Source organism: Balaenoptera musculus, chromosome 7 (genome assembly GCF_009873245.2).
Source record: "Balaenoptera musculus isolate JJ_BM4_2016_0621 chromosome 7, mBalMus1.pri.v3, whole genome shotgun sequence".
In the NCBI taxonomy this organism is placed as follows: Eukaryota; Metazoa; Chordata; class Mammalia; order Artiodactyla; family Balaenopteridae; genus Balaenoptera; species Balaenoptera musculus.
In genome coordinates, this window is record NC_045791.1 from 98,182,528 (window position 1) to 98,254,616 (window position 72,089).

At 41.8% G+C, this 72,089-nt stretch overlaps 1 protein-coding gene across 2 annotated transcripts; it reads left to right on the forward strand.

Annotated features, from left to right (window-relative positions):
• The first annotated feature begins 6,912 nt into the window (after positions 1–6,912).
• Positions 6,913–42,937, forward strand: KCNE4 (potassium voltage-gated channel subfamily E regulatory subunit 4). Of its 2 annotated transcripts, none has more exons than XM_036856931.1 (3): positions 6,913–6,983; positions 39,746–39,850; positions 40,405–42,937. In XM_036856931.1, the coding sequence occupies exon 3, from the start codon at positions 40,431–40,433 to the stop codon at positions 40,941–40,943; it is 513 nt and encodes a 170-aa protein (XP_036712826.1). In that variant the 5' UTR covers positions 6,913–6,983; positions 39,746–39,850; positions 40,405–40,430; the 3' UTR covers positions 40,944–42,937. The 2 variants fall into 2 exon arrangements, with proteins under 2 accessions (XP_036712826.1, XP_036712827.1); XM_036856932.1 differs by having other exon boundaries at positions 40,324–42,928.
• The last annotated feature ends 29,152 nt before the right edge of the window (positions 42,938–72,089 follow it).

The window sequence follows — 72,089 nt, forward strand, 5'->3', positions numbered from 1 at the left end:
GGTCTAACTATATGCATAGACAAAGATCATATTTTCCTCTGGGCTTTAGTATAGTATCTTCCTTTAGTACAATATCTTTCCTCTGGGCTTTAGTACAGTTGCTTTGGTATCCATAGGGGATTGATTGCAGGATTCCTGTGAGCACCGAGATTCGATGATGCTCAAGTCCTTTGTATAAAATGGCATAGTATTTGCATATAACCTATGCCCATCTTCCTGTATACTTTAAATCATCTCTAGGTTACTTATAATACTTAATATAATGTTATGCTATGTAAATAGTTGTGACTATAAGTGCTATGTAAATAGTTGCCAGCCATGCAGCAAATTCAAGTTTTGCTTTTTGGAACTTTCTGGAATTTTTTTTTCCTGAATATTTTTGATCTCCAGTTGGTTGAATCTGCAAATACAGAACTGTGGATACAGAAGGCCAACTGTACTTCAGAAGCTGGAAATCAATGGAAATACACACACACACACACACACACACACACACACACCCCACACACATGCATGTAGCTTTTTCTATGATTAGGGTTGATTATGGAGGAAAAGTAGGTAATGTTTCATTCATTAATTTGTTCATTCATTCATTCATGTCATATACTCTGAGCACCGTTTTGAGCTAGTTCTCCTACTAGGAGCTTAAGTATAGCAGGGTATAGTCAGAAGTCTTCACCCTTATAAGGCTCATAACTAATATGACCTCAGGCAGTAGATTGATGTCTCTATTATCTCTACAATACAATATAATATTCAGTTGACTTTCTTCCTCTCTGTTCTCTGTCCTGGGAGTCCCGTGGGCCCCAGCACCTCTGCAATCCCAGAGCAGATGCACGGAGGCCAGAGTCAGGGGAGTGCACCGCGACCCTGACTCATGTCCGCCGGGTGACTGGATAAGCCAGTGGGTTTCTTGGGGGCTTCCATTTCCACAACCGTATTATGAAAAATCCAGTACCTACCCTTGCCACAAGGGCCATTCTGCTGGCTTCCAGTGTCCCAGCTATGCTAGGAACAGCTGGCTGTCCTAGGCGGTGCTTTTGCATTAGTGTTTCATGCTGTCTGTTCAATGTCCACATTCGTGGTGCGAGGACCACCTGGTCGGAGGTGGCCTGCTCTGCTTCGGCGTGGAATCCTGGCTTCTCTCTGCCGTCTTGTTTGTAAAGCTCCGCCTGCTCAGTCTCCGAGGAGAGGAGGACCCCAGGCAGCGCTGCTGGCTGCTCTGAGTCCGCTCTGCGAAGAGTTCTGGTAATTTTCCTCTGAGAGAAAAAGGGCTGGTTGCCAGCCTTAGCCTGTGATCCCTCCGCTGTCCCGCCTGTGTCAGCTGATGAAATAAGGGCTTTTGATTTCATTTTCCGTTATTTTCTCTGACACGGAGCCACTAAGGAAAGGAGGCTAGAAACTTTCAGGTTATCCCAGGCAGCTGAGAAATAGTCACAGGAACAAAATTATTAGACTCACTAAATCCTAGGACTCAAATCACAGTAGTATACTAACACTTATGAATACATTATGCCTTTGTAGATTTGCAGATATGTTTGTGTATGCACATTTTTATACCCCCCCAAATTTGTATCAGATGGGAAAGAATAATACCCCCTTTGCACTATCTTTGTTTTTCAGGTTGAAAAGCAAAAAGCACCATGCAGCTCTTGGCCAAAAAGAGCTTCTCTTCTGTACATTTTTGGAGCAGGGTTTTGTGGGAATCTAGGTTTTCCATCTTTTTAAAAAATTATTCCTGTATTCTAGCTACTTGTGGGGACCCTACCTCTTGGAAAATGTAGAGTGTCTAGCGCTGAACATTTTAGTTGAGGCACTATACCTCAAGCTCCTAGTGTATTTTGTTGCCTTCTAGTATATTTCACCACAGAAAGTGTGTGCAGGTATGGGTGTATTTCCTTTAACAACACAATCTAGTCCTATATGCCGGGAGCATTATTTTTCTTATCAAGACTTTAAATCCTTCTCTCCTTGCTAAATAATAAATTTAACATTATTTAAAGAGATTGGACTCTCGTGCCTATTTCCCTTATAAGAGCCTCTAAGGAGCTGAGAATGACTCTGCATGAAACTTCTGGAACAAGCGGGGTCAACCTTGAGCAGATTATTTCTGATTCTCAGCTCTCTCCTTTGATGGAAGGGGCATGGGGCTCAGTAAATGCTGCCAAGGATCTTTAAATTGTGGGCACATCTACCTGTATAAACAGTTTAAATAAATGCATCAGTGTGTTTCATTCGTTTAAGTTAGTAAAATATACACTTACTAAATTACACACTTGGATTCATTCTCTCCACACTGTTTTGGAATGAAACCAGCCATTTAGGGGAAAAGGTCAATTTGGTTGGTTGCTGCTATCGTGTAAGATAGAACAATGCACGTTAACATGCTTTTCCCCCTTTAGCCGTGGGCACAGCTGGTATTATATAGTCCAAAGTGATTCAACGGGTCAATTATTGTGACATTGCATTTCTAAACTGTTCCAAAAGCAAAGGTTGAAAGTTGCTTTTAAGAGTTATCAAGCGATCATTCTGTTAGTATCTGGAAGGAAAAAAACCCCTGAGAAAACCCTGCTCACAGGGGTCATTTCATTTGGTTCACATATTCACCGGAGGAATATCGGATTCCTCTCTAATAATCACTAAGGTGCCATGTGGGATCATTTAGCTAAGTGATATGCAGTTGTGGTCATCCCTCACAGGTAACTATGGCAACGGATGCTGTGCTGACAAGCTCTGTGCCTACCATTATTAGAGATTCGACAGTCTTCTCAACTACAATTAACTTGTATTTTTTTCCTCCTGGATCTGTAAGGCAATTGACGTCAGCATTTCCAGAGTGCAAATAAAGACATTTCGGATGTGGAAAAAAAACAGACTTCATTTTAAAATCATGGCATTTACTCAGAAAGGCAGCTCAGAGAGGGAAATGCAAATGGGGAAGCCTCAGTCTGGTCTGCCTCTCTCTTTTCAGAGAGAAGGAGCTTGTCAATGTTTCTGTGTGTGAAATTTGAGCCAATGGTTTTAGACATCTCCATGTGTGAAAGAGCTAATTATTTTCTTGCAATATTTAGAGAGAAAGCATCCCAGAGAAAATTCTAAATAGCAATACACTATTTTGGCCAGCCCACAAGATAGCTTTTTCTCAGCCTTTCTAATGAGTTGTTTGCAGTTTTATTTCTCCAGGGTTTGTGGTGAAAAGCAGTCTGATTATTTTGACTTTGAAACTTTACTTAATAGTATTTTAATGTGTCAGAAATCCTTAGGCAAGGGACTAAGGCTTCAAAAGAACTCTGCATTCTGGGTATATTTAGTTCCATGGTAGGGTTAGGACAAAAGCAGACCTTGGTGTCTGCTGTGAAAAGCTGAAAGGCCCCAGAAAGAAACTTCAGCAGATTCCAGGTTAATAAGCATTTATTCAGTACCCATATGTGCCTTGAAAATCCTAGGTACTTTCACATTTATCTCCTCACTTAGTATCCTTATTAAGGTAAAAAGAACTCTTACAATTAGCCTTGAATATATATATATATATATATGTGTGTGTGTGTGTGTGTGTGTGTATATATATATATCCATATCCCCAAGGAGATAATTAACAAGGGTTAAAAGAAGGAAATAACTCCACCTCATTGGATCTGAATAAAATTTGATGCAGAAGAAAAAAATAGAAGCAGAGTCCAGCAATGTTTGGATGATCCTATCTGGTCAACTCTGGAGGCTGTTACACCTAGTTCTTTATTTTTCTCTACTAATGTGACAGTCTGTTTCACCACCTCTTCAAGGTGGGAGTTTTTCCAATGATGTTTACTTGCTGGAGCTTGGACTTGACTCAGCTGAGTTCTTGCTCCAGAAAATTCAACGAGGACAGTGACTAAAGTCTTGAAGCCTCAGGCTGTGCTTATCAAGTACCATCTGATTTCCCTGGAGTTTAGACCTGGGGTCGGAAGGAATCAGGTATTGGGCCTCAGCATACCCAGACTGAAAGACACTCAGAAATATCATTCTTCTCCTACAGCAGAAATTTCTAGAAAGTTACTTCTAGGCCAGAAGCCAAAGAATGTAAGGTTCAGAGCTGGAAGACTTGGATTTGAAATCCTGGCCCTACTCCTTGCTCTCTTTGTGTCCTGGGATGGATTATATTACCTCTTTCTAATTTTCTAATCTCATATTGAAAAATGTTATAATGAGGTTGATTTAAATGTAAAATGAGATAGAGTAGGGGTGAGATTTCTGTAAATTCTAAAACGCTTTTGCAAAACTCACTAACTCACTATTGGAAAAATAAGAAAATACAATCTTGGGGTTGGAAAAGGAAAGGGAAGCCAAATGGTTGGTATTGGAGTAGATTTTTTTGCAATGCTTTCTTGGGCAAGATACGTACAATGGAGACAAATCATACTGAGCCTTATCCCACAGTCTGTCAGTTGGGAGTTGGGGGGAGGAGTTTGAGAAGAAGGAGTCATATAGTCAGGAGTGTTTTGATACATTTTGATGCATAACAGCATCATGGGTAGAGTGATGCCACTCTATAGGTTGGGTGAAGGGAATGATCTTGATGCTACCATTTTTTAAGCACTTACTATGTGATAGGCACATCACAAAATGTGCAAAATGCTTTACAAACATTCCTTTATATGTAACAAGAAATTTATGCAGATGAACTCTTACTATACCCTAGTCTGCATATCAGGAGATTAGAATATAAAGAACTAGCTTGCCCTGCGTTCACCTGGAGAAAGTGGCAGAGCTAGCCCTTAAGCTCATGGAGGGACCCCAGCCCACCAGTTAACTAAACATACTCCGAATTGAGGTGAATGGAGTAAAATGATAACCTGATTTACATAAGATAAATAACGTATTTATTAATTTATTGAATAATAATAATTTCTGCAAGTTTCTGTGCTAGGACCTGGGTCTATAAAAGTAAGCATCTTGACCACCTGCAGCTTCTGGTCTGCTGGAGAAGTGTGATACATATGGAATAAATACTTAAATATTAATCAATTAATTTATTGATTAAATGCAAGTATAATAAGTGCTGTAGAAGAGAGTATTGGGAGCTCTGAGAGCGTGTAGAGAGGGTGGTAACGTAGCCAAAGGGATAATGAGGAAGTGCCACTGAAGAGAATTCTTGGATGGAGTAGCCAGGTGAGTGACATGTATATAATTTCCTCCCATCTCCCCATGCCCACATTGTAGAAACAGTTCTTCAAAACTCAGCTCAAACGCTGCTTCCTCAGTGCTCTCCCAGCTGAACATGACCCTCCTTCTCTGGAGTCCAATAATTGTTTTATTAATAGTGAACATTAATTATGTACCTACTATGTGCCAAATGTTCTAAATGCTTTCGGTGGATAACTCATTTGACCCTCACAACAACCCCTTAGGTATCTTCTATTATTGTCACCATTTTGCAGATGAGAAAACTGAGGGAGGCAAAATAACTCTTCTTGTCCAGACAGTGCTGTACAACCCAAGAGAGGGTGGTTATAACACTTGGCTATGCAGGCTCTAGCTATGCCTCTCTTGTGGGACTTAGGCTTTCTGACCAGTATTAAACTAATTTTTGGAGGTATTATCTTCCTTATTGGACAGTAAGTGCTTTTTTAAAATATATAATTTACATGCAATAAAGTGAACAGACTTTAAACACCCCTCCTCTATAAAACATTTCCATCACTGCTGACAGTTTCTTTGGATCCCTTTTCAATCAATAACCCTCTTCTCCATTTCATCCCAGGGATGATTTATATTATCACAGTTTGTTTTTCTCTGATGTAGAACTTCATATAAATGGAATCATACAGTATGCACTCTTTTTGTCTGGATTCTTTCACTTAGCACAATGTTTTTGAGATTCGTCCACTTTGTTCTTTTTTATTGTTGGTAGTACTCCACACATAAGCTCCTTAGGGCCTGCCCATTTTTGTATCCACTGCTGTACTTAGAACCAAAGTGATATTAAAAATATTTATCAACAGGGATGACAGGGTGCTTATCAGGACAGACACTGGCCTAAGGGCTGGAGCAGAGTCATGTGCCAGGGGTTAACTCTTAGTCACTGGACTGTGGTAATGTAGGGGTCCTGGAGAGGTGCCATAGGAATGGGGATGGCTGGGGTGGTGATGGGGCACTTGAAGGCTCGGGACAGTGGCTATTCACCAGCCAGCATGGGAGTTTTCACTATGTCGACAACTGATACAAGTGTACCAGTGTATGCTGCTGAATATCAGCTCTGCCTAGTAAAGTGTCCTATACAGTAAAGACATTCGATAATATTTGTTTTTTGAATGGATTAATAACTACAAATTAAATGTAAACTGAGGATCTCTGCTTTTATCACTTAGAATTGATCTGTCTTGAAAGTATCTCTAAGTACTTTGGTTTTGTTAGTTGTATCATATAGTTATTAAAAAAATTTTAGAGCCTGTATCTAGGTTGTAGCATTTGGCCCAAACTGGATCCCTATCGTGGTATCAAAGACTGATGAGCAACCAGTAAATGCTGTTAAGTCTTAAATTGAGTTTTCAGATACGAACAGTTATACCTGGAATATCACGGGGAGGAGAAGCAAGGCTATCAGTTGCGGAATGGGTACCCAATAGAGTACCGGGCACATGGTGAAGGCCCAAAAATATTCGTCAAGTGAATGATTATGTGAATGACTACTTGTATGTGTTAAGAAGAGGAAGAGGTCAATAAGGGTTGGAGTATCCAGAGGAGACTTCTTAAAGAGAGTGGGTTGAAGGTAGACCATGAGGGTGGGAGGTTTTAGATGAGAGAGTTAGAATAGTGAAGAGCATGAATAAAGAAATGGCACGGGTCCTGTAGAGGACACCTGTTTTTGCCTTCACAGCACCCCTTCTTCTTGCTATGGGGGACTCAACTACATTTTCTCTGTTGCTTTCAGGCTTGGAGGGATGGCCAGTCAAGGAATTCTCTCTTCCCTGGACAGAAGTGGATGGGTGATCCAAGCTACACTGGTAAGACGTTCTCTTCTTAGCATGTGGATATCACAGAGAATAATCCAGAGAATTTGGTTAAACTCATGAATCCTGATGGCAGTGCCCTGAATGGTTGCTTGGTTGCTGCTACCTAGCTCTCCAGAGCTTTCCTGATTCCTGGATTTTCTGAAATTTTGACCACTCTGCTATTCCTTCATTTCTGTGAATTATTCTATAGCCTTTCAGTATATATATATATATATATATATATGTATTTTTTTTTTTTTTTTTTTACTTAATGTAGCAGGAGTCAATTTCTGTTCCTTGTAACCAACAAACCTTGATGGACTTAGGCATTTTCTGGCTTCCCAGCCCCTAGCAGTTTTTTTTTAAGATATTCTGGCTGGTCAGTAGCTGATTTCAGAATTCTTTTGATGTTTACTTTAGAGAATGGAATCCCCTACACTTTCCTTATGAGCAGACCTTGTGGTTTCACTACTTGAGTCATAAATTGAGATGTCTAGAAATGGAATGTTCCTCTTTATAACTCAACATCACGTTTTGCTATGCATGACCCCCTAAGAGGTTCCACTCAGAAGGGTGTTGTGAAGATTTGAAGATAATACCAATCATATTGTAGACTCTTAAGAACGAAGATATAGTCTGATTTTAAAAAAATGAAGATTCTTAACTTTATAGCTGTAGCCAGTGGCTGTCTTGTGGGTTTTTCCCCCACTTACTTCATCTACTATTTTTCTTACAATAAAAGTAAATTTTTCTCTCTCCCTTCCCACCTCCTTTTATTGGGATAAACTATTGTTGTGGTGGTGCCTTCCGTCTTTCTTTCTTAGCCTCCACTAACATTTTCATTAGCTTCATCACTTGCTACTTACTTGGAACACTCCAAGGTTTGCTTCTGACTAGTGCTAATTGAACTATACTCCTCATTTTTTCTCATGAATCCTGGGGAGAGTAGCATTTTCTCCCCGAGGGAAAATGAAAACATGACAGATGACAGAGGTAGCTATTATGTAAACAAGAGAGGAATCACAGAACAGATTTCAGTGGCCTTTGTGCAAAGGGAAAGCGGAAGTGAAGAGCAATTCCAGTCCAGGCCTGGCCACGTGGATTAACCTTTTTCAACCATATGATAGCACAGCATGAGAAAAAAGGAGGGCCTGACTCAAGAGGAAGTGCTCCATGTGGGATGGCTGAGCAAGTAATTGCTCTTACAGTCCTCAGTGGAATCAGGATGAATGGGGAAAAGAAGGCCCTAAAGAATCTAAATATGGTACAAAATCAAAAGAATCCAAGAATGAATATGATTGTCAACAGTTTTATTCTTTGTCGTTGGTTGATAATAAGTGCCTTTAGCAGATAGAAAATAAGCATTAGCTTGGGGAAAAAAATCTGTCCTTCTGATTTCAAGGCAAGTGCCATATCCTTGGGTGCTTTGAAAATTACCTATCAAGTCTCACTCCTCTCTGCTCTTCCCATCATGGATCTTATTCAAGCTCTCATTATTCCTGGTGTAATTTTCTAATGGTCTTTCTTCTCTGGTTTCTTCCTTCTTCAAGCTCTTCTTTCTGCTCCCAGAATAAACAAGACCTGGCCATGTCAACCACCTGCTTAAAGACTTTTGAGGATGTTCCTTAGTCCACAGATGGAGTTGGACTCTTTACCATGGCAAATAAGACCCTACCCATGTGGGCCTCCACATGCCTTCCCAGCCTGTCTCCTGCTACCTGCTCCCACCCGTCACCCCACACACATACTAATCTGCTTGCCATTCCACAAACACACCAAGCTCTTTAAGGCCTCCGTGACTTTGCTCATGCTTCTTCCATTCTGGTTTTCTCCTCAAGGTTTGCCTCCTCCAGAGAAATCTCTTAAAGACCAATATTAAATGTCAAAATCTCTGCCCAGCAGAATCTGTTGCCTTTTCCTCTGTGCACAATTTTCTTTCTATACATACCACACACATAGCACATAACATTATATCAGTGCAGCCCAATAGAAATATAACATGAACCAGATACATAATTAAAAATTTCCAGTAGCCACATTAAAACAGTAAAAAAAAAACCATGCAAAGTTAATTTTAATAATATATTTTATTTAACTCAATATATCCAAAAATATCATTTCAATATGTAATCAATGTAAAAATTACCAATAAGATATAATAAATTCTTTGAAATCTGGTGTGTGTTATATACTTACAGCATACCTCAGTTTAACCTAAATACATTACAAGTGCTCAATAGCGACATTTGGCTAGGACTACCATATGGGACAGTCAGCATTATTTTATAGGTCATTGTTCTCTTGTCTTTCTTCTGGTTCAGTGATGTGTTTCTCAGGGGCTAAGCCTTATTCACCTTTTGATGTCTGCTATATAGTCCTCTATGTGGGGAACATAGCAGCTGAGTGAATGTGTGCTGAATGGAAGAATAATTTTTAAGTCTTGGGAATTTATGAATGTTGGGCCCACAAATGAACCATTATATTTCCTTTTATGTCAGATTCCCTTGGTCATCTCAGTGCAAGCTATCACATAATGTTCAACAATTCCCGTAAATCCATTGCCAAATGGTCAATGGGGCGGTGCATAATAAAAATGACCTGGATGGAAGATTAGTTGCACTGTTCAAATTCCATTTGGCTGTTGTAAAATTATCATAATAATTTGAATACATTATGACTATAATGATTGCACTGTAATTGAACACTTTTCGGGTATTTTTCTCATGACATTGACCTAGATGAATCAGCCATGCACACATGATCTAATCAATCATGGACAGCATCCCTGAATGTTTTCAGAGAAGATGGAAGTGGAGGGAAAAAAGGGATTAGTTAAATCCCATGTTATTTGATTACTGTCATCTCTGAACTCCTATAGCATTTATAACCCCTGCTGGGTAACATGTGTACACAATGATCCTATGGGTTCAGGGTCACAAGGAAAACCTGTGGGACCTCTGAGAGCAATGGTTACACACCACTGGCAAAGATCCTGTTCTTTAATCCTACACTGTTACGACCTTCTCAGTACCACAGGGACAGAATCTGTGGTGGGGACTCTTGGGATTTCAGGATGAGATTGCAAAATACAAAGTACTGTAACATACATTTAATGGTTTATAAACAACATCTCTTTTGGCCAGACTAAAGTCCTTGAGAATCACTCAATGACTCAAAATACAAATAATTGTGACTAAAAAGATTATCCAAAACACATGGTTTTGAATTCCTTTGCTAAAAGAAAACCCCCATTTCTGTTCCCTAGATGATAATATTCAGATGAGACTCTTGTCACGTCTGTCACCATATTCACCATCACAGATCATTTTGACTTTTCCAGTGTTTTTACATGCTTTAATCTGTCATAGCCATTCATTTATTCAAAAAATGGGTCAAACTCTTATTGTCATCACTTGCACTATGTTCACATTGGCCATGGAAACTATAAAAACTATTTAAGCTAATATTTTGGAAGGCGTCTGTTATCTTTCAACGTATAGACGCAACCATAAATAATTTCTCTCATGTTGTAAATAAATCAGTAGCTGTAATTAAAGGAAAATCAGTTAAAAGGAGGTAACAATATTAAGACTTTGTTCCCTACTCACTTCTCTCTGTGGAAGAAATTCCTGAATGCTGGGAGCAGGAACAGACGGGGTCTTGGTGGACAATACCTCATCAAGAGGAATAGTCTTGTCTCCAGCTGTGCAAAAATATAATTACTTTGGCATGTCTCAAAAGACTCAACTCTTTTGTGTTCTGGAGAAGGGAAGAGCCAAACATGGAATAGTAATGTCGATTTTCAGGCCATTTATCAACAAAATCTAATCATTAAAGCAATAATGTATTCAACATTTAAAAATTTTAAAGTTTCTGTTCAGCCCAATTGTTTGAAGCACGTATGTTTTAGTATGTCTTTTTCCCCTCGACCTAGACACTGATAATATGAGTGAAATTTGAGTCTTGTACAAATATAAACTGAAATCTAAAGGTGACGGAAGATGAGGTGCTTTGGGGGGACCATCTTTCATGCTCCATCTGCTATGAGAACCCTCTCGAGGTTTGTTGGAGAAATACTACATGATCCATTGTGTGCCTGCCTTGTTTTCATCCTTTTCCCAGACAGCCCATCCATCTGGTGTTGAGTAGAGGTGGAGAACGGCTCTGGTGTCAGACAAATCTGGGCTGGATTCACTCTGGGATTTTGGGCATGATACTACTCATTAAACAATGAAGCCTTTTCTTTATATTGTTCTTGATCTTTTTTCAATTATGTATATACATACCCAAAATTCAAATTACCATTCAAGCTTTGAAACATTCTTAGGAGATTAGATCAATGGCAAATTTAGTTTATTTTTTTTTCCCAAGAGTCTAATAAGGGAAGAAATTCTACTCCCTTATTGCATGCCATCAACTTTAGACTATTTATTAGACCAACTGACAGATTTTCATCAGTGTGGCTAATTTGGAACAGCATAAAACCAAAACAATTTTTTGTTTGGGATGCTCTTTGGCTTGGGTGATTTCCAATATGTCAGATAGCCCTGCAGTTAAGCTCAAGTATTGAACTCAGTAACAGTTTGTCCCCAATTTTAGAAGAGCTAATCACAAAATCAAATCTCACTAAGCAAATAAAGTAGGAGATGGTGATGCTTCTCCGACAAGAGAAATATTCTGATTACGATTTATCCTTGGGTTCCTTTAAATCAGACATCCTCGATGGAACCAGTTTTGCCCTGTAGGGGGCAGTTTTCATGTCACAGTGACTGAGGTAGTATTACTAGCATTTAGTAGGAAGAAGCTGATGGTGCCTGACTGTGTCCCAGTCCTGCACAAATGAATTGTCTCTTGGCCTTTACAATTGTCAAATGCCCAAAGGGACATTCATACAGGTGGAAAACCTGTTTTTATTGAGCTGAGCCTAGAATCCAACCCTATTTTACATATAAACATAATGTGGATTTGGTGGGAAGGCATAGTTTTAATAATATACAGTAAATTTCATGGGAATGCAATGACTTTGAAAACTGAGGGGAGATTATACTACTTTGTTCTGTTTAGAAATTTACCAAGAGTTAGTTTCTCTTATGGACTGATTGTGTTACCCCCAAATTCATATATTGAAGCCCTAACCCTCAGTACCTCAGAATGTGACTGTATTTAGAGACAAGGCCTGTAAAGAGATAATTAAGTTAAAATGGGGTCGTTAGGGTGGGCCCTAGTCCAGTATGACTAATGTCCTTATAAGAAGAAATTAGGACACAGATACACAGAAGGATGACACAGGAAAGATGGCCATCTGTAAGCCAAGACGAGAAGCCTCAGAAGGAACCAAACCTGCTGACACCTTGATCTTGGACTTCCAGCCTCCAGAACTATTAGAAAATACATTTCTCTTGTTTAAGCCATCTGGATTATGGTCTTTTATTATAGTAGTCCTAGCAAACTAACACCATGGCTTTATTTTTAGAAAAGCACACTAATGATGTTAAAGCTGCTTTTTGCACTTGAGTCCCCAGTACAATGTATTTGTGTCAGTCTGCATTTGTAGCTGTCACATTCACGGTGAGTCTGCATAGAGTGCAAGCATTGTGATTGCCTTATGCCTAATATCATCATGTCTGAATATTTACTTAATGACGTTCCTATAATTATGTTACAAATTACCTTTCTCTATTTTACTTTTAATGATAACTAGGTTAATATAGTAATATTTTTGGACATTATGTATATAGGCAAGTTATATTACCTATGAATTTTAATTCAGAACATAATGCAGACATTTAAAAATATTTATCACGAAAGGCCGGCATTGGGTTTGCTCAAATCACTAGAGGTGATTTGAGGTTTGCTAAAGGTTTGCCGAGCATCGCTAGAGGTAAGTTTTAGGTAGGTTTTTTATTTTGCATGCTGAACAAGAATACCCCTATTGTCTAAAGCAGTGGTTCTTAAACTTGGGTTTATGGTAAGAAATCCTTACCTGGGTTCCACTCTGAGAGATTCTACTTTGGTTGGAATGTGGCCTGGGCAGCTGGAGTTGCAAAAGCTCCCCAGGTGATTCCATAGTGTAAGGGTTGGAAGTCACTGTGGTGGGTTTAAATCATGTCTGCAAATTCTTTGACATGCCTTCCATCAACAAGTGGGTCTAATTCCCCTTGACTATGGGCCATTTTAGTGACCGATATCTTTTTTTTTTTTGGATGTGCTGCGCCGCATGCGGGATCTTAGTTCCCCGACCAGGGATGGAACCCCTGCCCCCCCTGCAGTGGAAACAAGGAGTCCTAACCACTGGACCACCAGGGAATTCCTTAGTGGCTGATTTCTAACCAATAGAATGCAGTGGAGGCCCCCCTGCACAACTTTCAAGGCTACATCATAAAAGGCAATACAGCACCCACCTCGCTCTCTGTCTCTCTCTGGGTCTCTGTCTTGCTCCCTTTCCCCAGGCCTTCACAGCCCTGAGCAGCCACGCAAGAAGAACATCCTACGCTGAAGCCACCACACGGGGAGGGATCACATGGAGAGACCACCTAGAGGTAGAGAGAGATGTCCGAGGATTACCAGCTATTCACCCCAACTGTTTGTCTTTCCCAGCCAAGGCACCAGTTGTGTGAGTGGCTGAGGCTTCCCAGATGGTCTCTGCCTGCATCCTTGGAGGGACCTCAAGTGGGGCAGGACCACCTAGTGGAGACCCGGTCAACCCTGCAAACATCACGTAATAAATAATAAGCGACGGTTATTGTATTAAACTACTGTTTGGGGTGGTTTGTCATGTGGCAACAGAAACTGGAACATGCCTCGTTGGTATTTGCAAAGCCCTTCCTTTGATGGAATTAATTTAATTCAAGAGTTTTCTGTGCTCTCACTTGCCTCCAGGTCACGTTAGGATGGCACGCACCCTCTCTCCGCTCTGGTGAGGACCACATGAGTCTGCTGGACTCCCGGCTCGCCTTGCAGTTCTGTTTATCAGGCCTCATTTGCTTTTAACTTGTTAATGGGAGGAGAGGCAATTGTCAGTCCAATGCAGACAAGTTCTGACCAATCCTAGTGTAAAGGACAACACTGTAGGATTGCATTTGTTAAACAGGAGGAGAGAAGCCTATATTTGCTTTGCTACCTGATTAGTCTATATCTTACACGCTGCATTTCTTAAAGAAATTTGTTCCTTCCACAAATTCCTGGCACATTTGGTTGGATGCCAGCTAGTCCAAGTCTAGGCAGATAGAATCCATGTCTTCAGGTGATCTTGTTGCAAGCTGCCCAGCTCTGACACAAGCAAAGGACAGCAGACAAGCCATCATCGTCCCCAGTAGAGCCGGAGTGACAGAGAAGTACAGACCTAGTTCACAGGAGGCCCTGATGAATCCTGGCAGAAGAAATCAGACAATGCACCAAATGTCTTGAGTGCTTTATGTGCCCTTTTCTCGAAGAGCCAACCTAGAAGACAGAATGAACAAATAATATAATAGTGGATGCAGTTTGTCTTTTTTGAAAGCACTTTGCTGTGCCAACTTCCATTGTTTCCTTTCCAAATGGTAGCCCTCTGCAATGGTCTCCTTCTCATCAAGAGTTAGTTAAAACCAAGGTGAGTAGGAGGTTGGGTGGTCATGGTTTCCTAGACAATGTTGAGTCCTTCGGATTGAATCCTTGGACGTCTAGGATTTAGGTCCACTTACATCATTTCTAGGGTGTTTGAGGCCTCCCACGAGCCATCCCCAAATAGTGTTTTCTCACAGAAACACGTCTTCTGGAGAACCCAGGTTAGAGAAGAACTCGGGTTACCCAGACTAAGAGACTGGCTGGCTATGAGGTGGTCCATCTTCTGAGCAGGCATTTTTAGAGGGTAGTGGAGGGGGAGGACCATCTTTGCAAGGGACTGAAATGGTTTTCTCTGGATTGAGTGTGAAGCAGGTTATCTGGAGAATCAAAACTTTATTTATAGATGCAGGAAACTAATGATTTGTGGAGGATGGAAGCTTCAGGGGAGGGTAAGAATATTTGTGTGGGGCTTTTGGAGAGGAAAGGAATAGGGCTTCAAGAATATTTGCCTGAGACGTACAGTCACTGAAATCTCTCTGCGTGTCCTGGAGCTTGGGCTCCAAGCAATGCCCAGTGACAGGGAAGGGCACTGAGACAAAATCATCTTGGAGGTAGAAAGAGACATGGCCAAGTCAGGCGGTAGAAGGGTCGGTGTGTGAGAGCAAGCAAGCTCTGGAACGCATCTGGTGAATTTCAGGACTTAGTCTGGGAGTTAAGGGGTAGAGCTCTGTATTGAATTTCCTGCTAATGCCTATACATGGGAGCTAGGACCTTATCTGCATCCCTCACAGAGAACCAGGACGCCAATACCTTTCCATTTTGATAAATGGAATATTTATAAATGGAATGGAATATTTATAAATGTAATATTTCCTGCCATATCAATAAACAAAGGATGTTACAGTCATCAGCGATTGCACCCCTCAACGTGGGCTGGTGAACCCTGAGGAAGCTCTGGAAGGAAAGAATACCTGCCATCTAGCAGCCAGCCCTCAGACAGCAGCCACTCCCTGCGGTGAGCCCTGAGGGAACTCAGGCTGTGAAAGCACAGGATACTGGCCCCAGAGAGCTGAGGTGCATATCAAAGGAATGATTTCAGTGAGCCCAGACTCTTGCATCTTCCCATACATAGAAAAGCGCTAAATTCCTTAACTTGGGATATCTGGTTTTCTTTAATTAACAATAATCTTTTGACATCCCGACTACCTGCCCTTTTGTTGCAAAACTCCTATATACCCTGGCTCCTCCCCTCGCCTCCTTGGAGCAGTTTCTCAGAGCTATCTGAAATGCTGTCTCCCGCGCTGCAGAACTCCTTTTGCCCCAAATAAAACTTAACTCACAACTCTCACGTTGTGCATTTTTTTAAAATCAACAGTTCGTATAGTACTTGCAATTCACAAATTGACTTTGAATCAGCATTTCCACTTACGTCTCACAAAGGTTTATTGATGCTGTGGAGCAGGTATCACGTATTGTTCCCATTTTACAGATCAGAAAGCTGATCAAGATCACCCAGGACGGAAGCAGTTGTCTACTATTTTTTTTTAAATTAATTAATTAATTTATTTTTGGCTGCGTTGTGTCTTCATCGCTGTGCGTGGGCTTTCTCTAATTGCAGCGAGAGGGGGCTACTCTTCATTGCGGTGTGCGGGCTTCTCATTGTGGTGGCTTCTCTTGTCGCGGAGCATGGGCTCTAGGCGCGCGGGCTTCATTAGTTGTGGCGCGCGGGCTCAGTAGTTGTGGCTCACGGGCTCTAGAGCGCAGGCTCAGTAGTTGTGGCGCATGGGCTTAGTTGCTCCGCGGCATGTGGGATCTTCCCGGACCAGGGCTCGAACCCGTGTCCACTGCATTAGCAGGCGGATTCTTAACCACTGTGCCACCAGGGAGGCCCCTTTTTTTAAAAAATTAATTTATTTATAGTTGTCTACTATTAATGGCTGACACTTACTGAGGACTTACTATGTGCCAGGCACTGCTGCAAGCATTTTACTTGTATTGGGGTTATTATTTCCCCTGTTTTACCGGAGGGGAAATGAAAACACTGAGAGGTAAGTGTCGCACAGGAGAACCCCTATTTGAAGCCCTTGCAGTGGAACAAGAAGTCCCACTCCTTAATTGAGAGGTGGTCCCTGCTGACTGCCCTGTAGAATCCTGCGTCAGCATTTGTTATTTACATATAAATGTAACCCCTGTGTGATGTCCGGGACTTGGTGCCCTTGTCTATTGAGGGAAAACTGAGGTGAGATGAAGTCAGTGTCCATTTACAGCTGACTGCGCCAATTTCTCAAATACTTATAACAAGAATTTGAATAAGGAAGGAATGCATCAGGCTGCAAGCCTGGGAGTAATTTCTCCTGTTTCCAGTTTCACGATGTGCGACGTGAATAGCCTGGTAATTTCACAGAACGAGAGGATCTTGATTACATTTAGTCTCAATCCCTTTTGCCAGACAGAACACGCTGGGATCAGCATGACAAAAGAGGTGATAATGGGCATTTTCAGAGTTTCTAGACCAAAGTGTGAGAGCTTTAGGAGGCGTGCCCTGGGATAAAATGACAGGATGGAAAGAGGGGACATCAGTTCTGGGGTTCAGCTTACTGACCTGATGGGATGTCAGTGTGGTATAAGGGTAAAATAAAGGCTCTGAAAATGCCAGGGTTGAAATGCTGGCACGTTAATTAACCCCCATTTCATAAATCTGCAAAATGGGGATAATGGTATCCTATCCTATAGGATTTGGGGAGGATTAAATGAGTGAATGCATGCAAAAAATTAAAAAAAAAAATTCCTGCCCCAGGGACACAGGGTTGTTCCTGTCTGGTGTTCTGCTGCATCCCCTAGCACCATGCCTGGCACACAGTTGGGGCTTGGCAAATAGCTGTCTAATGAAAAATTGTGGAGCAAGGGATAGTGAGAAATGGGCTGGCACAGTTAGGAAGGCACTTTACAAACCCCCGATTGCTCTGCTGTGGTTTTAAATCAGAGCGTGCCTCTCTTGCCTGCTTCTGTCTTTTTAACCTGTGAGCTGGGCATAAATCTGACACTGCCTGTGCAGGAGACAAAGGAGGGGATCAAGGTCCACTAACTCGGGGTTTCTCAATCTTGGCACTATTGACGTTTGGGCCTGAAGAGTTCTCTGTTGCTGGGGTCTCTCCTGTGCCTTGTAGGATGTTTAGCAGGATCCCCAGACTCTATCCACTAGATGAGAGTAGGACCACTACCCCCAGGTTGTGAGGTCCAAAAATGTCTCCAGACGTTGCCAAATTCTCTGGGTACAAAATCGCCCCTGACTGAGAATCACAGGTTTATGTAAGTTTATATAAATGTATTAGTTTACTAGGGCTGCCAAACAAAATACCACAAGCTGAGTGACATAAGAGGTGTTTATTATCTCACAGCTCTGGAGGCCAGAAGTGTGAGATCCAGGTCTGGGCAGGGCTGGTTCCTTCTGGAGGCTGAGGGAGAATGTGTCCCAGGCCCCTCCCCTAGCTTCTGGTGGTTTGCTGGCTGGCCATCCTTGGTGTTGCTTGGTCTGTGACACATCACCTTGATCTCTGCTTTCGTATTCACGTGGTATTCTTTTACGTATATGTGTCTGTGTCTGTGTCCAAAATCCCCCTTTTTCAAAGGACACCAGTCATGCTGGATTAGAGGCCCAACCTAAACCCCTCATATTAACTAGTTATATTTGCAACAAACGTATTTCCAGGTAAGGTTACATTCTGAGATACTGGGGTCAAGACTTCAACATATGAATTTTTGGGGGGGACACAGTTCAACCCATAGCATGTATAAGTTTGTATAAATGTAGGGACCATAGACTTGAAAGCCCGCACAGCAGGAAGTTAAGGTGTAAGCAGCACACAGTCTGGTGGGGGTGGGCTGTGTTGAACGAGAGTCTGGGACAGGCAATTGCTGTCAGGAGGAAATATGGCCTCCTTGAAGCAGACCTATGTTTCCAAAAGAAGCTGTCCAATCCAGGTTTTAAGTGACATTTCTCAAATTAAAAATGTTAACTCAACCATTTAAGAGAATTTTAAAACAGTCCCCAAATACATTTCTGAGCAGTGCCTGGCCTGTGGCTGGCCAGTTTGCAGGCTTTTGTGCAATAGGATTATAAAATTTTGTGAAGGCTAGAATTCAGAAACAAATTAATTTTTACCACTAAGGGAGAATGAGGAGAATCGTAATCAGATCCCTAAGCTTTGGGTGACCATGTAATATGGTGTTCAAGCTGGGACCCTTTTGGTAATGAAAGGGAATACTGTTAATAATTATCAATATATGTAAACTGGAATCATCCCACACAACTGGGGTGTATGGTCAAGTTACCTCAGTTGCATCTTAATAGAGATAAACTTTTTTTTTTTCTTAAGCACACACCTGAGACATTCATGGAGCAGAGATGGTCAGACTCATGGGAATAGGGATACTCTGGTAAATTTTTTTTTTTTAATTTTTAATTTTTAAATTTATTTATTTATTTATTTTTGACTGTGTTGGGTCTTCGTTTCTGTGCGAGGGCTTTCTCTAGTTGCGGCGAGCGGGGGCCACTCTTCATCGCGGTGCGCGGGCCTCTCACTATCGTGGCCTCTCTTGTTGCGGAGCACAGGCTCCAGACGCGCAGGCTCAGTAGTTGTGGCTCACGGGCCTAGTTGCTCCGCGGCATGTGGGATCTTCCCAGACCAGGGCTCGAACCTGCGTCCCCTGCATTGGCAGGCAGATTCTCAACCACTGCGCCACCAGGGAAGCCCCTGCCTATGTTTGTTTCCATGAGTTTTATGGTTTCAGGTCTTACATTTGAACCCACAGTATCTTTGGGTGATTCTCTGTCTCACCACTTTCAACATGGTCTTATACCATCTTCCATCTTAAATTCTGGCTCATGTGTGGAGCCTTTCTCTCTAGCTGAGTTGTAAGCTACCTCTTACAACTCCTTCAGGGCTTATAGTAATAATATTAGTGGTTTACATTTGTCTGGCAGTTTACTGTTTATGAGCATGCCTTATTGTTAAAAAAAAAAAAAAAAAGTTAGGCATGAGAAGAAAGGAGAGAGTAAAATGGACGGCAGGGAAGATATTCATTCGGACAGCCTCAGGTTGATAAAGCTGAGTCCGGGCATCAGAACCTCAGGACTGTGCCTGCGGGGAGGAAGCTGATGTGTGACTGATGGAGACAGGTCAGCTGCCCTGAAGGGCTCCACTCCTCTCCAGTAGGGAGTTGGTCCAGAGGCCTGAACTAACTGACTCAGGGTATTTGAAGAGGGGCCAGAGAACCTTCCCAGAAGGCATGGAAGCTCCTTCTTCTAGGTTAGTATTTTATTAGGATTTTGCCCACCACTACCCCCCAGAACATCACAGCCCTGTCATGGGACACATGGAAGCTTAAGTGGTTTGGTGCAACCTACTACTTAGATGATTGAAGAGCTGGGTTGAACCCAAGTCTACTTCCCACGAATGATTATGCTCTTTCCACTATTCCAGTGACATTTGCAGAAGATTCATCTGAAATGGTTGGTAAAAATGCAGATTCATACTCCATCCATGAATACACAATTTTACTAAGCAACCCTAGTAATTCCAATAGGTGGTTCATGCATCACACTCACCTTGAGAAGCCCCTTTCTATTCCAAGGGGCCTGGCAGACATGGCTATTTAGACCTCTAAAGTATTCTTCAGTTTATAAAATGCCAGGACATAAATTTTTCTCATTTGTAAAATGAGGCAGTTGGTGCAGAATCTAGATGATCTCCAGGAGCCCTTCTATCTCCAAGAAGTGGTGTTTCTTTGCTTGCAGAACCAGCATGCGAGCTCTCGAGGGCTTGTCTGGACCACAGTTACCGGAAAAAGGAAAGGGAGTAGCTGGGTAGCTGAGTGTGCAGACACCGCTGCCTGTCACGTTATGGGGAGAGCCCCCATGCCGAGGACCTGCTGACCACCTTTGCGTGAGACCTCTGTACCCCAGGACCCTGGGTGTTTTCAGCAGAGATGGCTGCGTGAATTGACCTCAGAACCAGAAGACAAGCATCTGTGGAAATCTCCCAACTTAGGCAGAAAATTCATAGACACAGAGAGTGCGTGAACCCACCTAGAGAAGAAGCAGTCTTCTTGAGGAGCAGCCCATTGTCTGGAAAGAGCATCGGGCTGGGAGTCTGGAGATGCTGTCCAGTCCTGGCCCAGCCGCTCACTTGCTGAGTGGATATAGGCATGTCACTGGGCCTCAGTTTCTTTCTTGGTAACAGAAAGGGATTGAATCAGATGTACCTTTGCAGCCCAAAGGTGGAGGGGCTCTGGGACCCCCAACCCTGCTTCAATTATAGCAGCTGGGAATTTGCCTATTTCATTTATTTGGATTCTGTGTAAACTCTCCCTAGAAATATGGGCTCCAGTGCTAAAAAAAAAACATTCGAAAAGTACTGGTCTTTGCTTCAAGGCTGGCTGAAGCTTCAAGTCTCTGAGGCCAAACTTTTGGGGAACCCCTGGAACAAACTTTTGGGGGTTCAAGTGAATTCAGATGCAAATAAGCACATCATAAGCATTTAATTCATTCATCTGATTTCTCTTCAACGAAGAACCCCAAGTTCAGGTGAGCAGGATGGGGTTGAATAGTAAATACTGGAGCTAGTTAGGGCCAATATTTAATGTAAATAAACACAGCTGAGCAAACAGAGGGCTTTAAGCTAGGGCTGTATTTATGTAGCTATTTCCTCAGCGGGTTATGTTCCAAATGAATTCAATGGCTTTTTGACTTTTTTTCCTTCTGATCTTAATAGTGATCTGTTTGATGAAGTTGAAGGAACCAATTGAAAAGTCCAGACATGAAAAACTTGGAACCTTTTAAGAAAGGGCATTTTTAGCTAAGCCTTTCATTATTTCCTGGGGTAAAACAGAGGGCTTAAGGGACTTCTAGACATTTAGAGCAGAATGATTTGTGTATCTTAATCTCCTCTACATTCTTTCCTCCTCTTAAGAAAAGGTAAAAATCATTCTGGGGCTATTATACTGACACACTCTGGGTGCTGTATCTTGAATGACTTAGCAGAATCATCCAAAGTGGTTCTCGAGGGGGTTTCCTGGGGCTGATCTGAGTTGGATCTTGCTGTTTCTTAGGTGAGGGCTCTGATGTCACAGCCTTGGGAACTGCAATCTCATCATTTAATTAAGAAGCAGAACATGTAGACAGGGCCTCCATGTAATTTACTGGCTTGGGATATATCAATATTTTTATGGTTTTGAGATGCTTCTCATTTGATCCATGTGTTAATAATAAGGCAAGTTGCTGTAAAGCTAAACTTTCAAACTTCAGTGGCTTACCACAGTAGAAGTTATTGCTCTCTCATAGAGTCCACAGTGGGTTTAGGCACCCTGCTTTCCATGCAGTGATTCAGGGATAAGGCACACTGGATTCTTACCCATAGTAGCTGAGATGTGATATTCATCGCTTTCGTTCATACTCTATTGCTGAGAACTGACCCTACCAGGTGTAAAAGTGGCAGAGATATCATCCTGAGTTGGCAGTCATTTCCCAAGAAAAGCTCTATACAGTGGAAGGAAAGCACAAGTTATCTTTGCCACAATCAGCAACAACAAAGGATGTTGCATAATCACCGAACTAAACGTGCAATTTTGACGCCTTAAGTCATAAACACTCAAGTTGATGGCATTATCGACCTTAGTCAAAGCAAGAGGAGAAAATGCCTAAGGAAATGACACAGTTTAAGCCTTGTAGAAATGTCCCATCTATCTCACCTAGTATTACTGAGGGCAAATACTTATGTTGGTGACCCCTGCAGGAAGATGCGCTCAAGCAAAGGTCAGCTTCTTCCATGTAGGTCTGCAAAATGACTTTCTATCTGTGCCTCAGAGATTTTCTACAGAATGAAATTGTTCGATTAGATCATCTCTAATACCTATAGTCTGGCAATATGAGTTTCATTTCTTCTGTTATTGAAATCACTGAAATGAACGTATCTGTCTTTGGTGTGATTAAGGATTGTTCTTCAGGAAAGGTGTAGACAAAAGTCTTCTAAAAATTAGTCAGAGGAAATGGGGAGCTAAATGTATGCTTTTCTTAATGAGTCTTGGCCGTGTTTCCAAATATTTAAATGTAAAATATGGATCATTTAACCACAACTTTAATACTAAGAGAAAACACAAAGCAGATGGTTAAATGGCATGTATTTTAAGGTTTTAATCCCAAACAACCTACATAGAAAATTTTCAAATAAGAATAAGCCTATTAAGCCACTACAGATATGAATTTTGAGAATTAGTTTTTGAACTTCAGTCTCAGATCAAATTTTTCTAAGAATGTATTTTATCTCCAGCTATTTTGTGTCACTGTTGGTTTTTAAAAAGACAAATAGTTGTGAAGGTACCAGGATGGTGAGGTTTCCTACTGAATCACTGCCCATACGGGGTTTGATCCTGAGCCTTTGGGGCAATGCAGTTAATCATTCGTTTTGGTCCAGGAAAGTAGATTTTCCTCCAAAAAGGCCTCCCCAGCTTGCTTCATCACTGTTCACAGGACTTTGGGTTTTGTAAATGCAGAAAAGCATCTATATTTTGGTGCTGAAGTGTCAACTGATGTGAGTTAAAACAGGAGAGAAGATTTGTGAGGCACAACTGTTGACAAATAAGATGCTCTCTGCAGTTATCTGTGTGTATGAAGAGACGGGGTGTCTTCCATGGGACAGTGAGGAAGAGGGCCAGACCTCACTCTGCTGTGGGCAGAAATCAGGATGACAGTGGATAGATAGATCCTGGGGGATGGTTTTCCTGTCTGCCTGAAGAGCAGCTTGTTTTATTTATATTATTTATTTTTATTTACTTTAAAAATATTTCTCAAGCTCCCCTCTCTCTGGATTTCTAAAGGAAGGACCAGAACCTTTGAATACTCCTTGGCCCCTTTATTCCAAGTGGCATCATGGAGCAGGAAATCAGCATAGTGCTGGGGGCAGGTTCACCTGGGCTGGATTTGGGCATCTGCTACCCCATAGCTTTGTGAGCATAGGTTCTCTGTGCCTCAGTTTTCTCATCTGTAAGATGGGTCATTGTAAGTATTAAATAAGACAGTCATGAAAAGCACTTGGCACATAAAAATAATCCTATCCAACCTTATCTATCTTCCATCTCTCTAGTGCTCAATTTTTAATCATCTATTGCTCTATTTTATCATCATCAATCTCTCTGTTATTTATCTGTCATCAGCATCTATTATCTATCATCTGTTTATCTATCAGTCTTACCTACCAATTTATCCTCTATCATCTTATTCACCTATTTGTGCTCTTCTCTCACTCTTATTATACATATATATGTTATATTATGTAAAATATGTACCATGTATAGATCAATAGATAGTGAGAAAGAGAGGAAGGTGGGAGAGGTGTTCCAGTTCTTTTGGGATAAGTTTGACTTATTTTTTTTGGTTATGAAATATTTCAGGCATACAAAAAGGCATACTAATTTAGCAGATACATATGTATTTGCCGTCCAGCTTAAGAAGCAGAACCATACAAGGTCAACCGAAGTCACCTTCATACTCTTTTAAAATCTATGTTCCTTTCTTTCCTCTCTCCTTTCTCCTCCCCAGAAGTAACCACCAGCCTGATTGGGTGATCACCACTCTGTGCAAGTTTTTATACTTTTACTGTCATGTTCTTATCCACCAACAACTTACAGTATTGTTTTACAAGCTTTTAAAGTTTAGATAGATGACACATTGTGTGTATCATTCTGCAATTTGCTTTCAACGTCTAGTGTTATATTTTTGAGATTTATGTGTTGATATGTGTATCACTAGTGTATTCATTTTAACTGCTGTGAAGTATCCCATGTGTTTTCTTTTTTTTTTCTTCTGGTAGACTTTCTTTCTCCAGCTTCTTCCTGCCATACTTTATTCCATCTGTCCTTCTCTTAAATTTCTCCCCTTATGTCCCCCCAGTGAGGTGTTGTATTGGCAAAAGAGAGCAGGAAAAGCCCTTTGGCTTACTGCTGACCTATGAGAACACGCTTTGTTCTGGTCTCCATGACGGATACACGATATTTTGATGTGGCTTAAAAACACATCATTAACCTGTCGGGTATAAAAACATTCTACTAAATAATATTTGCGAAAGATATACTCATCCCTGGAGTGGGGTCTGTAATGTCTATTGTGCACATTGTATGGTAAAAAAAAAACAATGTTTGAACAGCCTTCTCAAAATGCCCTTCTTTTCTGGGAAAAACCCTTGTAAATGTTCTCCTGTCTCCCTCTCTCCCCTTTTCTTTTTTTTTTTAAAATTAATTAATTAATTAATTAATTTTTAGCTGTGTTGGGTCTTCGTTTCTGTGCGAGGGCTTTCTCTAGCTGTGGCAAGTGGGGGCCACTCTTCATCGTGGTGCGCAGGCCTCTCACTATTGCGGCCTCTCTTGTTGCGGAGCACAGGCTCCAGACGCGCAGGCTCAGTAGTTGTGGCTCATGGGCCTAGTTGCTCCGTGGCATGTGGGATCCTCCCAGACCAGGGCTCGAACCCGTGTCCCCTGCATTGGCAGGCAGATTCTCAACCACTGCGCCACCAGGGAAGCCTCCCCTTTTCTTGGAGGAAAGAATGTTGATAGAAGTCACTCACACAGTGTTTCCTTTATGATCTTTTAAACATATTACATTTTATACTTATTAAAATATATAATGTATAGATATGTTGTAAATTATAAGAACATAATTAACATTCATGAAGCTATATGTCAACTTAAGAACTTGAACATCACAACAACTTGTATTACCTGTAGGCCTCAATGGAGCTGAAGACATCATTTAAAGCATTTTTTAATGCTAGTCTTGAGCTTCTGTACTTTGGTGAGGATGTGAAGTATCGGGAGCAGGTGAAGTAGGAGCCATTCTGTTTTTGCCTGAAATTATAATTGCAGGGGGCTGGACATGAGCCCAGTTAGTGATGTTGGAAATTTAGATTTCTGAAGATACATCTGGACCTGTTTAATTCATTTCTTTTTTGGGGGCCTCAGTCTTCTTGCCTGCAAATGGGAAGGGCTGGATTAGATGAACTTTAAGGTCCCTTCCATCTGTTTAGTAAAACATATGCTTCCGTTAGGTCTCCATGGCTCCACTAAGGTAGTATTGGTCTGCAGAAAAACTCCACTCAACTGCTGGGGAGCTGAAAGCATCACCAGACTGCTGTGTCCAGTTACAGAACTGTCCTTCCTTGGGTGCTCTTTTAGGGGGTGACAGAAATCCACTGTTTCCTCTGAGCATTCCAAGGACTTGTGTCTTTCTTCCCTGAGAATGAATCATGGAATCAGGGAGCTGGATCTCATCCAAACCTCAAACCAATCCAAGTTATTCACTGTCTTTGAACTCAGTTTTTGCTTTTTTTTTCTTCTTCCTAGTATCTAGTTACTGAGTCAAGATTATGACCCCTTTCAGACTATGAGTAAGTTTAAGAAGAGGAAGAGAGCTTTGGTGGGGGTGGGCAAGGGATGCATGTTGACTTAAATATTTGTTGGCTATCATGTTGAAGATGAAGGAAAGCATTCTAAGATAGTCACAGGGGGAAAGCCATGGTCAGAGGCTACAGAGATGCAGTTTGGGGCTGATATAAGAACTTCTTGACACCCAGCCATCTTGTGAGGAAGCTCTTTGTCCAGAAAGGTGTCAAATACTGAGTAATTGATTAGGTCAATAAATATATGATGTAAATATAATTGGGCCCTGGGCTGGGTTCTGCGGGGGAAACAAGCATGAATAAGATGTCACCCCTACAGTCAGGAGCTTGTAGCCTGGTAGACACATTTTGCTTCACAAAATAGTTAGAGGCCCCTCTGCAGAGCCATAAGTCAGCCATAAGCAAAGCGCTCTGCAGAGCGGAGAGGGGAGCTGTCTCAGGCTAAAGGAAGAGGAGATGTGGTTATGGGGGTGGTACAAGGTCCTGGCACTTGAATTAGGCTTTGAAGGTATAGAGAAGGTGACGATGTGGGAATGGAGACAGTGGTCCAGAGTGAACAGTTCGGGGAGCTGGGAAATGGCTGCTCAGAGGCATGTTACTGTTTAAGAGCTTCCTGCACAACATGAGACAGTTTGCATCAGTATGCTGTCGAGCACTTGCACCCACAGGGAACACACCATTTCTCTTCCAAATGAGCTTCTCTTTCCAACTTCTGTCTTTGCCCAGCCTAGCAAACTTTGGTGTTTCCTTTTACCTCCTTCCTGTCTTGGCACACCTGTTGCTGTGCCCTAGGGTGCCCCAGTCCAGCTTCAAGGTAGGTTGATGGCTCATTCCTCCTACACCTACACACCACCCTGCTCCATGTACACAGTGGTGGTTGGGGGGTAGTTTGTAGAAGCCTCTCTGACTGGCTGAGTGATTTGGAAAAAAGTTCTTGAGGTGCAGGTGGCCATCACCCCTCTCATTAGATGGCCTGCCAGGTGCCAGTGAGGTCTGGAGGCATGGCAGAGCGGTGCTCCACCTCGAGCAAAGGGCAGCCTGTCTGAGCTGTTATGGTGTGGGGTCACCCTCAGTGCCCCTCAAGCTCCTCAAGTTAGCCCTAACACGGCAGAATGTTCTTTTTTTTTTTTTTTAATAAATTTTATTTATTTATTTATTTATTTTTGGCTGTGTTGGGTCTTCGTTGCTGCGCGAGGGCTTTCTCTAGTTGTGGCGAGCGGGGGCCACTCTTCATCGCGGTGCGCGGGCCTCTCACTGTCGCGGCCTCTCTTGTTGCGGAGCACAGGCTCCAGACGCGCAGGCTCAGTAGTTGTGGCTCACGGGCCCAGTTGCTCCGCGGCATGCGGGATCTTCCCAGACCAGGGCTCGAACCCCTGTCCCCTGCATTGGCAGGCAGATTCTCAACCACTGGCAGGATGACACTGCAGGATGCATTAGTCCTCTCTCATCTTTCGAGGTGCTTACCTTCCATGCCCTGAAGGTGATGCTCTCATAGCTACACTTGCCCACTTGAGGCGATTGGACAGAACAAGTGGTGGGAAGGAAGTGAGCATCGGTGCCCTGAAGACGATTTCAGAAGAAGAAAAATAACAAAGCACAGTTTGATCTGCCTGGGGCACGACCCCATCAAATCATTCACATCCAGCTCCTTCTTTGTCTTCTCACTGATGCCGCTAAAGTCCCCTTCCCAGGAGTAGAGTAATACCCTGCCAACTGTTTTTTCTTTTTCATTTCTTGCTGGTCTGGGCCACACTCCTTGCGGGTGACTGAATATCAGAAACATCCCAGCGTTTGCCAGCCCCAGCAGGACCCCTGGACCATTCCCACTAGGTTTTCTAGCTGCCCATGCTCTAAGGGCATTTGGGTCCCTGATGGGTTGGGAGCTAAGGAGGTATTCCTTTTTACCTCTCATGCTCGCTTGGCTGACTGGGAACTGTGGCTAGCTGCCACTGCCCAGCCTCAGGAGAGAGTATCTTACCATATATTGCTAGCCCCAGGAAACAGATGAAAATTCAAAATTTAAAGTCTGGTTTCTACTGGATGTGTATTACTTTCACACCATTGTAAAGTTGAAAAATTATAAGTTGAACTTTTATAACTTGGGGACCCTCTGTACTGAGAAAAGAAAGGTGCAATGGGAGCCTCCAGTCCTTGGGGGATCATAGTGTTCACAGCTGTGGAGCTCAGTCTTTATTATATTTGCCACCAGACCCTGACTCCTTTTATGGCTGGTCAGTGGCATATGAAGACATAAACTTGGGGATCACCATGCACCTTGGTTTGTAGCAGCACAGTGGGGGCTGCTAGCTACGTGACCCCTGGCAAGCCCCTTAACCTCTTTCTGCTCCCCTCTCTTCATTTGTCAAAGGATAGAGTAATAGCACTTCCCCTAGCACTGCGTTGAGGAATGAGATAATAATAACAGCAGTGTCAATAATACCAATATTTATTGAGTAGTTACTACGTGCCAGGCACTATACTAGGTTTTCTTCATGTGTTAACTCTTAATCCCTTATGACAATCCTATGCAGTAGATACTATTATTATATCTCTACTTCCTGGAGAAGGAAATTGAGGTAGTTCTCAACAGAGAAGTTGAGGAACTTGACCTAGCAAGGTGACACAGCTAGCAACTGGTAGAGATGAGATTTGAACCCAGGCAGTCTGGCTGGCAGATCCCAAGCTCTGACCACAATGCTATACTGCATACAAAATGCTAGGCAGAAGAGATGTCATTGAAAATTGCAGAGTAAGGGCTTCTGAAAATTCTCTCCTCCACAAAAGCCACAAGAAAACTGGCACTGTGGTCAGAATTGACTTTTTCAGAACTCTGGAAACTAGCCAAAGGCTTGCAGCAATCTGGGAAGTGTATGTTCAAGAAAAATGGCTGAATCTCAATAAGAACAGCAAGTTTTATGGTGTTTTAAGTTGCCTTATTCCCATCTTCTTCTTCAGTTGTACAGTAGCCTTAAAAATTAACAGCCTAGGGACTTCCCTGGTGGTCCAGTGGTTAAGACTTCCAATGAAGGGGGTGTGGGTTCGATCCCTGGTTGGGGAGCTAGGATCCCACATGCCTCGGGGCCAAAAAAACCAAAACATAAAACAGAAACAATGTTGTAACACATTCAATAAAGACTTTAAAAATGGTCCACATCCAAAAAAATAAATCTATTAAAAAAAATTAACAGCCTGAAAATGAAATCGCACTGAAATCTAATAGTCTGGCAGCCACCAGAGGGAGCAGAGAGGGATGGGAGCTCCTTCAAAGCCTCATTTCTAGAGAATTGTCATTATTTTACCTTTCTGGTTGTTTCCTGGGAGACACTATTTGCAAGGCTGTCTTTAGTTTCTTAACTTAGAGCTTATCCAGTGAGGAAAGCTTTTTATCCAGAAGCACTTGTTGAAACAATTAGAGACAATTGATTAACTTTGTGACTGCCTCAGGCAGTGAATAATGTTTGGGGCAAATAATAAACTTACAAACCCCCCTCCAAAAAACAGAAATAAAAACTTAAAAGAAAAAAACTGAGGAATGAGCTATTCACAGGGGCTTTGAAAAGCTCTGACCTCTTCCTGGGAATCTAGAAAGTCACACGCATAGGGGGAGGGGCATGCTCAGGAAACTCTTAAATAGGCCCTAAACTGTCACCTCTGGCTGACTGCGAGGCTCTGTGCAAGTGGGAAGTGAAGGCCAAGGCAGAGTTGTAAATTGCCTGCTAAGTGTTGAATGTGTGCCCAAACATGCACACAGAACCCTATGGTAAAGAATAGGAAATTTATTGGTTCTAGGAGTTTAAGTAAGATAAATCTCTGTCCAGTCACTAGCTAACCACTAAACTAACTGAGTAGAGACTTCAGTGGCCACACATGACAAAGGATACAGATGGTACAGAGTTAATCCAGAGAGTTCAGTAAACAAACAAAAAGCCCCAAACATGTAGACAAGGGAAGGAAATAAAGATCATCCAGATTGAAAAGGAGGAAATAAAGAGATCTCTATCTGCAGATGACATCATTGTTTATATAGAGATATTTAAGAAATTCACTAAAAAACTTGTTAGAACTAATAAATTCAACATGGGTGCAGGATATAAAAACTATATGTAAAATTGATTGTATTTCTATACTCTAGCAACAAACAATCTGAAAATGAAATGAAAAAATCAATTCCATTTACCATAGCAGCAAAAAGAATAAAATACTTAGTAATAAATTTACCAAATGAAGTGCAAAGCTTCTTCACTGAAAACTATGAAGCTTGTTGTAAGAAATCAAAGAAGAGCTAAATAAATGGAAAGTCATCCTGTGTTCATAGATTGGAAGACTTGATATTATTAAGATGGCAATACTCCCCAAATTGACCTATGGTTTCAATAAAATCACTATCACAATTCCAACTGTCTTTTTTCAGAAATAGACAAGCTGATCCTCTAAAATTCATATGAAACTACAAGGCACCCAGAATAGCCAAAACAATTGTAAGAAAGAGTAACAAAATTGGAAGACTTACACTTCCTGATTTCAAATCTTACTACAAAAGGTACAGAATTCAAAACAATATGGTACTGGCATTAGGCTAGATATATAAGATCAGAGGAATGGAATGGAATTGAGAGCCCCAAATTAAACCCATACACTTATGGTCAATTGATTTTCCACGAGGGTACCAAGCCCATTCATTGCGGGAAGGAATACTCTTTTCAACAAATGGTGTTTGGACAACTGGATATTTACATGCAAAAACATGAATTTGAACCTCTACCTTACACCATATACAAAAGTTAAATAAAAAATGAATCAAGGAACTAAATGTAAGAGCTAAAACTATAAAATTTTGGAAGGAAATACAGGTGTAAATCTTTGTGACCTTGGACAGGACAGCAATTTCTTAGATATGATACCAAAAACACAGGCAACAAAAGGAAAAAGAGATTAACTGGACTTCATCAAAATTAAAAACTTTTGTGCATGAAAGGCACTAACGAGAATATGAAAAGGCAACTCACAGAATGGGAGAAAATGTTTGCAAACCATATATCTGATAAGGGTTTATTATCCAGAATGTATAAAGCATTCTTACAACACAGCAATAAAAAGACAAAGAACCCAATTAAAAAAAAATGGGCAAAAGACTTGAATGGACATTTCTCAAAGAAGATACATAAATGGCCAATAAGCATATAAAAAGATGCTAAATATCTCTAGTCATTAGAGAAATGCATCTCAAAACCACAATGAGAAACTACTTCATAACCACTAGGATAGTTATAATCAAATACAGAAAAATAACAAGTGTTGATGAGGATGTAAATCAACCGGAACCCTCAAAAATTGTTGGTAAGAATGTAAAGTTGTGTAGCCTCTGTGGAAAACAGTTTGGTGGTACTTTGAAAAATTGAACTTAGAATTCCTATATGATCCAGCAATTCCACTCCTAGGTATATACCCCAAAGAACTGAAAACATATGTTCAAACAAAAACCTATACATAAATATTTAGAGCAACATTATTCACAATAGACATAAAGTAGGAACAACCCAAATATCCATGAACGCATAAACAAATTGTGGTATATCCATACAATGGAATATTATTCAGCCATAAAAAGAAGGAAGTACTGATACATGTTATGACATGGATGAACCTTGAAGACATTATGCTAAGTGAAAGAAGTCAGTCACAAAGAACCACATATTGTGTGATTCTATTTCTAGGAAATGTTCAGAATAGGCAAATTCATAGAGACAGAAAGACGACTGGTGGTTGTGGGGAGTGGGAATGGGGTGACTGGTATTGGGTAGAGGGTTTGTTTTTGGAATGATGAAAATGTTCTGGAATAAGATAGTGGTGATGGTTCCAGAACATTATGAATAAGTTAAAAACCACTGAATTGTACACTTTAAAATGGTGAATTTTATGGTGTGCAAATGATATCTCAATTAAAAATGTTAGGCACATTGCCCTGCCCTGGTCAGGACTAATAGTAATAGCTAAGTTATGGAGTGCTTAGTAGGCGCCGGACAATGTGCAAAGTGCTTATACACGATCTAATTTAGTCCTTACAACCTTAATCAAGGCACAGATGGGTTAAATAAATTGCCTAGGGCCACACAGCTGGTGAGTAGCAGAAAGTGGGACTCAAGTGCAGGCATCTGATTCTGGAATCTGTGTTTCTAAACACTTTGTTGCTCTTCTACCCATTCTTTGCTGCTATGGTGATTATTATTTTTCTTTGTATGCCTAGGTGGCTTGGATAATCTAACCAACCTTTTCTTAGACTGATGAAAGAGGTAAAATTTGCCCTCCTACTCCAAAGGAAAAACGTAACTCTTTACACCAGAAATAAAAGCGAAGACATAGAGTACAGTTTCAAATGATCCTCAGATATTTTTTTCTTATCAAAAAAAAAGAAAAAAAAGAAGAGTTCCTTTCCCAGGAGACTTGCCTTAAGGGCCTGGCCTTCTGGAGGTTGGGCTTGTGTTGCTAGTCATACTGTCATAGCAGGGCTAATAAGCCCTACTGCTCTCACGCTAGGCAATCACTGGAGTCTGAGGAGCGCCATGGTGATCCAGTGCTCTGAGATCCCAGCCCTGCGTCTGCACTGCTGGGAGCTGGAGTGTGATTCATTGTAGACAAATGTTTGGTCCTGTTCAAAGAGGAAGCCAGCATTATTCAGCCAAGAAACTTAGGACCTGACAAAGTCCCAATGCCAGCCGCTGTTGTGCATCACTAATTTTTATTTTGACATATTTCTTTGCAATCAATCACTTTTTTTTGTTGTTGTTTTGATCCTTTAATTTTATGAAATATGTATTAGTTAAGGTTGCAGGACATATGTATTTATTTGACTAAACGAATCAGCGAATGAATAAATGAACAGTTATAGGACAAGTGAATATATCATTAATCGAGGTTATGCATAGTGGAGCATGGGACCAGGACCATGACGTGGGCTTGGCTGAAATTTCTGTGAATATTCATCTGAGACAACTAGCTCTGAGTCTACCCAATTTATCATGTGACTTCCTCACTCCCCAGGACTCCCCTGGCAGGATGGGGCCACATTCTCCTCTTCTCATGCTCACTATTCAGCAGGGATAATCTTTTCTGACACTGCTTCCTGCTTATGGGCAGGAGTGAAGTATTTCTTGAGCTCAGAAGGAATGCTTCTCTCTCAGCCATCCAGTGTCCAGGTCTTCTTTCTCCTTGGTCGCTTGTGGGAAGCCGTGTGCCACTCTTTCCAATTGCTACCGTGTGTGAAGAGCTGGCTTTTGTATCTTTGGGATCCAGCTGTGACCAGATAGGCAAAGCCTGCCTGCCTGACATTGCTGGGTGAGCTTTCCTCAATGAGCAGGGTGGACCTTGACTGCTTGTACAGCCATGGCTGTGGCTCTTCATGGCCTGTTGGCCTTGGGCTGCCCGGTGCTTTAGACTCCAGCTTCATCTCTTAATTTTATTTTTTTAACTTTACTGAGGAATAATTGACAAATATAATTGTATACATTTAAAGTGTACAAGGTGATAATTTGATACACATATAATTTGAATGATTTCCAAGAGCAAGGTAATTAACACATCTATCACCTCACATAGGTAACATAGTTAACTTTGTGTGTGTGTGTGTGTGTGGGTGTGTGTGTGTGTGGTGAAAATGCTTACGATCTACTCTCAGCCACTTTTAAGTATACAGTACTGTATTATTAACTAGAGTCCATCTCTCAGTTTTTGTTGGATTCTGTGGTATCATCTGATAATCTGGTACTTGGAAGGTGTAAGAAAATCTTTTAAGGGCTTCAAAACCTTTCTTTTAAAGAGAGTCAGCTTTGCCCCCCTCAGCTGAAATCCCTGAAGCCCTTTATTAGCACACTTTTTCCATCATGCTCTGAAGCTGGTCCTGACCTCTTTATTAGCTGTGGTCAGAGGAAGTGACCCACAGTCACTGAGTAGTGTGTGTCCCAGAAATGGAGTACGTGTCTGGCGAGATTTCAATAGGAGGCAGGCTGGTCCCTCCCTGCTCTGCTATGTACTGCTGTGTGAGCAGGAAGAGTTACTTACCTTTTCAGGTCCCACTCTCCACATTTATAAAATTCTGCTCACAGTAGCCCTATTGGGTGGGCTCTTGTGAAAATTAAATAAGAAAGTCTGTGAAGAGTACTTAGCACCTTCTTTCTGTTATTCATTCAACAAATATTTCTAGAAGGTCTACTGTGGGCCATGTACCCTTCTAGGTGCTGGGAATAAATTAGTGAACAATCACTTACGGTTCTTCAACTTAAATTTAAGATAGATAATGCCATGGAGTGCCCCAAATATTGTCTTTCTGCATTTTTCTAATGTTCTTTAATATTTATGATAAATGAACTCTTGCTAGTTCTAGGCACAGATCCAAGCATTTTTCACACATAATCTTGTGATAAACAAGCAGGACTTGCAGGGTGTCATCACAAAGCAAGCCTTTATGTTGAGTCCCACAGCTTCTTCAGACTCCTTCTCTAGGGCCAGCTCCTCCCCTGCCGTGTGATGGAAATCTGGGGGCAGATCCCACAACTTTTCTGGTCTCTCTTAGGTAATAAAAATCCCCTGGCTGCCCTAGTTTCCCCAAACAGCCTCAGTTCAGTAATTAAAATGTTCATTCCCACATTATGGTCAAAAATCCTCAAGTTCATTTAGAGTTAAAGCTTCTTTTGCTACATCCCCTCCCCCTTCCATGTTCCCCCTTTTACCCCTTGGGCCTTGGGCAGACTGGGTGCCAATGGGGGACAGGGATATGACCTCTGACCCCATTCCAGGCACTTCCTTTGGACTTGGGGAATGCATCTCCTTTCTTAGCCTCTGGGCTGTGGTCTTGGACAAGAACTAGCCGTATCCCAGGTCTGTGTGCTCCCTTCTGTGTGGCACACATCTGGCCTATCCGAAACACTCCCGTATCTTTCTCCCGACAAACTCCGGAACCATGGGCTTCCTTAACTCAGGAACCTCTCTCCAGAGCTGGGGCCATAGTCCCCTTCTGGCTTTTCCAGGTGTGGAAATGACCCCAGTCCTCTGTGTCCAGCAGGTTGTAGGTTGTAGGGAACACTTAGACTCTCTGTCTGTCTGTCTCTCTCTTTTCTCTCACCTACTACAGTTCCGGTGCATAGTGCAAAAACTCAGTAACTAGAAGAGACCACGTGGTATAGTTGTTAGAACCAAAGACTCTGGGTTCAAAGTCTCAGCCCTGGCTTCCGATGCTAGCTCTGCCATGTACTAGCCGTGTGATGTTGGGCAGCCTACTGCGTCCACTCTGTGCCTCAGTTTCCTGATCTGTATAAAATGGATGATAATAAAGCCTGTCTCCTAGAAGGTTTAGGAAGATTAAATAAGATAAAATTTGTAAAGTGCTCAGAGCAGTTTCTGAGACATTTTAGGCACTATGCAAGTATTTGTTAAATAAATATCAGGTGAAAAATAGTCTGAATAATAAATAGCAAAGACAAGTTAATGGCAAATTTACCAGGCACTCTTTAATTTCAGGCATTCTGGGTTCTTTCATCCTGATCTTTTTTGGGTGATGTCCAAGCAGGATCTGCCTACAGCCACGTCCCCCTGAGACATAGCTGGTATTATAGGAGGGGCTGGAGGTCTTCTTAAACACTATAAGATACCCAGTCCTGTTTTACTCCAAGTGCTAGAAATGCTAGAAAGTAAGTGTCTAGGGAGGGTGACTCAGGGCATTAGGAGGAATGACCACTGCAAGAGTTCCCAGACACAGTTTTTCAGAAAGGGTTTCTGGGAAAAACAAAATTAAGGTGGGCATTGAGGGTTTCATTTTTTAACACTCTACCAGCCCTGCGGCCTGCTTATCCCACATCTTGTTCTGCTCTGTTCCTTACTGTCTCCTCAGGACAGGGATGGCCTCATGGATTATGGGACATTTTTGAGTATCTTGAGACAATTAATTATCCTACTCTTGACATGCCTGAGGGGGCTAAAACTGAAACACAGAGAAATTATGCAACTGAGCCAGTCACGTAGCATGGATGGGGCTGAGCTGGGTCAGATCTCTGGACTCCAGATTTACGTTTAATCTGATGAGATTCACCACCGCACTATTATCCCAGCATGGAGTTTGTTTAGTCACAGAAGCTGCTAACATAATTTCAGAGATGTGTGGTCAAGGACCCTCGGGTCGTCGGGTGAAAATGACGTTACCAGGAAATTTAAAAACGTAAAGCTCTGGAGAAAATTGTGTGTCATGATAAAGTTGGGGAAAAAAATCAAAACAAGACTAGAAATCATTTGTATATATAAGCAAAAGGGAAATTGTCTCATTATAGAAAATATGGATATAGGATAAAGTTATTACTAGCTCACTGATAACTTCCAGAATATACTAAGGTTGGTGTAGCCTCCAATAATTAAGATAGCACGGATTTGGAAGAAACACTTTATCACTGCATGTTTGCATTTATGTTTGAGTATCTGACCGTCTAGGGATTCACTTTTTTAAAAGTTTTATGAAGACTCAAAAGAAGTTGAAAAAATACTCATCTTTTATCTTCTACTCTTTCTCAGTTCCTTTCCTGGTTCCCATTGAGTGAGGCAAAGGGTAGTGGAAAGAGAATAGGTTCTGGAATTGTACAGACCTGTGGTCAAATCCTAACTCTACTACTAATGAGGTGGTCTTGAGCAATTTAGTCTCTCTAAACTCCAGTTTCCTTATTTATGGAATAGTTATGGTGATACTTACCACACAGGGTTGAAGTAAGCAAAGCCTCTCCCAATGCCTGGTTCACAATAGACACTTAGCTAGGGATGGACCACAGCATATTTTAGACTCATGAAAAATCCCAGTTCAAAATGGATTTATCAAAGGAGCATGACACTGATGCAAGGATAGCTAGATAGACCCAAAGAACAGATTAAAGAGTTCAGAAATAGACCAATTAAATGGTTAACTCATTTTTGACGAGGTTCCAAGATAATTCAATGGGGAAAGGGTAGTCTTTTCAACCAATGGTGCTGGAGCAATTGGACATCCATATAAAAAAAGAAAATAAACTTTGACCCATACCTTGCATGATATACAAAAATTAACTTGAAATGGATCATGAACCTAAATGTAAGAGCTAAAGCTATAAAACTTCAAGGATAAAAATGGGAGAAAATCTTTGTGACCTTGGGTTATACAACATTTTTTTAGGATACAAAAAACACAAATCAGAAAAATTTTGATAAGTTGGACTTACCAGTATCAAGAAATGTTTGCTCTTCAAAAAGACACTGCTAAGAAAATGGGAAGCCACAGACTAGGAGAAAATATTTGTAGAAAGGATTTATTTCTTTAACATTGCTGTCTCTTGATACTATGGTATAAAGTAGATGTAATCAATAATTCTTGTGTGTCCCCATCCTTGCCCTGATAGAGTGCACTTTCTAGATGCTTTTCTTTCCTCCCTGACTATTTATGTCCTTATTCACTGCCATAATTCTCATAATATTGTTACGAGTGAGGGCTGGAGAGAAGACTGAGCTTCGTGTTGTGAGGCTGCAAGTCCTACATCTTAAATTCCATTCTTGGTGGGAGAGAAAAAAGCAACAATGAAAAGGAAGACAGGTACATGTCCATCAGGAAGCAAGCTGAAGCCCTTGGTAGCAAAAGGACACTCTCAACAATGACAACAAAAAGCATAGACTGAGTGTACACATTCTTCCAGATATGGTGCTAAGTGCTTTACTTGCATCATTTCACATAACTGTAGGAGAAACATATGTAGGAGTCAGCACGAGGTCCCAGAGGCAGCAGGGACACCAAGCAGGCCTCCAGCAGAGTTTCACTTGGGTTGTTCCCTCCCTGAACACCTGCAATAGATTGTGTTCTTCCTATGTCCCTGTATTGCTTTATCCTTTGGATGCCATTCTAGATTCATCCATGTCTTTTCTTGGTTTTACTGTGTTGGGACTGTTGGCTTGCTTTTGAAGATTTATCTTGTTTGAAACTTCAGCCTCTGTTTGGCTCCTTGGCACCAGACTTTGTACTTCCTTGTTCCTTAAGTCTGGTAACCCCTTTCCCATCTCCTCTCTGCCTCTTCCAAGTTTCCAATTTGCAATGTTTGACCATCCCTGGGTGATTGTTAATCTCATACATCCCGGGGTACATAATCAACACTACACAATCAACAGGCATTACTCTCATGGGTCTCTCTTGTTCTAGTGTCCCTGGCAAACCACTGTAGGCATAGCTGAAGAAGAAAGCCTTCAGGTACTTACAATAAGTACAGGTTGAAAAGGCCATGTCTACCTTGACCAAGGTAGCTGTGGAGCTTTTTAAGTAGATATAACTCTGGGGATGTCTTTACTGGTGTGAGCAAAGTTCCAGTGTATGGATGATCTCGGAGTTGGAATGGTCAGCTGTCGATACCTGATAGCCAGCTGGGGACTTATGGGCAAGCACCGCCCAAACCATAAGGTGGATAGACCAGTGGGGAAAACAGCAACCTGCACTCCTCTTCCTGCTCTTTCCACAGGTGTCCAGATAGAATTAGAGCCAGGCGCTACCCCAGTGGGTTCATGTAGCAGCAGTGAAAGTCCCCATGCTTGGGCTATATATGTGCCTGATGGGGCAGAGGGATGGTACCATGTTTCCCTTCAGCTGCAATTTAACAACAGCAGGACCACAAGAGATGTCTTCTCTAGAGTAGATTCCCCAAGAGAGTCTGGCTGCAATTCACAGGCCACGGGCAACTGGGGGCAGAGCATTCTTCCTGCTTTACTTCAGTTTAGGATGAAAGCTTCTCAGAATAAGCATCCTGGGGAGCAGACGGACTGACACCAAAGTCTTCAATCCCTTCGCCAATTTTGATCTCCGTGACCATTTAACACAGGGTCTGCTAGGTTTTCAAAGCTTGAACTGTGCTCAGTTGCTCACCAGAAGAATCCCTGCCCCTCCCCTGACCTGCTCCTCCCCTGACAGCAAAGAGATGTGTGAGTGGTCTCTGTGTGATACCCCGGGGGGGGCAGTTATGCGTCGTAGAACTGGAGAAAAATTTGCCTACAGTTAAGTATCTTGCGCTGTAACCTGTTTCCACTTCACACAGACTATTGAAAAGCATCTGGAAGATATATATCTATTATTGTTAAAAAAAAATAGATTTATGAGCGTTATGAGATTATGATGCAGAAGACAGGTAGAATCTCTCTGTGTTTTTAAAGGGCTCACCCACACTCACCAGCCTTAAATCTTAGAATGATTAAGCTGACAGGGACTCAAAAGCTCACACGGTTCATATAATTCTACGTATTGAAGCCCCCTACGTCCAACAGTTTCACAGATCAGGAACCTGAGGTGCGGAAAGGCTCAGTGAGGATTTATTACATTTGCATAGTCAGTGGAAGAGCTGAAACTTAAGCCCTGGTTCCTTGACAGTAAATCCTGCGCTTGCCTGCAACTATCTTTTATCTAGATTATGGTATTTGTCTGTCTCTGAAAACCTTGAGAGACGTCATGGTTATTCCCCAAGAGGGAGATGAAGCGTGAACTAATTTTCAATGAGAGTGGACTTTGGGGGAACAGTTCCCTCTGGGCACATTCTTTTCTCCTTTTTCATGGCCACCTGAAAACTTTGGCTGGGTGCTGGCGGGGTGGGAAGCTGTTTCTGCTTCCCAGTCTTTTTCTGTTCACAGCTGCAGAGTTCAGTGAGTTGAACTGCCGTGCTGTGAGTTCACTGTTCACTCTGCCACGACCAACCTCTGTTGTAAATTTTCCTCCCTGAACACGTGACGATGTATTTCTTGACTGTATATCCCAAGGGCGGCAGCGGAACTGTCAGAGCGCCGAGCCGCACACGGAGCAAGAAGTCTCTTGGACTTGACGATCTAGGAATTCAGGACTTGGGACAAATTTGCCAGCCCTTGGTAAGTTAGCAACGCCGCTTTGCTTCGGAAACATAAGGAAAGGATATTTCTAGCAATTTGTAGATGCAGTTTTCTTTTCCTTTCTTTTTTCCCTAAGGAAATTTTGTCTTGAATTAAAAATAGGTTTACGTTTGAAAGCAAAATGTAAGCTTTTTTTTTTCTGCGCAATCAGTTCAAAAAGTTTCCTCGTGATTAAGACGTTATTTCTTTTCTCTGTGCACCCTTGTCTTACACTGTTTTTTTTTTTTTTTTGCTTTTAAAATGATAAAAGCAAAGCATTTTACATGCTCACTTTGTGAAATAAAAATATGATGGACATGTATACATGAAAAATAAAAGTCTTCCTCTCATTCCCTCCCACCTCCCCGTGTCCCCATGCACCCCAGCGCCTCACAGCTGACCCCTGTTAACTGTTTGGTGGGACCTCTTACCGCTATTTCTCCATGCAGCTTTACGCTTTTTTGATATTGCAGTTCCACAGATCTCGTGCTCGCCCTCTTCCCGGTACTGTGGCCGCCCCGTGGGAGAGTTCTAACCTGCACGTTTCTCCCCAGACCCTGGCTGTGTGAGCAGAGCTTCAATGCTGAAGATGGAGCCTCTGAACAGCACGCATGCCAGCACCGTAGCCCCCAGCGGCCCCCTCGAGTCCCATGTGCCGGGCAGTGGCAGCGGCAACGGCAACGAATACTTCTACGTTCTGGTGGTCATGTCCTTCTACGGCATTTTCTTGATTGGAATCATGCTGGGCTACGTGAAATCCAAGAGGCGGGAGAAGAAATCCAGCCTCCTGCTGCTGTACAAAGACGAAGAGAGGCTCTGGGGGGAGGCCATGAAGCCGCTGCCCACCGCGTCCGGCCTGAGGGCGGTGCAGGTGCCCACGATGCTGAACGCGCTGCAGGAGAGCGTGGCGCCCGCGCTGTCCTGCACGCTCTGCTCCGTGGAAGGAGACAGCGTGAGCTCCGAGTCCTCCTCGCCCGACGTGCACCTCACCATCCAGGAGGAGGGGGCGGACGACGAGCTGGAGGAGACTTCGGAGACGCCCCTCAACGAAAGCAGCGAAGGCTCCTCGGAGAACATCCACCAGAATTCCTAGCACCCCTAGGACTTCTGGAGGTGGCCCCATCAGCCAGCACCCTTAGAGCGAGGGAGGGCACTTTTCGTGTCTGGTTTCACCTTTGCAGGGCAACTGCCACTTTCAGGAGACCCTCGGCAAGCCCCTGAATTGGGGGGGGGGGATGGGGGACAAGGCTCAGGCGGAGACAGCAGCAGTCCACGACGCGCCACCGAAAAAGCCCTGAAGATGTGCAGTGTGTACCTTTCCTTGGGATCTGGGGGTCGGGGTACCTGTGCAGAATTGGGCAGGTTGATGTGCTTGCGGTTGTTTCCTCACGGGATGCCCTGGGTAACACCTGCAGCATCTGCCCACTCCCAGGGCTGCCAAATGCCTAGGGCATCCTGAGGGACTAGTTTCGATTTGACAATTTGCCTAGAGCTTTGTTCTTCTACATCTGATTGGCTGTAAGTACCTCTAATGTGAACCTGTGGTTTCAGTTCCCCCTCGGGTTACAGAGCTTCTCTTAGAGGTCTTTTGGGTTAGAGGGGGGATATTTGACAGAGGACTTTTGATGGGAGGAAGCTGGAGATCTGAATCTGGTCCATTTGCGTTCTGTAAGGAAAAAATAGGCAATTTTTAAACCTGTTAATGTTGGCTGGGATTATAAGACTAATCTGCTATTTTGACCCTTTGTCTAACCTGTGACTTTGAACTCTGATCTGGGACCATCCAGCATCACATGCTGACATGACATTGTTTTTGCTTGGAAGGGCTTCCCCAGAATCTAACCTGCACTCCGAATGGCCATGCAAGGAAGCTTCCCAATCTTTCCAGAAGGGGTGATGGTGAGGTTGAACAAACCCAAACCGTTAGCTCCGCTGCTACTTTTTTTCCCAGCCCAGTTTTCTGAGCTGGGAGAGGATATAATGTGGGCCTCCACAACATGGCATTTCGTCACGTAGCTGAGACTTAGAAGGGCATACTCCGGTGAGATTGTGCAGAGCTGGGGTCCAGGTTCTCTGTTTCTTAATCCCAAGCCCCGAATCTGATTTGCTGTGTGGTCCTGGGCATGTCATCAAGCGGCTTACTGCCTTCCTGAGACTCCTGGTGATCTAGATCCCCAGAGGGCTGGGAGGATGTCTTTAGATTTTAAGACTCTGTGATAAATCCTACATGGCCTGGTGTGAGGAAGTTTGGACAAAATATTTCCCCCTTGGCCAGTTCGTCTGAAAAAGGATCTGCTTACTTAAAGGGGCAGTTGGAGACTGAGAACACATGTAGCTGGGAAATCCAGGGTGAATCACTAACCAATCCCTGCTGTCACTTTCCCAGCAGTGAATCAAAGAGGCAGATACCACATTTTACTCTGCAGGGCTGTCTGGGTAGCGGACTATTAACGCTCCAGTTAAGGGAATGAGACATCTAAGAGAAAATGCTCAGGAATGCTTGGTAATGTTGCCCTGTATTCCTGTGGTCAGTCGCTTTGCAGCAGACTCTTTAGGCCCTTGAAGACAAGGCAGAAGAGAAACACACCAAAAGGTCAAATTTAATTCCAGTAAAAACAAAAACTTTTTTTTTTTTTTTTTTTTTTTAAATACGCTCTCCCCGGATTGGAGACAGCAATAACTACTGTTCCCATGGAAGGGTTAACAGTGTAGGAGCTGGTTTATCAGTTCGCCTTAACACAGTGCTAGAGGAAATCTATGTTTGGGGGAAAAAGGGCCCTCCGTTCACTTTAAAATTCAGAGTGTGGATTTACTCCAAAGGGGGCTGTTTAAGGTGAAAGAAGCCAAGTTAAGTTTGGCCCCTTGCCTGGAATCACTTGAATTCTGAAACTTTACTGCGATGGACATGTGCGTTGTCACATTTTCCATTGCTTAATCCTGAAGTTTGGTGCAAGTCTATCTGCGCCTATTAAAAAGTGATGTATATACTTCCTTCTTATTCTATTAAGTTGTATAAAATTGTCTTCTGTATTTAACAGTTTGTAATTTTCACAATATTTTTTAATTTAAATAAACACATTTTCCCTAGGAAGTTATGAGTTTTCTTTGATCCGTCGGTATAACTCCTAATTTCTAAGACATCCCAGATGCATTTTTCCAAGCCATCTCTGAATCTGGGTCATCTTCCAAGTCAGACTCCCATGAAGGCATATCTTATTTCTGCCTAAATCATAAAGTGAGCAGGGCCAGGTTTTTCCTTCCTTTGATATGCTTTGCAATGAATAAAAAATAAGCTGTACATAGGTCTTGCATCCACTTCTGTTTTTAAATTTGGTGGCCATGGGGTGAACACGCAGTGACATGGCAACTGTTGTGGAGATGTTCCTCCAAATTTGGTTGCAAGAAAACCTTTGATTTACATGTTGCCTGGAAAAAATGTTATCCACACGTGGCCACAGCGGCACAGACTAATGCGCAGGGAACTGCTGTATATAGATGTTGTATATACATTCGTATACACATATACATAATGGGGAGGGCGATTTTTGTGTATACACAAGCTTACGAACATACCTAAGCACACAGGCCGTGAGTTAGGGTTGGCCCTCCCTCCTCTCACAGTCACCTCCACGTGAAGACTGACTGCCTAGGTTCCTCCCCCTGGTCTTGCTATAGCTCTGAGCACAGCCAGCCTGTCTCCTTTAAGATTTTATTTGCGCAGTTAGAAACGCTAAAGAAAAATTACCCAAACCGGTGACCCATTTTGAATTAAGCAGATGGTAGAGAGTGGCCTGACGTTTATGTTTCTCCGTTTCCTGTGTGTTTGGTTTTTCTGTTTGAAGTAAATGTTTCCCTTAGGTTCACAAATAACTGTCTCCCTGAAGGATTTATCTGGCAAAGGTACAGGGGAGCCCGGATGCTTCCCAAAGCATATCAAGCATCTCAATCCACCAGTTGGTACTTTGACAACGTAAGATGAGAAGATTATTTTAAAAGACAAGGAAGCTCTTCAATTGATCCCAGCTTAATGCCATTCTTGGGGAGGAAATAGTTAAGGAAAAAACTTTTCACCATGGGCGGAAGAAGAGGGAATTCTAAACTCTAATTGTCCTAAAAATATGCAGAGTACACTATGTCGTTTTAACGGAATATTTGTTTTCTTAAAAAAAGCAAAAAACAAAAAAAACAAAAAAACTTCTAAGCAGAACCTAAGGCCCAAGGGGTTTAGTCTGTGTGGATTTACTCATGCATGTGAGAAACTGAGAAGGGAATTTGGCCCCGTGCACCTAGGATATTAGAACCATATTTTAAAGCACTTAAATGTTAGGGATGAGGTAGATGGATCGTCCTGCTCGCTCCATGCCGTTCTAATTACACCTTTGTCGTCAAAGTCAGGCAGGGGTGCTGCAGAGAAAAAGATTTCTTTCATGGGCAGAATCATGGGATCAGAACTACCAGGAAAGGCTGAAGCTGGGCCAAGGAGTGAGTGCTCTTGGCCTGTGATTCTGGTTGGAAAGTAGACCCCATGGTACATTTGAGAGCTGCAACTGGAGGGTTTTGTGGTCAGGCACGCACTCTCAGGGCTCAGCTGAAGAAGGGTCATTTATCATCCTATAAAACGCCGCTCTGATCCTAGACATAGTGGAACAGACAGAACATGGAGCTTACAATGCAATGAATTCTCTAGTTTGAGAGCGTACACTTGCTTAATCATTTCACCCAGAATCCAGGCACCCTGTTGGAGGAAATCACAGGGAGTATCATGGGTCATGGGACAGGAGGTGGAATCCAGGGCTGGAGGGACCCATGTCAGCTGATTGACCAGGATGGTGGCGCAGGCAGGGGCTGGACCACAGGAAGGCAGGGCGGAAGTGGGGCTTCACTAGAGGCTGCCATGTTGCTCTGTAGCTCTGGAGAAGGTACCCATCCTCTCTGACATGCAGGCTCTGTCTTTCAACATCAGGACATGCAGGCCTTCCTCTTCGGGGAGCTGCTAATGAAAAGCATCCTGAGCAATACTGAACACAGCGTGAAACTTAAAAGGAACTAATGGAAAAGCAGCTCCAGGCTTCTCCTTGTAAAAATGTATCCTGGACATACATCTGCAAACCTCCTCTTCTGTGCGTGGTTTCCTCAGGAGACAGCGGTGTTCAGGGAAAGGACACAATTTGCCAAAGGAGAAGGGTCATAAGAGAGAAAAACCACTGTTCAATTCTGCCTTTCCCCGTTTCTGAAATATTTCCTCCCACATAAGAAGGAACAGTTTGGGATGTGAGCTGTTACCATGGAGATAGCCAGCCAAGGTCATTTGTTTGAAGGAGCCCACGTGAAGGCCCCACGGCACTGAATCATTACGGCGACTTTATGAAGCTGGGATTTGGTCCTTGACTCAGACAGCAAGCTTTGAGCCCGCAGCAGCCTCCATTCATGGCACGGAGGAGGGGACGCAGGGAGAACAGACACACACACACACACACACACACACACACACACACACACCACCCTGCACAGCCCCATCACCCATCATTCTCCTTGCACTTCCCGTGCCCCATTCAATATGGGGCAAGGTTTTGTTCTCCCAACTCTAGGAATTTATTTTCTTACGTTGAATTTTTTTTTTTTTGGCTAAGAAACATGATCAAAGAATCCTTCACATAAGTAGCTATACATTTTTCTGTCCTTATGGTTTTTCACCCCCTGTTCCAGATGGTGAATGACATGTTCTCTCTCGTCTTAGTCAATTCTGGCTGCTGTAACAAAGTACCATATTCTGGGTGGCTGAGAGACAGCAGACATTTATTCCTCACAGTTCTGGAAGCGCTAGCATGGATGCGCTCTGGTGAGGACCCTCTTCTGGTCTGCAGGTGGCTGACTTCTCATTGTGTCCTCACGTGGCCGAAGGAGAGCAAGCTAGCTCTCTGGCCTCTTCTTCTAAGAGCACTAATCTCATTCATGAGGGCTCCACCTTCATGACCTAATGACCTTCAAAGGCCCTATCTCCAAATTCCATCACACTGGGGATTAGATTCAACATATGAATGTTGGGGGGATGCAAATATTCAGTCCATCTCTTTTCCCAGCCTCCCTCCCTGTTATCCCCTCTCACTTCCTTCCATTACACAAAAGGAAGGAAAAACCGAGTAACCACAATGCATAATAAGCTCTTACTACATGCCAAGCATATACTTCACCCAGTTGTTACAATCCTATGCTTTAAGCTTCTACTTTCTTCTAGGTACTTCACTAGATGCTGGGGAAAATGTAACACCTGCCCAATCCCCCAAGAGGTCACGGTTTCCACGTAGACAAATTCCAATAAAAATACCTCTGATTCTGGTTAATTTATAACATTAGTTGAGAATTTCTGTGTGCAGGGTCTTCTGGATGTCAGAATACACAGCTTGTATCTTTGAACAGTTTGAGGGCACAGTGGTGTTATTAAATGGACAAAATATACTGTTTACCTAATATTTGCTCTGCTCTGTGATGGGTGCTTTCCCCTTGATGATCTTATTTAATCGTCCCAAGGAAACTCTGAGCTAGGTCTCTAATACTCTTAATGTACATATGAAAGTTTAGGCTCAAGGAAGTTGCAGGTCAATGTAATGAATGATCAGGGTTCCAATGAAGGTCTTTTGATATACAATCTGGTGTTCTTTAAATCACGAGGAAGCAGAGAGACTCAGAATCTAGTCCCGTCCCAGGCATTAGGCAACTCTGTGACATTACATATGTTGCTCAACCTTCTGGGTATGTTTCACATTTCCTGACTAGTAAAATGGAGATAGTAATATCTTCCCTCCTGACTTCCAAACATTGTCAGAACTGCTTAGGAAGCAGCTGGAAAAACACAAAGTCTTCTTATAGGGACACTAATCTCTTTGTCTTGGATAGGAGGCTGTGTGTAGACATCACTAGCATTCATCAATATCCAGTTCTTCTCCCCTTCTGAGAACACAGAAATTTCCACTTCTCAACCCCTTCTCTTGCCCCTCCTCCCCTACCACCAGGGATCGAGCAGGGATGTAAACTCATTCTGCTTGACGTAAACTGAGTGGAAGTGATGTACGTCACATGTGAGTTGAGTCAGGGAAAAGCCCATGTATGATTCTCTAGTTGTCCTCTTTACCTGCATGTTATCAGTGAGACCATATGTTCCAGATGGTACGAATAATAGGTAAAGCCTGTGTCAGCCTGGAAGAGTGAGTTACTACATAGAAGTCAATTGCTCTGGAGAGCTGCCCGAACTTACAGCTGGCTTTACAAGAAGCAGCAATAATCTAAGTTTTGGTTAATATTGAGACATTGGGGTTCCTTGCAGTTTCAGCATAACCTTACCCATTAGATTAATACAGAGTATGATCATATTAAAGAGACAGAATGTTGGAAGGTGACTTCTAGATTATCTAACCCATCCCCTGTGTTTAATGATGGGGAAATTAAGTTTCATAGTAGTTATGTGACGTGTTCAAAGTCACAAGGGGAGACAGGAGCAGAAGTGGGGTTACAACCCAGGTGTCCTAATAGTTGGTTCTAATCCCCATGGCGGGTATGGCCATGGAGGCCTTTGCCATGGCTTAGTGAAAGCAAAATACCTAGAGGGTCTTCTCCCTTGAGCTCCTCACCTTGATCTTCTCTGAGCAGCACTGAGTCACTGGTACTGCCTCTATTTACTGGTCCCACAACCCCTGCTGAGAAGTAGCTTCTTTTTTCCTAGCACTTACTGCGCTTTGTGGAAGGATGGATCTGAGCAGGCAGAAGTAAACACATTCCCCCAAAGCAGTGCAATGTGACATTGATGGAAACTTTAATAAAAGGGAAGAAGCTGTAAATAGGAGGAGGGAAATAATCAAACAGGGTTGAATGTAATTGTCCTGCACACAGCTTACCGGGTTTTGGCTTTTGGTTTTATTTTTTGCATGTTTTGGCTTAGCTCCAGTGCCAGAGCGGGTCACTGGCAGGCCCCAGTGCTCCCAGGACTGATGTACCTAGGTTCCTGGCAATGATCCTTGCAGGTAAACCCTGGAAGTTCAGCTCCAGATTGGGGTTGCACATGGCGCAGAAACCAATAGACACCTCATTGATTATTATTTTTATATTCTTAGCCCTGATATGGAAGGAATGATTTCTCTCTCATCTCGATCTTCCTTTTTCACTTAGAACTTCTCCCAAAGAATGGGACATGGTGCTTGGATAGAGAGATTCTGTTTCTTTTTCAAAATTTTCTTCTTTTTATATTCCCATCACACTATCCTCATGCCTCAGTTACAGCAGAAGTCGTACTCTTTCCCACAGGATTATACACCTTGTGAGAGCCAGAATCATATGTTATTATTTTGCAGTTAGTACCTAGTTTAGGCTGGAATTCCTCAGGAGTCTCTCTTATCATGTTCTTTTCTTTGTATCATGTTTTCTCCTTGGGGGATCTCATTCACCCTCAAATCTTCAACTAGTATGTAAATCATTAAAACAACCACCTGTCTAGTGCTTACCAAGTGCCAGTCATTGTTCTCATGATATTTAATTCTCATGGAAATTTAAGATATAGGGATTTTAAAGCCCATTCTAAAAATGAGGAAAGTGAGGCGTAGAGAGATTGAGAACATTGACAAGGTTAACAGAGTGAGCTGTAGAACTGGGATTTGAGCCCAGCAATCTGGTTACAGAGTTAATGCCACGGACAACCTGCTCTACTGTCTCTCTGTCTCCAACTCCCAATCATTCAGTTCTCACCTAGAAGTCTCTCATGGGCATCAATGCCTGTGGCTCTATTCACCTGATGTCCCATGAGCACTTCAAATTCCTGTCGTCGAAACTCAAACTCATTACCTTTCCTCGTAAACCTGTCCCCCAACTTACATTTTTACCGATGTGTCTATCCTTTACCTTATATCCCAGGCCCTCTCTGCAACCTCTTTCCATCAACATGGTCATTATTTACCCCCAAAGTATTTCTTTAATCAGGAAAATACTGAGGACCAGAGAAATGTTAAAAGAGGAAAAGATAACATGAGCAGAACTGTGCTTACATAAAAAGTAGTTTAATATTTAGGATTGCACGTGCTAGGCACTGGCTGTGTAAAAAATATCCAATCTCTGTCATCCTGGTATTTAGAATCTTCCCCATTCTGTAAGATAAATCAAAGAAGACAAAGGAGGGAGGTAAAGAAAACAGGATTCCCGGTGACAGGTGAGAGGTGCCTGGACTGGGGCAATGGCAGGTGAAATGGAGACATAGAAGCTAGAAATAAGGAGGAGTTGAAACTGACGAGATTTCACAGCTCCTTCAATGTTAGAGACGAAGAAGAGCGTGGGAATGAAAGATGACTCTAATGTTTTGAGTCTGCATAATTGAGACAGTGGAAGCGCAAACAATAAAAATGGGCAGTAAATCCTGGAAAGGCTCTATCTTGTTGTACGTTTTGAGTTGGTGTTGACATGATATCCAGAAAGTATTTGGAAAATAAGTATGAGGACTTTTGAGAGATGTTGGACCTCGAGACAGCGTTGGGAGCCATGCACATGAATACATGGACTCGAAACCCTGAGCGTGGCTGAAATAGCCAAGGATCAGTGGGAATGGAGAAGAGGGCAAGGGGCAGTCATTCGGGGACCAGCTACTTCTTTGGGGTTGGAGGAAGAGGGGCAGAAAGAGCAGGAGCAGTCCAAGGAGTAAAATCAGAATGGCAGAATGCCCAGGAGCTGAGTAAGCATAGATTTTTCTAGGGAGAAGAGAAGGTCCACCATAGAGAGATGGAGGGAAAGAAGCTTCTTTTGATGACTTGCAGGTGGTTAGTATCTATAAAATGCAGAATCTGTAGAGTAGTAGGGTGGAGATATCACAGGTATAAAAGACTATTGAGGAATAAGGCACTCATTATAAACTAACCCTTTGAGAAGACTGGCTGTGAAAAGCAAAGTATAGTGTAGATCATGCAAGGATTTGGAACTATTCAGAGCTCATATTCTTTTTTACTTGCCATTAATTGCTACTTAGCTTAGGTTGCAAATCTACTTTTACTCCCTTTGGTAGTATGGGCTGATGGATTTCCTTTCTAGGTGTGTTTCTGTAGGGGCTGATGTTTTCCCAAGTTTATAATGGATCTCCATCAAAGACACCCAGGGTAGGTATTAAGCCAGCCTGGAGAAGTTGCCTGGAGAATATGTGTTTAAGGCTGATTCAGGGGAGTAAAATTAACACAACTTTCTCTTTCCCACTGCAGATAGCAGAACACAAATATTTTGCTGTCAAGTCTCTGTCTTTCCATGATTTTCTCTGCAGATTATATAAAGAAGCACCAAAGATAATAGGGTGACCTTTTATCAAGAATTGTCCTGAATTTTGTATTTCCCCAAAGTGATTTTTGCTCAGGATCTCAATTTTTCTAGGTGCTTGAAAATTGATTGCGTGTATGATTTTATGTAATTGTACTTTTTTATACAGAAAATGTCATAATGAAGTCAAGATGTTATTATATGTCATTGTATTTAATTTCTGGTTGTTGAGAAAATGGTCATCGTGTATTTTACCTACATTAGTTGTGATTCAAACTACCTTTAAATAAGTGAGTGAATAATGCAAAAAATTTGTTCTAGTAGAGATTACATTGTGCTACAAACTTCATGGTCACATCATGGGCTTCCACCACAATAAAAAGCAACATTACAAATAACATTAAAATCTTCTTTGTGTTTCTTGGTCCATGAAGAGGAGTACATCATCCTGCAAAATTACACACAAAGAAGGTGGCAATCTTCAACATGGAAAATGGCTTTAGGTTGCCCAGGGACAGATGTTATAGACCAGAGGAACAATGTTGCACCAAGAACCACAGAGGAAGTCAAGTTATTTTGACCCTTTCCTTGTAATTTAATGAATGGCCTTATCTTGTGGTGATAATGATTAAGTATTTGGACTTTGACAGCTGAAAAATCATCTCAAGAGATATTACTATATTTCAGTTAAAAAGGTAAAATATAATTTTGCTCTTCAGATAAATCAAATGATACTATTAAAATGAAGACAAAAATAAGGAAAAATTCTAGAACTGGCATGTGAATATCAAATATTTGTAATTTATTACTGAAACCAATATTTTTAATAGGAAGTAGGTCAGATTTTACCTCAGGGATTAGGTTCTAAAATCAGAGAATAAGGCAAATTTATCCTTGGAAGCCCCTTAATTGCTCTTAAAATTTAAACTTTTGTGGTTTCTCAGAGTGCTTTGGTCATGGCCTCCCAATCTCTGGGTAACACAGTCTAAGGGTGACTTTAAATAGTGGAAGGGCATAGGGGGACTCTCTCTCTCTCACACACACATACATACATGCACACACACAAACACACACACACACACACACACTTGAATTCCCATAAACATAATGTGCCTCTTCTGAACTTGGCTATAAAATAGATGAGTGCTTTCTCTGTGTTGTGGTTGTTTCTGTTCAAAAAGCAATTGTACTTCTATGCTATCCTTCTATGCTCCCCAAGTAAGAGGCACTGTATTTAGTCAACTGTACTCTTGACTAAAGTTGTCATGAGAATATATTACTGAGGTGAAAAATAAAATTGCTTTTTGTTCAAAGTCAACCAGAGATATCATAAGAGTTTAGGGTTTGTAGTTTCAATGGTCACTTCCTTTGCATCTTAAATTGTATGTGTTGTAGGTCAATTAATATTTATTTATTTATTTATTTATTTATTTATTTATTTATTTATTTATTTTTGGCTGTGTTGGGTCTTCGTTTCTGTGCGAGGACTTCCTCTAGCTGTGGCAAGCGGGGGCCACTCTTCATCGTGGTGCGCGGGCCTCTCACTATCACGGCCTCTCTTGTTGCGGAGCACAGGCTCCAGACGCGCAAGCTCAGTAGTTGTGGCTCACGGGCCTAGTTGCTCCGTGGCATGTGGGATCTTCCCAGACCAGGGCTCAAACCCGTGTCCCCTGCATTAGCAGGCAGATTCTCAACCACTGCGCCACCAGGGAAACCCAATTAATATTTATTGAATGCCCATTCTATGTCTTTAATCCCTTTCAACATGTAATCTCATTCAGTCCTTACAATGGCTCTATGACATTCATTGTACACGTGAGAGACTGAGGCTCCAAGAAGTGTCCAAAGTCAAATTACTAATAAGGAGCATAGTTAGGATTTGAACTCATATCCACTGGATGCAAATGCAGGTATTTTTTTCCATTATAGAGGCTTCTTTTCTCCGTTATAGGGTCTTCTCTCACTTTCCACAAAATGTAATATTATGTAATTTTTTTTTTTCTGTTTTAAGAGCATTCATATGAGGTTTTATCTGCAACTCACATTTTTCATGAGTTTGACAACTTATAACCAGTCGCGAAAGCTGTAAAACTTTTAAAAATTCTAAACCACCACCCAAATTATCTCTAATGTCCTCTAAGGATCATTCAACAGAGACAGAGCAGTACTATTATAATACAGGTTAGACATGAAATGAGGCCATGGACTGAGATTGCCATTCCCCGGATGGTCATCCTGCGGTGGGAATAAAGACTGTGGTTCAGAGGAACAACTGGAGCCCTGAGGTGGTCAAGGACCAGGTAGTTCAAAGAGGAAAGAGAAGGGAGACTCTGAGATGCTTGCCTGAGACCGGAAGTGGCTTGAAGAGAGACTGAGACACTCTTTGGATAGGAAATTTAGCAGCTGTCCATCTGTATAGAATAGTCACCGCAGGACTTATTGTAGATGCAGAAAAGTGACTGGAAAAGGGAAAAGTCATTTGGATTAATGTATTCATTAATTCAATAAACATTCGTTTTCGAGTCTTGTGTACAAGATCATTTTGTTCTAGTGCTCTGAATGATTCAGAGAAAAACAAGACACTTTTTTAGGGTTGGAAATATTAAGTATCTAACAGTGATGACTAGATAGTACCTTCAAAGTGTTTGGAAACGTTTTTTTTGAATTAAAAAAGAAATTTTTAAAATTTTGTTATGCCAAGGGGCTTATTATTGGACCAGTTCAATAGAATTTAAGCATTTCATGGAAAGAAACCAATTCCTTTGCTTTTTATTTTCATTTTTATGGAAACTTCCAGCCCGGTCCTCCTGGTTGGATTTCATTTTGTCAGGTTCATACTCTGCCTTATTTACTGAATCTTCCCCAGCTCCATGGTGACAGACAACACAGACAGGGAAATATTTTGGGCCAAAGTTTGGGAACACTTGCCTCATATAAATTCACTCTAAGCACAGTTTTTCTAGATTTTAAAGTGCATGTTTTCATTGAAAGAAATGTAACCCTCATGCTTTTAGCCCCTTACACTGTTAATTAAAATGTCATTTGAGAAGAACAATTTGGCTTCTAAAGAATACTTTCAGTTTTTTAAGTAAGTCTGATTTTTAAAAATGGAAAGTTATGATAGGCTGTGGGCATGAAATCTGAAAACAAAGATTGTTAGGGAAATTTCAACTACTGTCATTTAAAATATTTATTTATTTTTCTTTTTTTCTTTATTTTTAATTAAAAATTTTTGCTTGCTAGTCCATTTATTTTCCCAGTGTTATTGAAATATAATTGACATATAACACGGTATAAGTTTAAGATGTACAACATAATGATTTGATATATATATCAAATCATGCAGACATATGTGTATATATACATATATAATGATTGTGTGTGTGTATATATATATCAGCAGTCCCCAGACTTTTTGGTTCCAGGGACTGGTTTCGTGGTAGACAATTTTTCCATGGGCAGGGTGGGGAGGAGGGGGGGCGATGGTTCAAGAGGTAATGTGAGCAATGGGGGTGATGGTTCAGGCTGTAATGCGGGTGATGGTTCAGGCAGTAATGTGAGCAATGGGGAGCGATGGGGAGCGATGGGGAGTGATGGGGAGAGGCAGATGAAGCTTTGCTCTCTTGCCCACTGCTCACCTCCTGCTGTGTGGCCCGGTTCCTAATAGGCTGTGGACCGGTACTGGTCCACAGCCCGGAGGTTGAGGACCCCTGATATATGATTACCACAATTAAGGTTAGTTAAAATTCATCACCTTTCTTTTTCATTTAGTCACAGTTGGAGGAGACATAAGGATCAGTCTCAAAATGTAAAATCAAGTTCCATATAGTTTTAGTGATAAGCATAAAATACATACTCTCTCCACAAAGTTCATAGCAGCATTATTTACAGTGGCCAAGATACGGAAGCAAACTAAGTGTCCATTAACACATGAATGGATAAAGAGGATGTAGTGTATATATATATATTTACAATGGAATACTACTCAGCCGTAAAAAAGAACAGAGCAACATGGATGGACTGGGAGGGCATTATGCTAAGTGAAATAAGTCAGACAGAGAAAGACAAATACTGTATGATATCACCTATGTGTGAAATCTAAAATATACAACAATCCAGCAAATATAACAAAAAAAGAGGCAGACTCCAGATACAGTAGTTACCAGTGGGTGGGAGGGAGGGACAGCAAAGGGGTGGGGAAGTGGGAGGTACAGACTATTGGGTGTAAGATAGGCTCAAGGATGTATTGTACAATATGGGGAATATAGCCAATATTTTGTAATAACTGTAAATGGAAAGTAACCTTTTAAAATTGTATAAAAAATTAAAAAAGAATCTAAAAATATATGCTTTCTAATTATGTTAAATGAATTAATACATACACATATAGTTCTCAGAATAGTGCCTCATATAAGGTAAACATTCAAATGTTAGTTACTATTACTATTACATTTAAATTGATATTAATATAATAAATACTTACTAATGTATTTTAATTTCCCTAAATTACAATATTCCTATAATATACCAGGAACAATGCTGGCTTATTACAACTCACTTTATTAGTGTTCTCTTTGTCTAAAGAACATGAAACCTTAAGATGCTCAGTTTTTAGTGCCTAGGACTGGAATCTCTGAATTCCACTGCCACCATTTCATTACCATAGGGGTATGGAGAAAGAATGTATTTGGAGTACAAGTTTGTTCAGATTCTCAACCCAAGTTCACCCAATAATCACTCTTTGAGCACCCTCTATGTGCTAGAATTTGGGTGTAAAAGCTCATAGTCCTATACTGAGGTAGTTTACAATATAAGTGGAGGAGACAGATGTACAAGCAAATTGAATGTGATGGGGCAAGTACTAGAAAACAGTATTAGTCTGCTGTGGGAGCCAGAGTAGAGAGCAGCCTGGAGAGGTGGAGAAAGACTCTCCAGAGGAGATAGCATTTGATCAAGGTTTTAAAGGATGAATAGGAGTTGCCTCAGTTTCTTTATCTGTAAACAGAGGCAGTTGGACAGGATTCATTTACGGTCCAAATTTCCATGATTCAAACGTTACGGATCCCACTTGGTCAACCATGAGGGACATTGGCATTGGGCCTTTGCATTTTGATTTTTGCCAAAGACCTTATCTGCATAATTCTACGGCTTCTCAATCCACAGCAGAAACATCAGTTGACTGCTCAGCTGTTCTGCTATCCTGCCAAATAGCTGAGCTTTGAGATTTCAGGACAAAAAATTCACACAACTGGCTGAATGTTTCACTTTTCATCAGGATATTTTGGCAACAGGTAGACAACAACCGTGGACGAATTTCAGGAATTTGAGTGATTTGGATTCAGTACAGAGAAAATAGCTTAGACTCTGATTTGAAGTGAAGCTCAATTATCCTAAGCCAAAAAATAGCCTTTCTTCTTCCAAGTGGTCTAAGATGTTCATTAGCTCTGGCTTTGGTCCTGGGGTATTTTTGTAACGAAGTCGGCTGAAAGTTTGTATGACAGATGGAGTTGCCATCCTTCATGGGGCTGTAGAGGAGAGCAGAGCTGAGCTGGAGACTGGAAGATATAAAAAATTCAATGAAGGGAAACAACCAAAATGTCACTTGAGTGATTATATAATTGGGCCCAGTTCTGCCTCAACAATTTCTTGGTGATTATGGTGGCATTTTAAAAAAAAACTAACCTTCTTGAGGTAAAATGTATACATTTTGTAAGTTCTTTGAGTTTTGACCAATTTATGCATCCTCCAAACACTGTACCCCTTCACAGTCCTTCCTCATCCCACACTCCAACCTTAGACAACGACTAATCTGCTTTCAATCACTGCAAATTAGATTTCCCTTTTCTAGAATTCATATAAGGGGAATCACACAGTATACGCTTTTGTGTCCACCTTCTGTCAATCAGCATGTTGTTGAAATTCATCCATATTGTTGTGTGTATCTGTAGTTATTTCCTTTTAATTGCTGATTAGTATTTCATGGTATGGTATACCACATTTGTTTACCCATTCACCTGTTCATGGACATTTGGGCTGTTTCTAATTTGGGGTGCTTATTGCTAAAGCTGCTATGAACATTCATTTACAAGTCTTGGTGTAGACATGTATTTTCATTTCTCTTCGGTAAATACTTAGGAGTGAAATTGCTGGCTCATATGTGATAATGATCTAACTATAAAAAAACCACCAAACTGTTTTCTAAAATGGCTGTACCATTTTACATTTCCACTAGCAATGTTTTAAGAGTTCTAGTTGTTCCACTTCCTTGTTAACCTAGTCTTTTATTTGTTTATGTATTTATTTTTCTCTCCACCGTACTGTTCTTTTTAATTGATGTATCTTTTACATACAACAAAATGCACAGATCTTCACCTTTCAGTTCAAGAATTTTGACAGTTGCAAACAACCAAATGAAGATCCAGAATATTTCCATCACCCCAGAAAATTTCCTCATGCTCTTTTCTGCCAATATCCCACACACGCTTTCAGAATCAATCACCATTCTGATTTCTATCACTGAGGTTAGTTTTGCTTGTTCTAGAAATTTATATAAATGAAACATACCATATGAACTTTTTTGTCTATGGTTTCTTTCACACAGCATAATATTTTTGAGATTCAACCCCATAGCTGTGTGTATCAGTAGTTCATTTTATTGGTAAGTAGTATTCCAAAATTGTATAACAAAATTGTTTAATTCATTCCCCTATGGATGGATTTGGGATGTTTCCAGTGTTTGGTAATTTGAATAGAGCTGTAACGCACATTCATGTACAATACAAGTCTTTTTTAGGTTTCTTGGGAACATAGTCTGTTAAATTTTAGCTTTTCAAGTAGGTGTGTAGTGGTTTTACACTGTTGCTTTAATATGTATTTCTCTGATGACGAATGATTTTGAGCAACTTTTCATGTGTTTAGTGGTCATTCATATATTCTTATTTGTGGAGTTTTTATTCACATCTTTTCTGCAGTGGTTTTGAAGCTTTTACATGGCAACCATGTGGTCTGGTGAATTGGCTTTGGGCTACCATGGTGCGTGGAGTAGGTTTTGCTTAAGGTTATTTTGAAAACACGTTTTCATGGTTAAAAGCAAAATTTGAAAACCATTGGTTTAAAGCATAATTGGGGAGGAGGTAAATTCGGCTTTTGGTGTTTCCATTCCTTTTTTCCTCAAGGGCCTGCACTTAATAAGTAGCAAAGTGCTGTGCTGGGTACTGCGGGGAGCACAAGACTTAGAGATAAGGTTTCTGAATTGTATGGAGGAAGCCTTGTATGGAGGGAAACATGCCCAGGCTCTGGAGTTAGTTTATATCCAGATTCTACCATTTGTTAGCTCTATAAACTTATAAATTTATTATTAATAATATCTAAGTAGTAGGTTATTCTGAGGATAAAATGAAAGAATAAATGTAAAGTTTCTAGAAGCATGGCCAGCACACAGTAGTTCTGCATCAAGTGCTGGTTTCCTTCTCTTTCTCCCTACTTCTACACTCGCTTTATTTCTCTCCCTTTACTTTAGGATCTCAGGATTCCTTACTGTGGCACTCCATCCTTCCCCTGGCCCCCTTCACAGGCTCTAGACATGGATTAATTCTTCCTCCATTCCAACATTTACCTGTTTGTATTCTCCTCTCCCAATGAATGTGTGAGTAGTTAATCTGATAAAACATAATTTATCTTAAGGTGGTAATGGTTGATAACATCTCAAAGTTTTACTAAGTGTCTAATCAAAGGACTAAGATCAAAGAAGAATGACTCACAGGAGAATTTGAGGCCTGTGGAAGGTTGATTAGGGTAGGTAGTGTTTTTGGTATGGTTGACCTTCCCCAGAACCCCATAAATCGCATTATGTAAGTGGTTTTCTCCAAAGAGTTTACTTAAACTTGGACATTTTCAATTAGTTGGTTCTTTTCAAGTTTTTCCTCACCATTTATATGAGATGGTGGGAACACCGTCTTCTAACAAGAGCCATATGAATGACTTTACAAGCCAAGTAATGGTACTTTAACAAAGGTCCTGTTTTTCTCCAAATTTATAGTTTTACCATGTTCCATTACTTGTTGATTGCTTGTGGTTTAGTGGCATCTAAATCTTTTGTAAAGATTTTAAGACTTCTGATAAAACTGCAATATCTGTAATTGCAGCAAAATCCTGATTGAGTAGGCAGACCTAACACCGGTCTTCTGGGTTGTACTTTGGAAACCCATCTAGCATCTAGGTCAACAAATCTGCAAGTGGTTTGGATAATAATCAGCTCTACCTCAAAGATGTTGTGAAATCATAGAATAATAGAAGATTTTGGCTGGAAGGGCCTTAGGAAACAGTTAGCCTAACCCCATGTCCAGTTTTTAGATGAGGACATATACTATTGTGATTACAAAGTAATTTCTTGATGAATGTTGATCTGTTTCACTGGTCATGATGTTGACCTGGATATCACCACTGCTGACCATATTCTGAGACACTGATTCATTAATTTCTTGGATGTCACTTTTTGTAATTAAATTCACAACCTCTGATTCTGGTTACTGCCAGTCCGTTAGTTTTGTTAACACATCTTATTTTTCTATTGCTTTGGGAGCCAGAGAGTTCTGCAGAATATTAACATTATTCAAATAAAACCATGCTACCCACAATAACCCTCAGGTCCTAAAGTGAGCTAGCTTCTTTCTTGCCAAGTTATTTTTAAGGACAAGTAAACAAATACCTAAAAAAAGTTTATAGCGTCCATGAGATAGCTGTCACAAATGGGTTCTTACATCGAAACTTTATCCACTTAAAAAAAATATTTCCCAGATGACGGAAAAGATTGCCTCCAAACAGGGTAGCTGGACCGACATACATCTAAGTTATCCCAATTGAATATTCCTGGAAAACTCAGTTCTATTCTGAGAATGAAAAGTTATAAGAGAAAGTGCACAGAGATTTTGGCACTAACCACTCTCATCTGTCACATTAGGCAACTCCTCATGGACCACCCTAAAGAATTTTAAAATGTCCTTTCGAAAACAGTGTACACCTCCACCCATTGAACAAACCTGGTCAATATCAAGTCTTCACTGGAAAAACAGAAGGCAACTCAGAAGGGCACAGCAATGTCCAGGTATGAGGTTATGATGACTTGGAAGTAGGTAGTGGGAGCAGTGTAGGGAAAGAGGAAGAGGTAACATCCAAGTGCTGGGACTGTGGAAAGAGAATAGAATTTTTAGCTGAAAATTTAAAATTCAGTTTTTAATACTCAGGAACAGCAAAAGAAGATTTGCAACTGTGCACATATGTCCTATTTGGATTCCCCTTGGCCTTCTGGCTAATGGAATCTGCCAGGAGTCCCTCGTGTCCCTCATGTGGTTCCTCCTTGGTCTCACGTGGTGGTGCTTGTATTGTCTTGTTGAGTCATGCATGTGTCTTGTCGTTGAGGCAGCTGCGTTTCCCTATGGGAGTGGGGATTTGCATTCTTTGTGGAATATTGTGTGAAGCGCTAGAGAACCCTGGGGGAGAGAGGGTCTCTGAAGGCAGGCACTGTTAACATGGAGCCAACCACGAAAAATAGGTACTCAGGATATGAGGAAATTTACAGGAAAGAGGCTGGAAATTACCATCACGAATTAGCTTATAAAGTGTGATCAAACATGCTTACCCTTTAGCGCCAAGAGAGCAGCAGGAGAGAAAAGTGCAAAATATTTTTTAAATCTCCAAACTTGGAAACACTGCAAATTGCAAGAACAAATTTTGGGGATTATAAAGTGAGTATTGAATACTGGGTATTGCTTATGGAAGTTCAAAAGGAAACCTGGCTGAAATGAAAAAAGATTTTCTTTTGGGATTTGCATTGACGTTGATTTTTTTCAAGAGAGAAAAAGCCTGAAGGGCCTGTTAAAACTCACATCGCTGGGTCCCACTCCCAGAATCTATGATTCAGTAGTTTTGGCATGGGGTCTAAGAACTTGCATTTCTAACCAGTCCCAAGGTAATGCTGATACTGCTGAGTTGGGAGACCACACTTTGAGAACCACTGGTCAACCAATTCCATTATTTTAAAGAGGCAAAACTCAGAGAGGTTAAATTGTATTATTTTAATGACATAACCAGAGTTACACCACTAGGTCTGATCACACCAAAACAAGACTCCATCTGGGGACTGCAGCTCCATATGTACTTAATAGATATGGTAGTTCTAGAGAAAAAAATTGTATCTTTATTTTTTTTTATTATTAATTTTTTAACATCTTTATTGGAATATAATTGCTTTACAATGGTGTGTTAGTTTCTGCTTTATAACAAAGTGAATCAGCTGTACATATACATATATCCCCATATCTCCTCCCTCTTGCGTCTCCCTCCCACCCTCCCTATCCCACCCCTCTAGGTGGTCACAAAGCACTGAGCTGATCTCCCTGTGCTATGCAGCTGCTTCCCACTAGCTATCTATTTTACATTTGGTACTATATATAAGTCCATGCCATTCTCTCACTTCATCCCAGCTTACCCTTCCCACTCCCCGTGTCCTCAAGTCCATTCTCTATGTCTGTGTCTTTATTCCTGTCCTGCCCTTAGGTTCTTCTGAACCACTTTTTTTTTTTTTTAGATTCCATATATATGTGTCAGCATACAGTATTTGTTTTTCTCTTTCTGACTTACTTCATTCTGTATGACAGACCCTAGGTCCATCCACCTCACTACAAATACTCAATTTCATTTCTTTTTATGGCTGAGTAGTATTCCATTGTATATATGTGCCACATCTTCTTTATCCATTCATCTGTTGATGGACACTTAGGTTGCTTCCATGTCCTGGCTATTGTAAATAGTGCTGCAATGAACATTGTGGTACGTGACTCTTTTTTTATTTATTTATTTATTTATTTATTTATTTATTTTATTTTATTTTTGGTTGTGTTGGGTCTTCGGTTCATGCGAGGGCTTTCTCTAGTTGAGGCAAGTGGGGGCCACTCTTCATCGCGGTGCGGGGACCGCTCTTCATCGCGGTGCGCGGGCCTTTCACTATCGCGGCCCCTCCCGTTGCGGGGCACAGGCTCCAGACGCGCAGGCTCAGCAGTTGTGGCTCACGGGCCCAGCTGCTCCGTGGCATGTGGGATCTTCCCAGACCAGGGCTCGAACCCGTGTCCCCTGCATTAGCAGGCAGATTCTCAACCACTGCGCCACCAGGGAAGCCCAACGTGACTCTTTTTGAATTATGGTTTTCTCAGGGTATATGCCCAGCAGTGGGATTGCTGGGTCATATGGTAGTTCTAAAAAATAGTATCTTTAAAACAGGAATTTCTGACTTCTTAGGCCTCAAAATGTATGGCGACCAATGGCAATGATACATTTTAGACCAGCAAATGTGTTCAGTGGAAGAGAAGGGTGAATCTAGTTTGAGGCAGAGGCTGGTGTAGAGTCATGGGAGGGTTCTAGGACCTGTAATTCTCTGTGAGTTGTATTTTTAAGAATAGTTTTCTTATTTTATTTACTATATGTCTTCCCCAACTATCAATAGAATGTAAGCTCTCAAATGGCAAAAGTTTGTATTTCTTTTCTCTGCTGCACCCTCAGCTCCTGTCCTGTACCTGGTACCCAGTGAGAACGGAATATTTGTTGAATGAGACGAATGAAACTGTTCACTTATTGAGGGCTCAACGTTGGAACAGGAGTGTTTTCCTCTGCGAGTGGGTAGTGCTAGAGATAAAGCAAACTTTACCTTCTTCTTATCATGGCCAAGAGTGAAACCTACAGCTGTTCCAGAATGGCTATGCCTTTGGCAAAAGGCTGCCAAGCTTCCCAGGGCTCCTGAACCAAAACCTAGTGTTGTGTTCTCACCAATGTTGACCAACCTGTTAGCTCTCTCTCCAGGCGTGGATTTCAAAGCCATCTTTAATAATGATGAACATTGATTGAGCCCTTACAATTTGCCAAGTTCTGTTCTAGGGGCTTTGTATATATTAGCTTACTTAATCCTGAGAACTTCCCTAGGAGTGAGGTATTATTACTGGCTCCATTTGATAGATGAGGGCACTAAAGCTCACAGAGGTTTAGGAATCACACAAGGCACATGGCTGATAAGTGCGGGAGCTGAGGTTTAAACCCAGGCAGGCTGAATTCATACACTTTGCTCATAACCACCAGCCCATCCGACCTTTTGCTGGCCTTGTGAGCTACACGCATTCTACAGATGAAAGAGGAAGCCTTAAGGCACAACAAAACTGGAGCTGGACTTCACCCTCCCTGGGCTGACTCAGACGGTCTAAAACCTGCCTTGACTTAGGGGAAAAGTCCTTGAGAATAGAAGTGATTGGAGGGCTATTGCAGGGATTACAATGAAATAATGGGAAGCAAATCCAAGGTGCAGAGAAGTATGTATATAAAATCAGGGGCATGGAAAACATGTAATGGCTTTGAAATATTTTCTTTGAAGTCCAGTAGGTAAGAATTCAGAGACAAATTTTCTATAATATGTTACCTATCTGTCTAGAGGGTAAACATTTTTAGGCAGACTTTCTCTTTGTATTTGAAAGGGAAAAATTGTCCAAAAGATAACAGAGAATTGAGTAAGAAAGTTTTTCTTAAACTTTTTTTTTTTTTTTTTACAAGCATGTAGACATTGAAGTTAACATGAGTTCAGATCTCAGTTTTCTCTTGACATCATCTGGGTTGTTACTGTGAATAACCCAGAGTGGGATATTCCTTACCCTGGGTGCTTTGAATATTGGACATCATTTACTTACTAATTCTTCTGTTCTGCTTATGAGGACATCTTAGGGCACCATGATTATGTGAATGAATTTCTCTGTGGAAATCCCACTAGCTTTGAACATAAGGAATGGAAGAGGCAGGGCTGATTACATGAGGTAAGCAGTTCTTATCTCATCCAGGAGTTCTTTTTAGGGTCCCCATCACCCATCCTGTGCTCTTTTTATCTCTGTGCCTTATGCAACCCTGAGCTGCCCAGCTTTGTTGATTCCATGCAACTGCTCATAGAAATGGTTGGTGGAGTTTTTCTTCTTATAGGGTAACACATTGTGGTTTTCAAGAAGTTTGCTAGTTAATTGCCATTGGCTATGCTAGCAAATTGGTACATTTGTTAGATTTCTGCAAATTATGCAGCATAATAGCAATATCCAAATCTCAGTGGCTTACCATATATATTTACTTTTTGCTCATGTAGCATAAGGGTTGCAGGTCTCTAGCAGGTCTGCTCCACATGGTCTATCCCTTCCAGACCCAGACTGACCCAGCAGTCCCAATCTCGGGTATGCTCTTTGTTGTGGGTTGAATTGTATCCCCACAAAATTCATATGCTGAGGTCCTAACACTCAGTAGGTGACCTTATTTGGAGATATTGTCTTTACAGAGGTAACCAAGTTAAAATGAGATCATTGGGGTGGCCCTAATCCAATATGGCTTACGTTCCTATAAAAAGGGAAAACTCGGAGACATGCGCCTAGGGAGAATGCCATGTGAAGAGATGCAAGGAGAAGATGGATATCTACAAGTCAAGGAGAGACACTTAAACAGATCCTTCTCTCATAGCCTCAGAAGAAACTAACCTTGCTGACACCTTGATCTTGGACTTCAGCTTACAGATCTGAGAAAATAAATTTCTGTTGTTTGAGACAGTTCATGGTACTTTGTTCTGGAAGTCTTAGCAAGCTAAGACTTGTGAGGGAGACACAGGAACAAGATGCCTAGCCAAACCACAGGTCATATTTAAAGCATCTTCTCCAAGTTAGATATGGCATGTCCACTCACATGCTACTAGTCGAGGCAAGTCACATGACCAAAGCTGGAATGTATGCTCTTTCCTGTGGGAGTGGGACACGAGGGAAGTGAATACTTGCAAAGTATAATTCAATCTACTACAGACAGATTTAGCCATCTTCCTCGTGTCAGAAGGTTAGAGGAGAGACCTTGTACTCCCCTTGTCTCCAGAAGCTGACTAGTCAAATCTACACGTTAGCTGCAAGAAAATACTTCCCTCTTCCCTGTTTTCCTCGCTAACTTGGATGTGATCATTTCAATTTACATTGATTTAATTCACAGGTCTGTGGGTTTAGAATGATACATCTGAATGAAACGATCTAGCTTGATCATCCATTTCATCCCTGTGTCGTTACTCTACCACCACCGCAGGGAGATCTCCATCCCAGGCTCAGATTTTTCAAGAAGGAAGGGCTTACTGCCCCCCAAGGCAGCCCATTCAACCATTGGCCAGACCAGGATAAAGCTCCTCCAAATACAGAACTGAACAAGTTCATGACTGGGGACTGTCAGGGTTTTACATGGCTCCCAAATCATGTGAAGTCAACAAAAGTCCTCGTGGCTCTTGTTTCAGGCTCATATATAAATACAATTCCAATCTAGAGTAACACACTGCTTCCTGTTGTCATTTTTTCCCTCTTATCTTCAGACAGGGCAGCCAATGTCCTCAGGTGTCCCTCAGGACCACCTTGCCTAGCCTCAGTGGGAATGAAGAGCTTCGACTGAATTACATGTGCACTTTCTGGGTTTCACTAAGAAAACTTCTCAGTTTGAAGACAAGGTATCTGAAGCTGATGTGTTATTTGCATAAAGGACCTTAGTGCTATGGTTTCTTAGTGTATGATCCTTAAAAAAAATACACGAGACCCATATTTTTCCCTTTTAATGTTTTTTGACTTTGATTATATTTCGTTTGATATTAATGTTGTCACTTTTGCTTCTCCTTTGATAGAAATCTCTTTCTTCATTCTTCAATTTTTAGTCTTGTTGTTTCATTTTTCTCAGGGTGTGTTTTTTGTAAATGGAAAATGGATATTTTAAACTCAATATGGGGCTTTTTGTCTTTTAATAGGGGAATTTTACCTGTTCACTCTATTGTGATTACTGACAAATATTCACTGTGCTATAAATTTTTATTATCTGCATACACGTTTCATTACATGTGCATGGAAATGGGATGAAGGATAATAATGCCTAACTTTTAGACGTAATTATTCAATTAATTACCCCATTGATGTCTGGGCTTCCTCTTACTCTTTACAGCTATTTTTTTCTTTTTTTAAAATTTTATTTATTTATTTTTGGCTGCGTTGTGTCTTCGTTGCTGCGCACGGGCATTCTCTAGTTGCTGCGAGCGGGGGCTACTCTTCCTTGTGGTGTGCGGGCTTCTCATTGCGGTGGCTTCTCTTGTTGTGGAGCACGGGCTCTAGGCACGTGGGCTTCAGTAGTTGTGGCACGTGGGCTTCAGTAGTTGTGGCGCATGGGCTTAGTTGCTCCGCGGCATGTGGGATCTTCCCAGACCAGGACTCGAACCCGTGTACCCTGCATTGGCAGGCAGATTCTTATCCACTGTGCCACCAGAGAAGCCCCTTTACAGCTATTGATCGAAGTTAGAGCACTCTTAGAACCAATCCAGAACAGTGTTCTCTTACACAGTGCTTTGATTTTCTCTAGTCTTTTTTTATCCTCAGTCTAATATCACCAGTCTTCCTTCTTTAGTACATTCCTAGAAATTTTTGATCTACTAATGATATTCTTTATTGTTTTCTACTGCTATTGTGATTTTCTTTTTATTAAAATAATCTTTCCTGCATTTTATGGAAACTGAGCAAGAGGAAAGGCAGATACATCTACTTGACTGGCCATGTCAGCAATCCAGTTCCCCAATATATTATTTCTAAATACATTCGGTTCTGAGAGGGGAATGGTGGGGTCAAGTTTTGAGTGTGTGTGTGTCTAATGCTTCCTCTGTGGCAAAAATCCTGGGTTCTACTTATCCTTTCTCTTTTTTGTTCTGGAGGAGATGAATGGTTTTTCCTCTTTTCTTCTTACCTTCACTGGGTTCTATTTGAAAGTCAAGTCAAATCAGTCAAGAAGAGATTACAGTGAATATTGTGCTCTCTTGCCCAGTCTGTTCAGGAGGTAGGTGTTGGGGACCTGCTGTAGCATGATTAATTTTTATCACCGTTCTTTAAAAAAAAAAAAAATGTGGTGATTTTCATTAATTATGTTACTATTGTAATAAGGCATAATCAAAATGGATAATCAGTCATCCACCATGCCAGTAACAGATGGAAGTTTTCAGGTGAGCTGAAAAATCCTCAAGGTTCAGGTCCACTGTCACACATAAAGTCCCCACAATGGGCATTCTGAGATGGCATATATTAGAGAGGGTGTTCTTAGACTGCTGAGAAGTTCAAAGCATCATTGTCATTTGAGTCATTTACTCCTAGAATGGAAAAGTGTAGATACCTAAGACTAGTTCTCAAACTAGTCTATGTTACTGGGATCATCTGGGGAGGTTAAAAAAAATATTGATATCTGGGTCTACTCCCAAGGATTTTGGCGTAGGTGGTCTGGAGTGAAGCCTGGACATTAAGAGCTTTAAAATTTCCCCAGGTTCTGCTAATGTGCAGCAAAGTTTGAGAAACCCTGCTCTAAAACACCAAACAAGTAAAAGGCAGAACACCGGTGTCATGCCTCAAGACAGATGGCCAATCACAGCAGGGCAAAGTCTTAGCTAAAGATCCTTAGCTTGACTTTCAGACTGTTACTGGTTGGTTGAGACTCTTATAAATGCCTCTTTATGTAGATTCTTCTGTTCTTCCTAAACCAGTCCTCTCATTCTGTCTATATGTCTCATACATTCCTAGTCTGACGCAAGACTTATGCTATTCCTCTTGCCAGGAGCAGTCCTCCTATTTTGGCAATTTTTGTGCTGCGTTACTTGCCAGTTCAGCCCCAAAGTCTCCTCTACTGTGAGTGACTACAGAGTGCAGTGGTTATGTCCATGGATCTGGAGCCTGCAACTATTTGCATTTGAATCTTAAATTTATCACTAACTGCTTGGACAGGCAACCTCCCTGTGCCTGTAAAATGGGAATAATAATGGTATGTTCTTCATATAGGTCATTATGAAGTTTAAATGAATTAACACATGCAAATCTTTAGAACAGTGAATGGCATTTAAGCCCCCAGTCTCCAAATAAACCCCTTTTATAACATTTAAATGCATTACCAAATATCAGGTTTCTATGTTGCTTTGGAGTTGGTTCAGTTATCTCTTGCTGTTTTTCAAATCACCCCACTTGAATCCCAAAACTTTGTAGCTTAAAACAACAATAACAATTCTTTAATTCTCAAGTTTCTGCAATTCGGGCTGGGCTCTGCTGTGTGGTTCTTCTTGTGGGTCTGCTAGGGCCAGAACATCCAGGGTGGCTTCTTTATTCCTAAATCTGGTGCATTGCTTGTGATGGCTGGAATAGCTGGGAGCTAGTAGGGCCTCTCTCTCTGGCTAGCTTGGGCTTCCTCATAGCATGGTGGTTTCAGAGTAATTGGACTTATTTGATACATGATGTCTGGCTCCTCATAGACAGTGAGCAGAAGCTATGTTTCCACTTAAAGCCTGGACTCAGAAGTCCCAGAATATCACTTCTGTTATATTGGTCAAAAGCAAGTCACAAAGCTAGCCCAGTTAGAAGGGTAGGGGAAATAGACTCCCCCTCTTGAAGAGTGGAGCAACATGCATGTAGAAAGGGAAGGAAATGATGAAACCCTCTTTGGAGATTACCTACAACAGGAACATCCTTAAATGATTTCAAGAGTGTTTATTTTATTTCTCAATTAAAAAAATTAAACTTAATAAATCAAAATTTCTCACCCTGATGCTGTGACAATGTATTTTCTCCATCTTTTACAATTCCACATAGTGCTCTGTAAACACAATGTACTCAACAAAATAGATATTGGTAAGTTGATATTAGCACAAAAATCCAAGGTTGAGCAAGCATGGAAAGAGTAGTTGACCTTTTCACCTGAGAGAGAATCCACAAAAGAGGAAAAATAGATGGAAATTTTCTTAGGGAACTATGAGTTTCTAAGATGGGTGTCAACATCTAGGGAATAATATACACCTTAAAATTTTCCTTCCTGGCTTCTCTCCTTTATTTTTTCCTTTTTATTCCTTTCTAGGTAACCTTAAATGATCTTCAGTTTTAGGGGAGAAATGAGGGGATGTGATCTTGGGGCTGTGCTATCTCTTTGTGTGTTACCATGGTGATGGGAAGAGTTTGTTCCTACAGCCCCAGCCTGCAGGCACTTCTTCTAAACACGCAAGGCCTCCTTTGTTTTTCATCAATTCTGGATGCTAGCACTTGATTGCCACACAGCCTCTTCCTTGAATTATATTTCAAATATTAATGGTTTGTGGAAGAACGTTCAAGGTTTAGATTTGCATCAAGAGACTCATAAAACAAGCATGTAAAATAGAGCTGTGGAAACAGAGCATGGTTCTTGAGGATTTTAAAGTATGAATCTAAAGGTGCTTACATCTGGATCTTTATCTATTTCTTAGTAGGAACAAAAATGGTCTGACTTTTGGATCAGAGTCTGAAGAGAGTTTTTGGTCTCAGGGCTACCAATGCCCTTTAGTCATACTTTTTCCCAAGCTGCCCTTTACCTTGTTTCTGATGGGCACTCAGGGTGGTGAATGTTAAAAAGTGAAGAGGCACAATGAGAAGGCATAGTCACAGCCTCGGCCTGTGGTGGAGAGCTGTCAGAATGTTGGCTTCCAATGGCTCTTGCTTCATGTCAGAAATTTTGATTTTCTTGGTTTTCCCAAGAGATGTTTTATTTTATTTCTAACTCAGAATAATTTTCTAATGTCTAATACGTTAGAATAAGAATTTTGAATACATATATAATGAAGGCAGGTGCAAGGGGCTGGAGCAGCATGAGGGACAGGTAATCATCATTGCTGGGGGAAAATGGAAGATGCAAAGGAAGAGATCAAAAGAGGCTTCTTCCTGGGGAGCTGAATCAGAAAGGCTGAGTGAGAGTCCTTCAGTCTTGGTAACTTCCTACGGTGTTTTGGATTTTGGCTTAGTTTACCAAGAGCCTATAATTTCAGGAGAGTTTGCCTTTGTTGATTTTCATCCTTAAGTCACAGCTGTGACTTCCTCTAAGCGTCAGGAACGAGCCCGTGTGTATGATTGACAGGTACCAAAAAACCACCTTGCTCAACACATAATTAAGAGTTCAGGTGTTGAAAGCAGACAGACTATAGCTTTAAGCACATCCTACTACTTGATACTTGTGCAACCTTAGGCAACTTACTTAGTTCCTCTAAACCTTGCTCTTGTCATAAGCCCCTGAAGTGTAGGCATCAGTCTCTGGCTTGAGTCACTGTACCCCAGCTTCGCACCCCACAGACCCTTAGGGAAACATTGACCAGGAAGGGGGAAATGAGCCTCTTGTTTGCCTGAAGAGTTGGGAGGCTTGCGTTCCAGTCCTGATTCTGCTACTGTCTTACGTGTGCCTTTAATCAGGTCCTTGAACCCTCATGGCCTGTCTCCTCATCTTCAAAATGAGGCAGGTAGTCTCCAAGTCCCTCCCCAGCTCTGAGGCACTATGTGTATTCGCACGGTTTCCATCTCTGCTCACACTGGCCAATTCCTGCCACCACCTTCCCTTTCTTTTGATTTTTCCCTTTGAGATCAGCCCTCGCTTTGGGTTTCAGTTAAATTGGAAAAGGATGCATGGATTCTTCTTCTTTTCTCTCATGATAATGAACACCTCTTGGACATTAATCTGTGAGTAAACAAGGTTTCTATGTAGAAGAAGAAGATCAATAAGCTATGTTAAAGACAAGCTAACGATCACAATTCCTTCTTACTATTCCTGAAGCATCTCAGCTTGATTCTGCTTCAGGGACTCTGTACGTCCTGTTCCTGGAGCCTAAACTCCCTTCCCCTAGCTCTTGTCTTGCCTGGCTCTTTCTCATTTTTTAGGTCTCGGCTGGAGAGACTTCTCCTCGGAGAGGCCTTCGCTGTCACCCTCTCGGCAGTCACTCTCCAGCAGAATACCTTAGTTATCCTTCTCTGAAATGATCGTGCTTCTGTGATGCTAGTCAACATCTGCCCCCTGCTGGCAGAACTTCGCCCTGTGACAGCAGGGAACTTGTCTGTCTCATTCACCTCCTAGTTCCCAGCACCTGGAACAGCGCCTTGACCTTGGTCAGAACCCTCATCCTGTGTCCCTAACCACTACCCTACACTGATGTCAGGAATGAGAAATGTAGGCAGCTGCTGTAAGGGGAATGAACTAGATAACATTAGATACTGATGACATGGCCATCAGTCCCATTCCCTTAAGTGCTGACCCTGAGGATCCTGGCTCCCAAGCTGGGCTTGTCAAATAGATAACGACTTTGAGCTGTGATTTAACTTCTCTGGACCTCATATGATGCATTTTAAAAATGGATGTGTTGTAATAGTAAAATCAACGTCTCACGAGTGTGGAGCCCTTTCTCTGTGTCAGGCACTGGCCCAGGATTTTACAGACTTCATCTCCTGCGATCCTCACACTAGCCCATTGAGGTAGAGTCTATGATTATCTCCATTTGTAGAGGACACCTGAGACTGAGATTGAAAATCTACCTGTTTTGGTCTGCTCAGGCTGCCATGACAAAAGAACAAAACAAAACAAAACAAACCAGACTGGGGGGTTTCAACAACAGAAATTAACTTTCTTACAGTTCTGGAGGCTGAAAGTCAAAGGTCAAGGTGTTGCAGGTTTTGCTTCTCCTGAGACCTCTCTCTTTGGCTTGCAGATGGCCACCTTCTGTGTCCTCACATGGCCTTTTCTCTGTGCGCTCCCACCTCTGATGTCTTTTCCTCTTCTTGTAAGGCCATCAGTCACGTTGGATTAGGGCTCCATTCTTATGACCTTATTTAACCTTAATTGCCACTTTAAAAGGCCCTATTTGCAAATACAGTCATATTGGAAGGCTAGGGCTTCAACATAAGAATTTTTGAGGGGACACAATTCAGTCAGTAACACTGCCCAAAGCCGCTCAGCTCATACGCAGTGGAGACATTATTTGAATCTCAGCCCCATCCCCATGCCCCTAACCACTACTCTGTACTGCCGTGATTTCCTCCCAACTGCCATCCAAGAGAGATCAAGCTTAGAAGAGCTGGAGGCCTTTCCTCCATGTCTGCAAAGTGGATACCGGGGAGGGAAGGGCAGCTGGCTGGAGACTAAGCGCCTCTTGGCACTACTCTTGGGCATCCTGACTGGGTAATGAAACGAAGGCTGCCATATCCCATTACTCACAGCACGTCTGATGGGAAAGGCACCATTAACAGAAGTTACTGAGCACTACAATTAGCCAGAAACCTCTCACAACCTCGTCTAAAGTTACTGGAGGATACATTTCACTTCAGTTCTCTCTTGCATAAAGTGGCAGTTATCCAGAGACTTGAAAAGGCCAGGAAAAGTTAAAGAGGCAGAGCTGATATTTGCAAGAGTGTCTCATCGGAGCCCATCTCCTTGGTTGACAGAAAGAGCGTGTGCAGCCGCCAGGACCCAGGAAACGAGATCTTCCAGCAAGGCCGGTTGGATGGCCATGTGTTGCCGGGCATCACTGAGCATGTCTGGGCTGTCATTTGCCACCTGTTCAGTAATATCCTCTGAACAGCTACTATGCACTAGGCATCCTTCTAGGAGGCAGTGATTCCCGTCCACTTTAGCAGACAAGCTCAACATCTAAATCAGTAACCATACTACAGAGCAATGCATATTCCCAGAGTACCACTGATGGAATAGAAACCCAGATAATCATTTTCACAATATCAAGCCTCTTCTCCTTCTTCCACTCCCATTTCTCCTGCTCTTCCTCCCACCACCTCCTTTTCTTTATATTTACTGTATGGCAGGTGCTTGTTAGACATGGCCTCAGTCAATCCTCATAGGATCCATACAAGGTCCATATTACTATCACCACCATTTGATGCATTAGAATCAGCCTACTGCACAGCCTCCAGTGGTGGGGCATAAGGATGACATTGTTCCTTTTTTCCTCAGTCAGTGCCTGCGTTATGTTGAATGCACCTTCTCTGCTGGGTGGAAGGCTTCTAAATGACCTCATGGGCAGTTTTGTAGCTTCCAACTCACCTTCAATTCTTTAAAACCTCAGTCCAACTCAAGC

Excerpts from the sequence above, each read along its gene's own strand:
- KCNE4 (XM_036856931.1), top strand. The coding sequence starts at position 40,431 with ATGCTGAAGATGGAGCCTCTGAACAGCACGCATGCCAGCACCGTAGCC.